Source organism: Indicator indicator, chromosome 36 (assembly GCF_027791375.1).
Source record: "Indicator indicator isolate 239-I01 chromosome 36, UM_Iind_1.1, whole genome shotgun sequence".
NCBI lineage: Eukaryota > Metazoa > Chordata > Aves > Piciformes > Indicatoridae > Indicator > Indicator indicator.
Window position 1 is genome coordinate 3,582,904 of NC_072045.1, and position 68,665 is coordinate 3,651,568.

Here is a 68,665-nt window from a genome sequence, read left to right on the forward strand (position 1 = left end):
CCCCACCATGGGCAGGGACACCTCCCACCAGCCAGGGTTGCTCAAAGCCTCCTCCAGCCTGGGTATCCAAAACCTGTTCCAGTGTCTCCCCACCCTCACCCTAAAGAATTTCCTCCTAATCTCCAGTCTCAGATTCCCTGACTCCCTTTACATCCATCCTTTAGCAACCATGGATGAGCATCGTCAAGCTGCTCAGCACCTTGGGCAGGACATGCAGCCTGCAGCTGGCTCCCATTCAGTGCCCAAGAGGCACCCAGGGGTTTCCTGCTCCGCTCCCAGACCCTTTGCTGGGATCTTTGGGAAGTTTGCCTGAGGCACAACCTCATCAAGCTGCTGAGGCAGTGCCCTAAGAAGGGATTAGATGCAAAAGTCTGTGACCTCAGCTGAGCAGAGTGAGTCAAAAGCACTCTGACTTCAGGCTTATTGCCCCTCAAAACACATCAGTGAAATCATTTCATGAATCCCCAGGGCCTCGTTTCCTTCCTTCCTTCCCTCAGCCAAGCTGAAGCTTAAAATAGTATTTTGCATTCCTCATATTTCACTTCAAAACTAATTAACACCCCATCAACCAAAAGCTCTTCTCACAGCAGCCTGGCTTGACCATCCAACCTGCACACCCTTGGCAATGGCAAAAGAAAACAACCCCAAAACAACCCCCATGGGGCTCCCAGCTGTTCCCCAAAGACATTTCTGATGGAGCAGCTGGAGAGAACTGCAGGAAAGCAACAGAAAAACACCAAAACTGAAGTCCCACATGCACACATTTCCCCTGTCCCACATGCACACAGAACTCCTGCATGGCCTCAGCCAAGCTCAGCACCACCACAACTCCCCTACACCACAAGCACAGCTTCTGCACCAGCTTCTAGCAGCCCCTAAAGGCCAAGCCCATGAGTAACCCTCTGCCTCCTCCTGTTGGTACCTGCACAGATCCAGAAAGCTGTTTGGGTTGGAAGGGACCCTCCAGAGCATCCAGTTCCAACCTCCCCCTGCCATGGGCAGGGACACCTCCCACCAGCCCAGGTTGCTCAAGGCCTCATCCAGCCTGGCCTTGAACACCTCCAGGGATGAGACATCCACAACCTCCCTGGGCATCCTGTGCCAGTGTCTCCCCTCCCTCACTCTCAAGAATTTCTTTCTAACATCCAGTCTCAATCTCAGACTCCCCTCACATCCATCCTTTAGCACACTGCAGGGCGGAAAATGCCTCTCCAGCCTCCTTCATTGGACTCATGGAAACAAAGAGGTCATTTCTTTGTTTTGTTTTATTCAGCTAAAAGAGCCTGGCAAGGTTCTCAGATACAGCTCAGGCAGGGTGGGGGGAGGAGAGGAAAGAAGATGGAGCACAGGTCTGGCTCCATTTGGGCAGCTATTTCTCACCCTCTATGGTAGCCCAGGCCAAGAGTGAGTCAAAGGACAAAGCTGTGCAGATGACAGAGTGCAAAGGAAGGGCTGGGAAGGGCTAAGCTGGAAAGGAAAACCTCATCCAGGAGAGCTCTGAACACGTCACACCCCATGAGACACCAAACCCCTTTGCTGCAAGACCTTTCTTGCTGGAAGCCCACACACACCAGGCATGGGCTGAGATCACAGGCAAGGCTCTGGCTCTTTCTGGGACTATGGACCAGCTGAAACCAGCGTCCCAGACACATGGGGAAGAGGTGGTGGCTACAGAGGAGGGGAGCAGGGGTCTGTGTGTTCCATCCCATGGCAAACACCCCACATGTGGCAGGCCAAGTGTGTTTGCAGCCTGGCCTCCCACCCCCAGAGCAAACACAAGGGCAGACTTTACACTCCAGCCAGTCTCATGGGCATCAGGAGGACAGCCTCAAGGCAGCCATCAGGGATGTGTGGCAGCTCCTTGGATGTGGATCCAGCTTCCTGCTGGCCACAGTTGATGTCAGAGGACACCCCCAGCCCTCACAGACAAGGTAGCCTTGTCTCATGGCCCCACCATCCACCCTGCAGCATGCCCACAGGGGGAAGGAGGCACAAAGGCACACAGACAGCTGCAAGGAGGGCTGTACCAGGCTGTACCAGTTCTTCCCATGGGCCACCAGCGATGGAAAGGGCAAAACCTTCCTGTGCCTCAGCTGGGATGAGCTTGAAAACCTTTCCAAAGGGTAGTATGGAAAAATCTTCTTGCCAGTGGAATTGCAACAACATTCTGCCCTTGGGCCAGCTCCCAGGCAGATTTACAGCTCTGTGGCAGCAGGAGATGGCTCAATCCCTTCAGCACAGGCAGAGCAACCCAGCCCTGCCATTTATTGCTGAAATAAAACCCCAAACGTGTCAAAAGCCCACACCAAGTGCCCTGCATATTTGCAGAGAGCTGCATCTTCTCCAGATGACAGCTGAGGAGAGGCAGAGGAGCCAGACCCTCTCCCCAGTATCAACAGACCCTCTCAGAACTCATCAGGCAGAAGCCTATGGAGGTTTTATTTCCCTTCCCCCTCAAGCCAGCTCTGCTTCTGCTCAAAAGCAGTCCTGGGGCAGCTGCTGCTGTTAGTCCCTGTTAATCCTGAATCCCTCCCAGGAGGTGCCCCAAAAGAAGCCCTGAACAGCCACAGCAAAGAATGACACCAGCACCCTCACCCCACTCAGACAGCCCCAACACGGCGGGGGGGGGGGGGGGAAGTCCTCAAGCATCCCTGAGCTCAGGCACTCCCCGGAGCAGGACTGTTGCGCTCCCAAAACAAGCCTGGCGAGCTCAAGGGCCAACGGAGGGCCAGCGGAGGTCCGCAGAGCCCCGCAGGCTCCGGCGGCGAACCACCCCATCTAGCTCCAGCCCTACCACCCGCCGCTGTGAAGCGGCCAGGCCGCGGCCGAGCCTTTTATACCCACTCCACCCCCACCCCCCCACCCCCCCCCACCGGCCCGGGCTCGCGCCTGTCACGTGATCCCGCCCCGGCCTTGCGTCATCGCCGCGTGCGGCAGCATGGCGGCTCCGGTGGTGGCAGCAGGGGTAGCGCCGGTCCGCGCCCGGTGAGTGCGGGCCAGGGCTGCCCGGCCCTCCTTGCCCCTCTGTGACCCCCGGTACGTGCCCAGGGTCTCCATAAGCCCCACCTTAACCGCCCCCGGTACGTGCCCAGGCCCCGCCATAACCATCCCTGTGCCAGGGACCTCCGTAAAACCTCCACGCCCGGTACGTGCCTGCCCCCCCATCCCGCCGTTACACGTCTGGGGGCCTCCATAACCCCCACGGTACGAATCTGGCCCCTCCATGACGCTTGGACTTTCAGAACTGTCCCCGGTACGTGCCCAGCTCCTCCATAACTGCCCCCGGTATGTCCCCGGGGCCTCTATAACCAACCCAGGTATGTGTTTGACCTCTCCATAACCACCTTCCCAGCTTGGGCCCGATTGCTGCATCCCCTCATCTGCCCTGGTCCTCTGCCCTGCCATCCCCCCAGCAGCCCCCTCTGCCCTGGTACCTGCTCCAGCCATCACGGGGGGGGTCACACAGGTGCTGTGTCTCCAAAGGTTCCTCGTCACCAAGGAGCAGTTCCACACCTACCTGCGTGCCAGGGGTGAGCCTGATGGCCAAGCAGATGCTGAGGGTGAAAAGGAGAAGGAGCAAGAGGTCAAGGAGAAGGAAGAAGAGGAGGTCAGCAGCTGCCAGAGCGAGCCCCCAGCCAAACGGGTGAGGTTGGAGGACCTCGTCGAAGATGGGGAGAGCCAAGAGGATGCTGGAGCAGAGGAGAAGGAGCCTGGGGAGAAGGAGCCTGGGGAGAAGGAGCCTGGGGAGAAGGAGCCTGTGGAGCGGAAGCGAGCCCGGGGGCAGAACAAGAGCAGGCCCTGTATGAAACCCAACCACTATGAGCAGAGCAGGCTGTGCCCATCGGTAACACAGGTAGGGCATGATGGGGGGGGGCTGATCTCTTTTAGGGTGGGCACTGGGGGCTCCTCCTGCTCTAGGGCTGCACTTACTTTTAAGTCCAGGAAAGCACATGGCAGATGGAGCCTCACCGGGGCAAACTCACAGCAGGAGGGGGTGTGCCAGGGTCAAAACCACCTCTGTTGGTGGCTGTGAGAGGGTGAAGCAGCATGAGCTGAGAGGGACAAGTGAAGCATCAGCTTCCTGGGGCTTCTGAGCCTGGAGAAGAGGTTGTGGAGTATCCTGAGGAGAGCTTCCAACCCCACCTGGCCATCGTGATGCTGGGCAAGCTGCTGCGGGTGCCCTGCTTTAGCAGGGGGTTGGGTTGGATGATCTCTAGAGGTCCCTTCCATCCCTACCATGCTGGGATTCAGTGATTGCCTGAAGGAGAAGGACTAAAATGCCTCCTCAGTGTTTGTGTGGCTGCCCCTCTGCAGCACACTCCTGGGATCATTTCCTGGAGCACCCAGGGAGCGATGAGCGCTCAGCGGAGCTCTGCCTCTTCTCTGGGCCGGGCAGAACCAAGCTGACCTGACTTGTGCTGGAAGGTGCAGGTGTGCCCAGGCAGGCAGGGGGCAGAGCCTTTAACCCCTTCTTCACCACTTGCAGGGGTGTGCAGAGAAGTGCTCCTTCGGCCCTCGCTGCCGCTTCCTCCACGACGTCGGTGCCTACATGGCCACAAAGCCAGCAGACCTGGGCAGCAGCTGTGTGCTCTTCCAGACCTTTGGCAAGTGCACTTATGGGGTCACCTGTCGCTTTGCCCAGGCCCACCTGGGCCATGGCTACCAGAACCTGATCAACACCGACCTGGCCAAGCAGTGGGAGGGGAGGTCGCTGGTGAGGAACAACCTCTCCAAGGATCTCCAGCACCAGCTGCGCAAGAGGAGGTTTAGCTTCAGGAAGGCTGAGGAGTATCTCCGTGCTCTGGCCAAGCCCCATGGTGGTGGCAAGAAGGGAGGCAAAGCCACAGGGAGCTCTGTGGAAGGGCAAGAGGTGTCCAACTGCACAGCACCCCTGGGTGATGGTCTCCAGTGCCCTGTGCTACCAGAGCAGGGAGAAGAGCCCAACCCAGGTGGCTTGCAGAGTCCTGACCCTGCAGGCGGTGAAGAGGTCTCCTCCATCAAAACAATAGGCCCAGTGACAGATGAAGATGTAATAAAGCTGAGGTCCTGTGAGAAGAGGAAGGTGAGGGTTTGGTTGATGCTGCTGTCCCTTGTGAACCTGTTGAGTGGTTGAGGTTGTGCTTGGGAAAGCAGCAGAGGCTTGGGCTGGATGAGAGGCAGGCAGAGGACAGAGCTGCCTGGGGACCATATTGGTGTCATGAGGGGAAGGATGCAGGAAGGTGAAGTTGTGGGGCTGTGGTGGTGTCCTTGGAGGGGTGAGGACCAAGAGGAGATACAGCCACATGCAGGCACATGAAGGAGGGTTGGAGCTGAGCTGTCAGTGAGTGTGGGAGTGCCCTGTGAGCAGAGCCAAGGCTGGGGCTGGCTGGTTCGTGTTGAGAGCATTGCCTCCTTCCTCTCCTCCTCCTCACCTCCATCCTTGCATCCATTAGCCAGCTCCACCCCTTGATATCTGTACCTGCTTTGAGTTTTCTCCAAGCTGAGCAGTGAACAGCAATGGAGCAGTGAGTTTCTGGTTCTTCAGTCCAGGTGCTGCTCCTCTTGGGGTAGTTGAGGCTCTCAGCTGGCAATTTCCTGGCTTCCCCCCTTGGGTTTTACCCAATGCAAAGGAATAAAACTGCCAGCTGGAGTATCCTCCTGCTTAACCACTGCTGGTTCAGCTCTTTAACGTGCTCCTCCATCCTTGTTTTCCAGCTGGAAATCCAAGGCAAGCTCTACCTGGCTCCCCTGACCACGGTGGGTAGATAATTCTCCTCCCCTTTGCCAAAACGATTTGGCTGCTGCCGCCTCGGGCAGGAAGCAAATCTCCTGAGCCAACCCTCTCTGTGCTGCCCCTTCCAAGTGTGGGAACCTCCCTTTCCGAAGGATATGCAAAGGCTTTGGGGCTGATGTCACCTGTGGAGAGATGGCTGTGTGCACCAACCTGCTGCAGGGCCAGGCCTCCGAGTGGGCTCTCCTCAAAAGGCATCACTCCGAGGACGTCTTTGGGGTGCAGGTGAGAGCTCTCAGCTTGACAGCCAAGCTCAGCCCCTGGGGAGAGGCAGCTGCTGCTTCATCTCATGCAGCCTGTCCCTCCTTTGGTAGCTGGAGGGAGCCTTTCCAGACACCATGACCAAGTGTGCAGAGCTCCTGAACCAGACAATTGAAGTGGACTTTGTGGACATCAACGTCGGGTGTCCTATTGACCTGGTCTACAAGAAGGTAAGGAGGTGTCCTGCAGCCTGTTTGGCTTCCTCCTTTGCTTCAGCCTGCTCAGCTCCTGCCAGTCTGATCCAGAGCTCCCAGGTCATTTATGGGCACTAAGCTTCAGCAGGCAGTGGTTTGCTGTCTCTACCTGGCAGCAAGAAGAAGTTGGGAGGGGGAAGCTCTCTTGGGGCATTTTATTGTTGAAGCTCTTTTTCTGCAGCCCTTTTTCTCTCCTGGTGTGCTCCCAAGTCTTACCTGCATCTCCTGAGTAGAGAGCTGCTGTTGAGCAGCTCTGAGGAGGCTCTCTGCTCTGCAAGGAAGCCAAAAGTCTTTGACTGTGCCACTTTTTGTCTGGCAGGGAGGAGGCTGTGCCCTCATGACCAGAGCCAACAAGTTTGAGCAGATCGTCCGAGGGATGAACTCGGTGAGTCAGAGAACCTGCCAGGCAGTGAGAGATGAGCTGATGGAGCCACTCCTGCCTCAGCCTGGCCTCCCTCTCCCTTTGCTGCAGGTGCTGGATGTCCCACTGACTGTGAAGATACGGACAGGGGTGCAGGAGAAGGTCAATGTGGCTCACAAAATCATCCCCAGGATCCGGGAATGGGGAGCGGCCATGGTCACGGTACTGAGGTGCTGCTGTCTGGACAGCTCTGCTCTGCATGTCGGCCTGGAGCATCATCCCCTCTCCCTCCCCCACAGCTGAGCAGCTCTTTAGGAGACCTTTGACCAGCTGTGTTCTGTGTTTTAGTGTTTTCTGTTATCACCAGAGAAAAATTCAGGTGCAGAGAGGATTTTCCTAGGTGCTCCTGAGCCACCTCTCAGCCTCCTTTTCTCCAGGCTGAACACGCCCAGCTGTCTCAGCTGCTCCTCCTCAACCCTGTCCTCCAGATCCTTCCCCAGCTTTGTTGTCCCTCTCTGTCCCTGCTCCAGCTCCTCCATGCCCTTCTTGGAGTGAGCAGCCCAAAACTGAACCCAGTACTCAAAATGTGACCTCCCCAGTGCTGAGTCCAGGGGGACAATCCCTGCTCTGCTCCTGCTAGTCCCACTATTGCTCATCTAGGCCAGGATGCTGTAGGACCTCCCTCCAGTGCTCCTGTTCTGCTTCTTCCTCCTCACTGTGACTTCTCCTGCCCAGCTCCATGGCCGCTCCAGGGAGCAGCGGTACACCAGGAGTGCAGACTGGGAGTACATTGCTGAATGTGCCAGAGCAGCAAGCCCCATGCCTCTCTTTGGTAGGTGTTGCTCTTGCTTTGCCCCAGGGACTGCAGGTGTCTCCTGTTTGACTTAAGGAACTCTTCAAAAGACAAACCCCAGGCTCCCAAGGATGGATGTTCAGCCCAGGGGAAGGGTTGGGGGTAGCCTTGCAGCTCCTTTGCAGCCCAACACTGCCTCTGTGCTTGGGGATGGGTGTGATGAGCACTGAGCACAGGAGGGGAAGGTGCAGGCTGGGCACAAACCACTTGGTTTCCAGCAGGGCAGGTGTGCTGTCAGCACAGGGCCTTGGGCACAATGGCACAGGCAGTTTTCAGGGTAGGAGCTGGGAGGGCGGGAGAGGAGAAAGTCTTCACTTCCCTCAGAAACAACCCTGGGAGGATTGAAAGAGGAGCTCCAGAGCCTCTTGGGACACTGTGTCCACTTTGAATTTTTATCCCAGGCCTGCTTTAACTCATTTTGACTTGCCCTCATGCATCACTTTGACCTCTGGCTTCTCCCTTCCTTCTGGCCAGGGAACGGAGATATTTTGTCTTACGAAGATGCTAATCGAGCCATGCAGATGGGGGTCGCAGGAATTATGATTGCAAGGCAAGTGCCTGAGTTTCCCTCTCTTTTCTCAGCTCTGTCAGGGCAAGAGTAAAAAAAAAAAAAAAAAAAAAAAAAAAAAAAAGGGATTTGAAACAAACAAACCAACCCTAAATAAACCCCCAACATGAGAAGCTTCATCTTGATCTGACTGTGTCTTGGGCAGACACCAGCACAGGCTGCCCAGGGAGGTTGTGAATGCTTCCTCCCTGGAGGTGTGTTCAAGGCCATGTTGAATGAGGCCTTCAGCAAGCTGGGCTGGTGGGAGGTGTCCCTGCCCATGGCAGGGGGTTGGAACTGGATGATCTTCAAGGTCCCTTCCAACCCAACCCACTCTGTGATACTCTTTGAGACTCAGTTTAAAGCAGTTGGTGTCATAGGAGCTAAGAGCAGCTTCCTAGTGGAGCCTCAAAACAAAACTTCAAGCAGCACTGGTTGGTAAGTAAGGGCTGGGGAGCCTCTTAAATTAGTTGGCATCTTCAGGAGCATCAGTCATGGGAATCATGGAATGGTAGGAGTTGGAAAGGATCTCCAGAGATCATCCAGTCCAACCCCCCTGCCAGAGCAGCATCATCCAGGGCAGGTCACACAGAAACATCCAGGTGGGGCTTGAAAGTCTCTAGAGAAGGAGACTCCCTCTCTGGGCAGCCTGCTCCAGGGCTCTACCACCTGACAGCAAAGAAGTTTCTCCTCCTGTTGAGGTAGAGCTTCCTGGGTTCCAGTTTGTGTCCACTGCCCTTTGTCCTGTTGAATAGAGCCTGGTCCCTTCTTCTTCTGGAGTCACAGTGCAGCTGTTTTGTGGTTGCAGAGGGGCACTCATCAAACCCTGGCTTTTCACTGAAATTAAGGAGCAGAGACATTGGGACATCTCCTCCAGCCAGAGGTTTGACATCCTCAAAGACTTCACCAACTATGGCCTTGAGCACTGGGGCTCAGACACTCAGGGAGTGGAGAAGACCAGGAAGTTCCTGCTGGAGTGGCTCTCCTTCCTGTGCAGGTGACTCTTGCTGGCTGAGAGGAGCTGTGACAGAGCAAGGCTGCAGTGCTGGGGCTGCAGCAGAGCCTCCTCCTGCATTCCCTTGCAGGTACATCCCAGTTGGTTTGTTGGAGCAGCTGCCTCAGAAGATCAACGAGCGACCACCTTACTACCTGGGGAGGGACTACCTGGAGACACTGATGGCCAGCCAGAATGTGGAGGATTGGATCAAAATAAGGTCAGAAAGCCTTGCAATGGATTGAAGTTGCTGGGAAAGGGACATGGCAAGAGCCCCACAGATTCACTGAGCCTGCATGCAGCCTCCCAAGGAGGGGTACAGAGAATTGGTTGGGTTGGAGAAGCCCTCAGAGGTCCAACACCAACCCAACCCCAGCATGGCCACAGGTTTCTTGAGCACCTCCAGGGCTGGGGACTCCACCACCTCCCTGGGCAGCCTCCTCCAATCCCTGACCACCCTTGCAGCAAACAAAACTTTCCTTCTCTCCAACCTACCCCTCCCCTGGCACAATTTCAGGCCCTTTCCTCTCCTTCTATCACCTGATCCTAGGGAGAAGAAACCAACCCCCACCTCACTGCAGCCTCCTCTCAGGGACTTGCAGGGAGCAATGAGGTCTCCCTCAGCCTCTTCTCCAGACTAAAACCCCCAGGTCCCTCAGCTGCTCCTCCCCAGCCCTGTTCTCCATGACACCTTCCCAGCAGTTTCACCAAATCCCAGCATGGTTGGGGGTTGGAAGGGGACCTCTGGAGATCATCCAGTCCCAGGTGTACTGAACACAAACCTCTCTCCTGGGATTTTGGTTTTGATGTTGGGTTTGTTCTTTTCTTTCTCTAGTGAACTGCTTCTGGGACCAGTTCCTACCGACTTCACCTTCTTGCCTAAACACAAAGCAAATTCCTACAGATAGAGCTGCTCAGGCCCTGCTCAGGCCATGGCAGCAAGTCAAGAGGAGGCTTTAGGGATGGGATGTGTCCAGGAGCTGCTCAGTGGCACCCCAGAGGAAATAAAGTTTGATGGTTTTAAGGCTGTGGTTGCCTTCACCCCCACACCCTTGGTCCCTGCCACACCTTCCACAGCAGCTGGCTGCAGGCTCACAGCCAGAGAGTGATCTGTGCAGGGACAGGATGCAGGCCAGGACTGAGCTTTGGCCTCCAGCTCAGGGCAGGAGTTGTTCCCAGCTCCTCCCCACCACACACAGTCCAGAGCAGGAGGTCTTGGCTCCTGCCAGGATGTCACAGAAGGGATCAGGACCCTCAAAGGTCATCTTGTCCAACCCCCCCTTGGAGCAAGTGCCTCAGGTTGCCCCAGGGGAGGTTTAGGTTGGACATGAAGAACAATTTCTGCCCCAGGAGGGTTGTCAAGGCCTGGCCCAGGGCAGTGGTGGAGTCTCCATCCCTGGAGGGGTTTCAGAGCTGTGCAGATGTGGTGCTGAGGGTCATGAGCTGGTGCTGCCCTGGCAGTGCTGGGTTCAGGGCTGGGCTGGGTGATCTTGGAGGTCCCAAGAAGGGTTGTGTGAGGCCATGGATCCATCCTGCTGTGACAGCATCCACCTCACAATGGGCTGGAACAGAGCAGCCTCTATATTGCCTGCTGGGGGAGCCCCAGACAGACAGAGTGGAGGATGGTGAAGCCACCACAGCAGCTCCCTCAGGCTTCTGGGGTGCCACAAACCCTCTGCCTCCATGGTACAAACCCACCCCAAGCCCTGCAGCCTGGCAGTGCTCCTGGGGACAAGAGCAGAGGTGACCCCCAGCTGTGGCTCCTCTCTTTCAGGTGCAGTCAACCTGTGCCCACTGCCTGGGCACCAGCAGCCCTTCCCTGCAGTGGGGGCATTCCCGCTGGAGGTGGCACCACAGGCGCCACCAGTCAGGGTGGCACTGCAGTGCCCCCAGGCACCACCAGTCAGGGTGGCACCACAGGCTCCACCAGCAGGTATGGGCCCCCCCTGCCCCTGTCTGCTCTGGCACCCCCAGCCCTGGCACCTTCCCCATGCCAGGCAGCAAGCCTGGGCCAGCATCTCTGCCCCCCACATCTGGGTGCTGTCTGCCCTGGTACCCAATGCCCAGAGAGTTTCCCTGCTGCCATCTCTCCAGCTTCACCTCCTGGCAGCACAGCTCCTCCCTGCCCTGCAGCCCTGTGCCCTGCCACAGCAGCTCACCCCTTGGTGACTGTCCTGGCCCCCAGCTCCCCACGAGCCTGGCACAAGCCTGGGGGCTGTTGGCCATTGGGGCTGGCCCTGGAGGGTGCCCCCAGCCAGCATGGCTCCTTCTCCCCCACACAGGTCTGCAGGTGGCTCCATGTGGGTACAGCTCTGCACTCTGCTTCTGCCAGCTGCAGTGGGTCATGACCCTCCTGCCTGCTGTGGCCACCATCCAGCCTCCAGTGGCCATCTCCATGCTCAGCCATGCTGCCCCTCCTGTGCCAGCCTTTGCCCAGAGGGGTGCTGGGGGCCGGGGGGACCTCTCAGCCTGGGCAGTCCCTCTGACTCCCCAGAGCCAACTGCAAAGCCAGGAACCCCAGAAAAAGAGGAGAGTGAAGGCTCCAAAGTGCACAGAGCTGCCAAGATCCCTGCCCTGCTCTGGGCTTGTGCAGGGGAGCCCTGCCCAGGGGAGCAGCTCTGGCACTGCCAGCTCCTTGGGGACAGCCAGCAGCACCACCACCACCTCTCAAGGCTGTGAGGTGCCCCCCAAGCCATCTGCTGCCCCCTGTGAGCAAGCCCCTGTGGCCTCAGGGGGGCAGGAGATGGATGACTTCTACCTGGAGTGGCTCCTTGATGAGCTCCTGAGCCGTCAGAAGTTAGAGCCTCTGGAGCAGGAGCCCCAGGAGCTGAGGGCAGATGTGGAGAGGGAAGTGCCACAGTCCCAGCCTCCAGGGGCAGAGAAGCAGCAGCAGGGGCACAGCCCCCAAGCCAGCAGAGAACTCTGGCAGTAATCCTACCTCTGTGCCAGCCAGAGGGGGCAGAGAGCAGCAGCAGAAGTAGAGCCCAGCAAGGAGAAGACACCACAGAGGCAGCAAGGAGGGGATTAGAAGCATGGGAACCTCTCTTGGAGTTGTTTGCTTTGTGCTTTTCCTCTTTTCTTCCCATTAAAAGCTGATTCTGCAGCACTGCTCTGTGTCTGGGGGGAAGGGGAGGGAGGGTGGGGGGCAGCAGCAAGCCCAGGACATGCAGCCAGTGGGGGGAGGGTCATGGCAGGCAGCTCCTACCTGAGCTCCTGCTGTGCTGTGCCAAGGGTACCCTCTCAGGGGTTGGAAAGATGGATGGGGAGGGATGGAAGGCAGGCTGGGGATGGATGGATGCAGGGGAGGCTGGGGATGGATGGATGGATGGATGCAGGGGAGGCTGGGGATGTGTCTGCCTCAACAAAAGCCTTCAACACCATTTCCAACAATATTCTCCTGGATAAATTGGATGGGGGGGGGGGAATAGGGGGGCAGTGTTGGGCTCTTCTCCTAAGTTATAAGAGATAGGAGAAGAGAAAATGGCCTGAGGTTGTCCCAAGGGACATTAGGGTCTCAGCCTTTCTCCTCAGAGAGATGCTCCAAGCCCCTCAGCACCCTCATAGCCTCCACTGGACTCTCCCCAGCAGCTGCTCCTCTCCTGAACGGGGGAGCCCAGAGCCTCTGCCCTCAACTCCTAACCCCAGACACCAACCCAGCTCAAGAGACAGGATGAGAGGCAATGGCCTCAAGTTGCCCCAGGGGAGATTTAGGTTGGACAGAAGGAACAATTTCTACCCCAAAAGGGGTTGCCAAGGCCTGGCCCAGGCTGCCCAGGGCAGGGGTGGAGTCTCCACCCCTGAAGGGAGTTAAAGCCATGGAGCTGTGGTGCTGAGGGCCATGGGCTGGTGGTGCCCAGGCAGTGCTGGGTTCAGGACTGGACTGGATGATCTTGGAGGTCTCTTCCAACCACACCACCTCTGTGACTCTGTGGTTCCATGACTTTATGGCAACATCCACATCACAATGGCACAGAGCAGGGAGGGACAGAGGCAATCCTGAGAGGAGCTCCTGGGAGACCCCAGAGTCCTGCCAGAGGACCCTCAGCCCCAGCTCCTCTGCTGCACCCCACCAACCACTGCCTAGGGACACAGCAAGCATGACTGAGGTGCCTGAGGAGATGCTTCTCAAGGAAGACTTTGTGCTCCTTAGTGACTTCCTGGACAAGGCAGGGATCAGTCCTGACAACCTCCTTAGCAGCTCCATGCCTGACAGCATTGGTAGCATGGAAGGAGAGGGGACAGTGATGGTCCCAGCACCCCCAGGGCTGCCAACATCCATCCCTGGCTCTGAGCCTGTGCAGGGGCACCCTGCTCAGCTGAGCTCTGCCATCTCCTTGGGGACACACCACAGCAGCAACCTCCCTCTGGGCTGGGAGGTGCTCCCCAGCCCAGCCCCTGTCCCCTGTGACCAAGAAGCCCCTGGGGCCCTGGACAGCTACCTTGAGGAGATGCTACTTGATAAGGAGGCAGCCAAGTTTTTTGACTGGTTGCTGGATGAGGTGGGGGTGAGCCAGGGTGGTCCCAAGAGTGACCAGATGCCTGGGGGGGACCCTGGTGACAGCAGTGCAGCCACCCCTGGCTGTGACCTCACCTCACTGCTGCTGCCTGACCAGCTGGACACCCCCAGCTGGCTCATTGAGGACATCCTGAGCCTTGAAAGATTGGAGCCCCTCAGGCAGGAGCCCCAGGTGGTGAGGAAGGATGTGGAGAGGGAACTGCCACCATCCCAACCTGAAGCGTCAGAAAAGCAGAAGAAGAGGAGGAAGAAGAGGCACAGATCTTCACCACAGCCCCCCAGGAAGCACAGAACTCTGGGGAACACCCCAGGGGCAGAAAGGAGGAATTAGAGACATGGGAATGTTGGGATAGAGATGGAAGTTAAAGGGTGGGTGTGAGGGGTAGGGCCTGGGCAGTTTTGTTTGTACCTTTTCTCCTCTTCTCTCCATTAAAAGTTGTTCCTGCAGCACTGCTCTGCATCTGCTGGGAGGGGAGGGAACTTGGGTGGGGGGGGGGAGGGAGGGCACCAGCAAAGGGCTCCTCAGAAGTGCCAAAGCCCTGCTGAGCCCCAGAGCAGGGCTGGTAAACCCCAACTGGCACCCAGCCTCACCAGGGCCAAGTCACTTGCAGCCATTGGGGCAGGCAATGGAGGGGTGGGGACCCCCCTGGCCCCTTTGACACCCCCAGCAGGGACAGGGGTGGCTGCAAACCCTTCCAAGCCTCCCCACAGCCCTGCCCACCCTTGGTTCCCACCACACTCATCTCCACAGCCTCACTCTGCCTCCCTTCCGCAGCCATAGAGCCCCAGATCCCCCCAGCAACGGCCAGGGAGGGAGCTGTAGGCCCCATGAGGATCCTCCTCCCCTGTTCCAGCTGCACCTCGGGCAGCCCCAACACCAACAACGGCGCGGGGGGGGAAGAAGAAACAAAACCCTACCCGGCGAGAAGGAAGGTGCCTGGGAGCTTCATCTCTTTATTGGCCATATCCCAGCCCAGCTCCACACCCTGGGGTCGGTGCAAGCCACCGGATCCTTAGGGAAGCAGCCGCAGCGTTCCGGCTCCGGCTGCAGCAGCTGCAGGGTGAGTGTCGGGGCAGCGCCCCAGCGCCAGGGGTCGTGGGGCTCAGTCCCTTCCTTAGGACAGTCCCAGTGACATTGTTGGGGCGGTGGGAACCACTCTGGCCCCCCCGGGCATCTGCGGCTCCCCTGCCGCCTGCAGGATGCGGTGCAGCTCCCGGCTGCCCTGCCCTGAGCATCAGCCTTGCCTCGAAACAGTCCTGTTCCCGGAGCAGCTGCACCACCACCACCCCCAGCTCTCAGGGCCACAGAGAATTATTCTGCTCAAGAAAATGAGGAAAACAAAAAAAAAAAAAAGACAACACAAAAATATCCTCAAACCCAGCCGTAAAGGAGCCTCAGCGCCTCAGGAGAAGCCCTCCTCTCCCGAAGCTGCTGTAGAAGCCCTTGGTGCCGTCGAGGCCGACGGGCTCGGGTGCCAGCTTCACTGCTGGCGGTTTGCCAGGGGAAGGTTTGGCATCGAGAGGGGAGCTGCTGCTCCACGGGGCCCAGACGCTGCCCCATCCGCAGCCGCTCTCAGCGCTGGAGCTGCCCAAGCCCGGCCAGAGCGGAGGGAAGGCTTTGCTGGTGAAGAGAGATCCAGCGGAGCTGCTGGGCTTGAAATCATCGCCAGGCCAGGTAGGTGCTGGGGGGTCCTTGCTCAGGATGGGGGGTGACAGCTGCAGGGCACTGTCTGACGCCAGGGAGCTGCAGAGCAGGGACTCGCTGCTGTCATAGGCGCAGGTCCTGCCTGCTGCCGGCATCTTCCAGCCCAGCCGCTCCTCCTCCGGCATCGCCCTCTCGGCTCCAGGTTTCTTCTTGAAGCCCTTCCCGCAGAGCTGGACCACTCGGATGCTCTGCCCGCCCGGGTAGCTGTGGGGGCCGAGGTCCTCCAAGGCTCTGCGGGCGCTCTCCAGGCTCTCGTACTCCACCAGAGCGCAGCATTTGCTCAGCAGCTCCGGGAAGCGCTGCGACAACTTCCGCACGTCGGAGGGCGGCTTGCGGCCCGGCCGCAGGATGCGGATGGAGGCGATGGGGCCGAAGGGGGTGAACACCCTGGTGATGGTCTCCAGGAATCTCCTCTGGAACAGCGGCAGCAAGCCCTGCTCCTGGGGCAGCAGGTCCCAGGCCAGCAGCAGTTTGCTGGGGGGGACGCTCAGCAGCGACTCGGGGACGGGGATGCGGCGCCTGACTTTGGTGCCTGCCTCGTTCACCTCCAGCAGCTCCGAGAAGCGGAGGGCGTAGAGCGTCAGGCGCCAGTCCCGCGTCAGGTACTTCACCTGCCGGAGAGAAGGGCCACGGTGTCCCCATGAGCCTCCCCAGGCACGGACCACCCTAAACCCACCACCCAGGCAGGCTGCGACCCAGCAACCTGGAATCATGGCAAGGCAACATCCTCCCTCCTTATGAGAGTCTCTGGGGTTGGCTGGAGAAGGTCCCCGTTGCCCCTTGGACACCGTGGAGCTTCTCTGTACATCACAGGACCCAGCAGTGCTTCCCTGCAGGGCTTTGGTGGCAGGATGAAGCACTCCCAAAGTAGCCCTGAGGGGCCGTGGGCAGAGCAGGGGAAACGCAGCCCTGAGGCTGCTTTGTGGACTTGTTAACCCTTTCCCCAAGCACCCTCCCTGCTTGAGAAGTGCTGCAGCCCATCAAAGGCAGAGAGTAGAGCCCAGCACTGCACCACCAGCACTTCAGCAGGACATAGACAGCCTGAGCAGAGCCTGGACCTCCCCATGCATCCCCCCAGAGGGCCAGAGCACACCCAGACACCTGGAGAACCACTTCCCACCCCAGCCAGCTAGCACTGCTGGCTCCCTACCTTCTTGAAGGATGTCAGCAACTTGATGCTGACAAATCCCATCTTGTTCTTCTGGACATGCTTCAGGAGGAAAGCATCCTTGGCCAGGTTTTCATCAGAGAGGTAGAACTCCACCTGGGACACAATCTTCTGGACCAGCTGCAGGTCAGTGGTGGAGTATTTGCTGCCCCCAGCATCAGCTCCTACAGCATTGCTGCCATCACCAAAGCTCCTGGCAGAGCAGCAGGGACACAGCTGTCAGCTGGGGGCCCCTGGGAGGTGGTTTGAGACCCAGCAGTGCAGACACTGAGGAGACCCAGGGCCATCAGCTTTGCCCTGGCTTACAGGGAAGCAACAGCAGCCTGCACCCTGCGAGCCCGGCAGCGCCGGTGCCAGACCACGACGCAGAACCCGTCTCAGACACGGGACACTTTCCCCTGGGGACAACGGCCAGGGCCCGGCCCCCAGCCCCCGGCGGCAGCCACGTACCCGCTGAAGCTCCGGCGGCTGTCGCGGCTGAGCAGGGCGAGCGGACAGCTCCGTGCCGGGAGGAGGTGCAGCGCCGGGACGGAGGACACAGGGCTGCTGCAGCTGGGCTGGGAAGGAAGCCCTAAGGCCACCTGAGAGCTTTGCGACGTCATCCTTCGCGACACAGAAGAAAGACGTTGCTGGGACACTTTGTGACCACAGCCAGCCCCCGGGGCAGAGCCCTGCTCTGGGCTGCAGCACCCAGCTCCAGGGATGGAGCAGTGGATGTGGCTTAGAGCTGTGACCTTACCTGCTGGGAAGGTGAAAAAGTCTGACTCTACATCCTGGAGATCTGCAAGAGCAGGCTCTAAGCTTCCCCACCTCCAGACTAAGGCTCCCACAAGACAAAGTGGGGGGGTGGAAGGGAGGGCAAAAAGGGAGAAAGAAAGAGGAAAAAAAGGAAAAAAAGAAAAAAAAAAAAAAAAGAAAGAAAAAAGGAAGGCAAAAGGCCCTAGAGCCAGGCAGGCTGCTGGTTTATAAGAGCAGCCACCCAGAAAGAGCTTCACTGGGTGGTTGTGGGCTTGCCCCCACCCACCCCACCAGGTGAAACCAGTCTGGGGGTTAAATGGTCCCAGCTGAGCCCTTGGGGTAGCCACCAGTCAGGGGCAGCAGTACCCCTACCACCAGTACCAGTATCTGTACCCTGTGGTACCTCATGGGACAGTGAACTGCTGCCAGGAGGCCTCTTGGTCTGTGCCTCAGTGTCTCTGTTCTTGCATAGGGACAGGCACAGGGGAGGGAGGGTTTAGCCCAGGGCACTGCTTGGGCTCCTGGTGCTGCCAAGGTGACAGGCAAAGGTTGTTCTTCCTGCAGAAGGATCTCACACTCCAATGAAAGGCAGCAGCAGAACCCCAAGAATGGAGTGAAGCCCAGGGCAGGGCATGAGCCCCTTGAGAGGGGCTGAGGCTGTGGGGCAGAAGCTTGATTGGGAGATGGGGAAGGAGGTTTGGGGTGAAACTCAGCCCCATGGCTTGAAGGATAGAATCAAGAAATTGTGTGGGTTGAATACCTTTAGGATCATCAAGTCCAACCCTGGCAGCATCTCCTCTGGGCAGGCTGGGCCCTGGTGGCAGCTCTGTAGCTGTCCCCTGCCCCAAAACCTCACCCCAGCCATGCAGGGCTGCTCCTGGTGGGTCCCCAGACTGGGCCACATTGTCCAGCTTTGGCTCATCCTCCCGGGGTGGGTCACAGGGACTGTGCCAAACTGCCTCTGGAGGGTTGAACTCTGCTGGTTTCCCTGGGGTTGCTGTCACCCCCCTGGCCATCCCCACCCCCTGCCACCTCCCATCTTTCTCTGCTGTTTGGGAACTGTGTGGTGGGAGGGAAGGAAAGTACTGGGATGAGCCCAGTGGGCTCCTGTGGGCAGCAGGCCAAGGGAGGTTCAGGAGATTCAAGCCCCTCTGCTCTGCCCTACTGAGGCCACATCTGCAGTACTGGCTCCAGCTCTGGGCTCCCCAGCTCCAGACGGACAGGGAACTGCTGGAGAGAGTCCAGCAGAGGCTCCAAAGCTGCTGAGGGGCCTGGAGCAGCTCTGTGAGGAGGACAGGCTGAGAGCCCTGGGGCTGTGAGCCTGGGAAGGAGCATTTTTACTCCTAACAAACTGCCCACTCTCTGTGCTGCTTCTGCCTTCCTGCAGCCCCTTGGCCATGACCTCTTGAACTGGAGTGTCCTGGGCAGATCCTGCCCCTGACCCTGAAGCTGCAGCATCCACCTGACCTCCTGAGAGAAGAAAAGGGACCACAACAAGTGGGGTGCAGGCCTGAGCATCAGGGACACGTTTATTGCTGTTCAGGTGTAGCTGGGAGCTGTGTGCACATGGAGGAATTGGGGCGGGGGGTGGGTGCTTGGTGCTTATCCAGGCTCCTCTCAGGCTGCTGCAGAGCTCCAGAGCATCTCCATGGTGAGCAGAAGGTGGCCAGGGTGGGCTGGCAGCAGCTGCAGGGGAGCAGCCAAGGCAGCAACTGAAGTTCATCTCGCACTGGGTGGGAGCAGGGGAGGTTAAGACTTGGTTGCTCAGTTGGGTTTGGTTGGGGGCAGCAGGGTGTGAAGCATGGGCTGTGCCCCAGGGAGGACTCATGGTGGTTATTTACAGCAAAATCCAGCTCCAGCTTCCTCACTTGGCTCCTGCTGCCTGGATAGGAGACATTGACAGACAGACATGGCCCTGACAGACAGCATCACAGGGCAGGAAGGGGGCAGGAGGTGCCACTACACACACACACACAGAGGCTTTTGACTTGCCTTTAGCTACATGGAAGTGTCCCAGCTCCCTCAGTACCATTTGGAAGGGGTCTCCCATGCCTTGGGACAGCAGATTCTCTAATCTGCAAATGCCCAGGAGACCCCTGGAGAAGCTCACCCCAAATACTGCATCATCAGACAGCAGGAGAACAATCAAAGCTACTTCTGCCCCAGCCTTTATTCACAGAGACATCTCTGCCCCAGGGCTTTGTTTTTGCAGTTCCCACCCCCCCCCTCTTCCTCTGCCCCAGAGGCCACCTCAGCCCAGACCCCACAGGGCATGGAGATCAAACCCAGCCAGGGCAGAAGCTCCACCAGCTCAGCCTCAAAGGAGTCACCACCACTGCCAGGAGGCTGTGGGAGAGGGTGAGCTGATAGCCAGGGAAATGCCACCCTGGGCTCAGCCAGGCCTGCGACAGCCTCTCCCTGCTGCTTCCTCAGAGCCTGAGCTGTGCTGGCCTGCCTGGAGCTGGGGGGAAGTGGGCACCTTGCCCACCCTAAGGCACTGCAGTCATACCCTGGCTCCAGGTACAGCCCCGTGGGCAGCTGCTGCCACCTACAGCATTTTAGCAGGATACTGAGCCAGGATTTTACAGATCCCAGGACACAGGACCAGCTGCCCTCTGCCTGGGTACCCTGGTGAAGGTGGGGATGGCCCATGGGCAGCCATGGGCATCAGAGGGCAATGTGGCCAGGTGCTGCTTCCTCAGAGTCCTTTGGTATCTGGAGTTGGCCTGACAGTGTCCTGGGAGCTTTTGTGGATGGAACACCAGGCTGGGAGACACTGGAGCAGGTGGGAACTGTGGGCATGGAGCCCCAAAGCACAGAGGTGTCACTCCTGGAGCACACAGGTGTCACTCCCAGACACAAAGGTGTCACTCCCAGACACATGGATGTCACCTGGAGCACACAGGTATCACCCTCAGATACACAGATGTCACTCCCAGGCACAAAGGTGTCACTCCCAGACACAGGGATGTCACCTGGAGCACACAGATGTCACCCTCAGATACACAGATGTCACTCCCAGGCACAAAGGTGTCACTCCCAGACACAGGGATGTCACCTGGAGCACACAGATGTCACTCCCAGACACACAGCTGTCACCTGGAGCACACAGGTGTCACTCTCAGACACAAAGGTGTCACTCTCAGACACATGGATGTCACCTGGAGCACACAGGTGTCACTCTCAGACACAAAGGTGTCACTCCCAGACACATGGATGTCACCTGGAGCACACAGGTGTCACTCCCAGACACAAAGGTGTCACTCCCCCACACATGGATGTCACCTGCAGCACACTGGTGTCACTCCCAGACAACACAGCTGCCCTAGTCTGCTGGGAGCAGGTGGATGTGCAGCCTGGAGCCCCCTCCCCAGCTGGGTACAAGAGCCTGTCCTGTGCCCCCTGGTACAAATGATTTGGCAGGGTGAGAGCCAGGACAAGCTGCCTGGAGGGGCTGGAGGAGGCTCAGGTGTTTTTCTTTCTTCTTGGGCACTGCTTGGTTCAGGTTTGTATCACAGTGAAGTCTGAGAAAGTGGGGAAGGAACTCAAACCACCTTCCCTGAAATAAAATAGTAAAAAAAAAAAAAGCCTCCTTTGCCCACCTGGCTCAGGCTGGAGAGGAGTGCAGCCCCTGCTAACCAGGCACATTCACTCCACTGCTGCCCACGGAGGCTTCCATCACTCGGTAGCAGATGTGTGACCTTCACTCTGCAGCCAGCGGAGCAAAGCCAGCAGCCAAGCTCACCCTGCCCCACCACCCGCCCGGGCTCACCCCGGAGCCCAGCCTCAAACACAAGTAAACATAAAAGAGAAGCTAAGAGGCACTAACGACGCAGAGCCAGGAGGCTCAGGCTTGTCACCACCAAACCTGGCCCTGGCTGTGCCCAGCCAGCCTCAGGAGAGCAGAGTCCCAGGCTCAGATCTCCTGCAGCGAGTGCCCAGGGTCGCTGCGCTCTCGTTTCACCAGCGGCTCCCCCGTGCTCCGCGGCTCCACCTCCACTTCGCTGCCCAGGTCGCTGATGTCATCTGCAAGGGACAGCCCTCAGGGTCACTGTCGACTGCGGGGCAAGAGCTGCTGGTCCCCAGCGCTCCCCAGCATGAAGTTCCTCCCCCTCCCACAGCCCCACCCAGCAGAACTTCCCCGGAGGGAGCAGAGCTACCTTTGTCCAGCAGCGTTGGGGACAGGGACGTGAGGTCACCGAACTGAAAAGAGAAAGGAAAGTGACAATAAGTGAGGCTCACTGCAGACCCAAGGGGCCAGACCTCCAGGTTGGCCTCTACTTGAAATAAGGAGCCAGGTTCTGCTCAATGGTGCCCAGGGACAGGACAAGGGGCAAGGGGCACAAAGTGGACCCCAGGAGGTTCCATCTGAACAGGAGGAGAAACTTCTTTGGTGTGAGGGTGCTGGAGCCCTGCAGCAGGCTGCCCAGAGAGGTTGTGGAGTCTCCTTCTCTGCAGAGCTTCCAATCCCCCCTGGCCATTGTGCTCCTGGGCAAGCTGCTGTGGGTGCCCTGCTTGGAGCAGGGGGATTGGAGTGGATGGGATTAAAAGTAGCTGGTGTCTTTACAAAGGAAGAATTGTCTAAGAGGGAGTTGGCATAGAGAGGGAGGAACCTTATCTATGTATATGTAAATCACCAGGGCCTCTGCTAAGTGCCTTGCCTTGAACCTTGCTGTAAACCAGTAGGGGTCTGGCTGAAGATAGCAGACACTGAACACAGCCTCAAGTGCTGAACTTTTGGGACAGAGTGCAGGCTTAGCAGACTACTGGATATTAACTTCTCCACCCAGAGGAGTGAAGAACCTAACTGGAATGAACATAGGATGGATGGTGCAGGGGGTTCCATGTGAAGGGGGACAGGCAGTAGGCGTTTCAGGAAAGACTGCAAATCCTGAGTGCCTCAGCCAATGGGGAAAGAGAGAGGGAAATCTGCACCCAGGAATTTAGGATAAAAGGGGAGCTGTGCCTGCCAGCAATTGGAGAGACCCCAGAGGGAATTGTGCTGTGGACTCTCCCTTGATTTGAATGAAGTTTTGCAAGACTCCTCTGTCTCCGTTGTGAACAGTGACTTCGAAATGGGAGGAATTTCTCCTTACAGGCTGGGTGAGCTCCAGAGGTCCCTTCCCACCCCTACCAGTCTGTGACTGTGAGATTGTGTGACTGTGATTGTGTGATTGTGAGATTGTGTGACTGTGTGGCTGTGATTGTGTGACTGTGTGACTGTGATTGTGTGACTGTGTGACTGGTTGGATGATTGTGTGACTGTGATTGTGTGACTGTGATTGTGTGATTGTGTGACTGGTTATATGATTGTGTGACTGTGATTGTGTGATTGTGATTGTGTGATTGTGTGACTGTGATTGTGTGATTGTGTGACTGGTTATATGATTGTGTGACTGTGATTGTGTGATTGTGTGACTGTGATTGTATGACTGTGATTGTGAGATTGTGTGACTGTGTGACTGTGATTGTGTGACTGTGTGACTGGTTGGATGATTGTGTGACTGTGATGGTGTGACTGTGATTGTATGACTGTGATTGTGTGATTGTGTGATTGTGTGACTGGTTATATGATTGTGTGACTGTGATTGTGTGATTGTGTGACTGTGATTGATTGTGTGACTGCGATTGTGTGACTGATTGTATGACTGTGATTGTGTGATTGTGTGACTGGTTATATGATTGTGTGACTGTGATTGTGAGACTGTGTGGTTGTCTGATTGTATGATTGTGTGACTGTGATTGTGTGATTGTGTGACTGGTTGTATGATTGTGTGACTGTGATTGTGTGATTGTATGACTGTGATTGTGTGATTGTGTGACTGGTTATATGATTGTGTGACTGTGATTGTGTGACTGTGATTGTGAGACTGTGTGGTTGTCTGATTGTATGATTGTGTGACTGTGATTGTGTGATTGTGTGACTGGTTGTATGATTGTGTGACTGTGATTGTGTGATTGTATGACTGTGATTGTGTGATTGTGTGACTGGTTATATGATTGTGTGACTGTGATTGTGTGACTGTGATTGTGTGACTGTGTGGTTGTCTGATTGTATGATTGTGTGACTGTGATTGTGTGAATCTATAATTCTGTGACTGTGTGCTTCTATGATTCTCTGACTGTGATTGTGTGATTGTGTGACTGTGATTGTATGACTGTGATTGTGTGATTGTGTGACTGGTTATATGATTGTGTGACTGTGATTGTGTGACTGTGATTGTATGACTGTGATTGTATGACTGTGTGACTGGTTATATGATTGTGTGACTGTGATTGTGTGACTGTGATTGTATGACTGTGATTGTGTGACTGTGTGACTGGTTATATGATTGTGTGACTGTGATTGTGTGATTGTGTGACTGTGATTGTGTGATTGTGTGACTGGTTATATGATTGTGTGACTGTGATTGTGTGATTGTGTGACTGTGATTGTGTGATTGTGTGACTGGTTATATGATTGTGTGACTGTGATTGTGTGACTGTGATTGTATGACTGTGATTGTGTGACTGTGTGACTGGTTATATGATTGTGTGACTGTGATTGTGTGACTGTGTGGTTGTCTGATTGTATGATTGTGTGAATCTATAATTCTGTGACTGTGTGCTTCTATGATTCTCTGACTGTGATTGTGTGATTCCGTGACTGACTGTGTGACTGTGTGCTTCTATGACTGTGTGACTGTGATTGTGTGAATCGATAATTCTGTGACCGTGTGCCCGGCCCGTGTGTGAGGCCGATACAGCTGTGGAAGCTGTGTTGTGCTGGCACACGGGCCGGGGCCGCCCTCACCTCTCCCATGACGGCGATGGGGGTCTCGCCGGTGGCCTGCGCCACGCGGTGCTCCACCAGGTAGAACATGTACTCGTCGTAGAGCAGGCGGATCAGGTGGAAGGAGCCGAAGCTGGCAGCGCTGCGCAGGGTCAGGTCGCGAATCACCATGGAGCTGGCGAGAGGGAGGGGAAGGAAGCAGTTGGGTTGTGCCTCAGGCACAGAGCTGCTGGTAGGGAGGCCAGAGCAGGCCACAAAGGTGATCCAAGGGCTGGAGAAGCTCTGCCCTGAGCTCTGCCCTCTGCTCTGAGGGAGCTGGGGGTGTGCAGCCTGGAGAAGGCTCCAGGGGGATCTCAGAGCTGCCTGCCAGTAGCTGAAGGGATCCTGCAGGAAAGCTGCAGAGGGACTTTTCCTGAGGGTGTCTAGAGACAGGACAAGGGGGAATGGTTTGAAGCTGAGGGAGAGCAGGGTTAGACTGGAGCTGAGGAAGAAGTTTTTCAGTGTGAGGGTGGTGAGACTCTGGCACAGGCTGCCCAGGGAGGCTGTGGATGCCTCCACCCTCCAAGGCCAGGCTGGATGAGGCCTGGAGCAGCTGAGTCTAGTTGAGAGGTGTCCCTGCCCATGGCAAGGAGTTTGGAGTAGCTGAGCTCTGAGGTCCCTTCCAACCTGAGCCATTCAGGGATTTTGGTGGGATTTTGTCACCATGAAGATGCTGTGGAACTCAGTGCTCTGCCTCTACCTCTAAGCCATGAGTATCCTCTGATGCTGATGGAGTATCCTCTCCCCATCCTTGAAAGGATACAGGAGACACAACACTGCCTCCTCTACCAGGGCACAGCAGCAGTTAACCAGAGCTGCATATGGGAGGAAAGACCTTGACCTTGGCTTCTCCAGGAAGCCCTAAGCCCAATGCAGAAGCACCTCCAGATGAGAAAGGAAAGGCAATTTACCTGTAGAAAGACCACTTCAGCAGGAACTGCCTGGCTGCCTTGGGGAAGCTGGGACTGCCCTCGTGGTGCTTCAGGACTTGAGTGACAACGTTATCCAGCCAGCTGGCCCACTGGTCCAGAGAGCTCTGCTGCTGCAGGGTGAGCTTGAAATCCTGCTCCAGCTTCTGCACCATGCCTTCCTCACACTGGCACACCCATGAGGCTTGCTCCTGCTCAGGAAGAAGGGTTGACAGTGACTGATGCCAAGCCTGTTGCATCCCAACCCAGGGATTCGACTTCATTTTGACCAGAAGGACTCTGGACCAGCTCTGAATCACAGCATGCATCAGGTTGGAAGGGACCCTCCAAGGACATCTTTGTCCAACCCCCCTGCACTCAGCAGGGACACCTCCAACTAAAGCAGGTTACTCAGGGCCACATCAGGTTTGACCTTGAATGTCTCCAGGCATGGAGCCTCCATCACCTCCCTGGGCAACCTGTTTCAGTGTCTCCCCACCCTCACTCTGTGCAGAACTTCATAGAATCATAGAATCAGTCAGGGTTGGAAGGGACCACAAGCCTCATCCAGTTCCAACCCCCCTGCCATGCCCAGGGACATCTCACACCAGATCAGGCTGGCCAGAGCCTCATCCAGCCTGGCCTTAAACACCTCCAGGGATGGAGCCTCAACCACCTCCCTGCACAACCCATTCCAGGCTCTCACCACTCTCATGGGGAAGAACTTCTTCCTCATGTCCAGCCTGAATCTCCCCACTTCCAGCTTTATTCCATTCCCCCCAGTCCTGTCACTACCTGATAGCCTAAAAAGTCCCTCCCCAGCTTTCTTGTAGCCCCCTTCAGATATTGGAAGGCCACAATAAGGTCACCTGGGAGCCTTCTCTTCTCCAGACTGAACAGCCCCAACTCTCTCAGTCTGTCCTCATAGGAGAGGTGCTCCAGCCCTCTGCTCATCCTGGTGGCCCTTCTCTGGACACATTCCATATCCAAATCCCTCTTGTAATAGAGTCTCCAGAACTGGATGCAGTACTCCAGGTAGGGTCTCACCAGAGCTGAGTATAGGGGCAGAATCCCCTCCCTTGACCTGCTGGCCACACTTCTCCTGATGCAGCCCAGGCTCTGCTTGGCTCTCTGGCCTGCAAGTGCTCACTGCTGGCTCCTGCTGAGCTTCTCGTCCTGATGTCCAACCTAAACCTGTCCTGCTCCAGTTCCAAACCATTGCCCCTGGCCCTATCCCCACAGACCCTTCTGAACAGCCCCTCCCCAGCCTTCCTGTAGGTGCCCTTCAGATACTGGACTGCAGCTCTGAGGTGACCTGAGAGAAGACTCCAGCAGCTACCTGCACGTTGGCGAAGTCGACACGGTTGAGGTCGCTGAGCATCTGGTTGATCTGGGAGGTGTTCTGCAGCACGGCACGGGCAGCCTGGGCCAGGTGGTTGAGGGAGGTGTATCTCCTCAGGGTCTGTGCAAAGGCACTCACCACCCCCACCTGCAACACAGGACACCATCAGCAGGAGGCCACCCAGCTAGAAATGCTTCCCAGTGCTGAGCTCAAGCACTGAGGGCACAGCTCAGCTGGGGAAGAACCTTTCAGATCCTCCAGCCCAATCATTCTCTAAGTCTGCCAAGGCTGGGGCTGAACCATGGCCCTCAGCACCACTGCTCTGCAGCTTTGAAACACCTCCAGGGATGGGGATTCAGCCACCTCCCTGGGCAGCTTGTCCAAGCTTTGAGAACCCTTCCAGTGAAGAAGTTTCTTTGAATGTCCAACCTCAACCTCCCCTGGGGAAATCTGAGGCTGTTTCTTCTCATTTTATCACCTGACCCTAGTGAGAAGATACCAACCTCCACCAGACTCCAACCTCCCTTCAGGGAGCTATAGAGAGCAATGAGGTCTCCCCTCAGCCTCCTCTTCTCCAGACTAAACACCTCCAGCTCCCTCAGCTGCTCCTCCCCAGCCCTGTTCTCCAGACCCTTCTCCAGCTTTGTTACCCTTCTCTGGACCTGCTCCATTCCCTCAGTGTCCTTCTTGGAGTGAGGGCCCCAAAACTGAACCCAGGATTCCAGGTGTGGCCTCACCAGTGCCCAGTCCAGGGGGACAATCCCTGCCCTCCTCCTGCTGCCCACACCATTGCTGATCCAGGCCAGGCTGCTGGTGGCCTTCTTGGCCACCTGGGCACCCCCTGGCTCATGTTCAGCTGCTGTCACCCAGCACCCCTAGGTCCTTTTCTGCTGGGCAGCTTTCCAGCCACTCTGCCCCAAGCCTGCATGGGATTAAGTTCATTCCACCCTGCAGCCTTCTAACTGCTTTCAGAGCACTTCACCAGCTGCTTCTTCAGCCTGCAAGCTTCCAACTCCATCACTCCCACCCCTTCTGATGTGGGTTGATGCCACTACACTAGCCCAGAGTGAGGTGGCCAAAGCCCAGCAGTGATCTCCTGTCCCTCAGGAAAGCTTCTCCATGCACAGAGACTTCAGATCCCATCCCTGAGAGTGCTGCTGCTGCTGCTGCTGCTGCTTACCTTGATCTGCACGACCTGGGGTGGGAATTCACTCATGGCATTCATCAGCCACCCCTCCAGGCTCTTAGCAAAGTTCCGGATGGCTTGTGTCAGGGTGCCTGCAAAGAGGCTGCAGTGTTAGGAGAGGCTCTGCCACAGCACCCTGGCACATCCCTCCCTAGCTTGGGGTTGTTGTGCAGAGACCAGGCTGGGCTGGTTAGCTCTGAGCATGGAGAAATCAGCTGGGCCCAGACATCTGCTCAAATCTTCCTTCTTTTCTAATGCTGTTATTTATACTTTCCTTATTATTGCTGTTCTTGATACAGAATCCCAGAATCCCAGCATGCTGGAGGTGGGAAGGGACCTCTGGAGCTCACCCAGTCCAAGCCCCTTCTCCAGCAGGGCACCCACAGCAGCTTGCCTAGGAGCACAATGGCCAGGGGGGGTTGGAAGCTCTGCAGAGTGGAGACTCCACAACCTGCTCCAGGGCTCCAGCAGCCTCACACCAAAGAATTTTCTCTTCCTGTTCAGATGGAACTTCCTGGGTTCCAGTCTGTGCCCACTGCCCCTTGTCCTGTCCCTGGGCACCCCTGAGAAGAGCCTGGCCCCAGACTCTTGCCCCCCACAGGCTCTTTGGCTGCAGGACACTCACTGGGCACTGGCCTGAGCACGTCTGGGATGAGGATCTCCACCAGGGCCTGGTACAAGATGTGATCACAGCTTCTCATCCATTTTAGGATGGGTTCATACTTGCACAGAGCAATCAGCTTGTCTTTTGGGAGGGTCCCTTCGTGTTCTTCTTCACTGCAAGAGGAGGAGGAGGAGAGAGGCAGTGTCAGCAGCAGGTTTGTACTCAGAGCTTTCACTCTTCCTAACCTCACTTCTCAGCAGAAGTTCCTTTCATTCATGTTTGAAAGGGACATGAAAGTTTCCTTCAAAAGGAAACATCTGATCCTTTGGACATGTCCTGTCTGCACCTCTCCATCCATGGGAGATGAGGTTTGACCTCTCTGACTACCATTTTCCCACCTCCTGAAGCTGAAAATGCTTCCTGGAGTTTTAAAATCCCACCCCCAAAAACGAAGCCTTTGGAGATGATGCCCAGAGCACAGCAGCTCACCTGGCTGGCAGGGCTGCAGAGCCATCACTAGATGGTGTTTTAGGATTCCAGAAGGATTGCCACAGTTTCTCAATGTAATGGAACTGAAGATTCATGACAACATCTGAAGTCGCCTGACAACAGAGAACAAGGTCTGGTTAGCTGCTCTGCTCCCCCCTGAGAAATTCCAGCTGGTGCCACTGTGATTAAACAATGGGCAAGAGAAAGGGCAGAAGGGGCTTTGTTCTAGCATAGAATCAGAGAAATGTTGCAGTTGGAGAAGCCCTCTGAGATCAGCCAGTCCAACACCAACCCAACACCTCCATGGCCACCAAACCATGGCCCCAAGTTTCCTGAGCACCTCCAGGGCTGGGGACTCCACCACCTCCCTGGGCAGCCTGTTCCAATTCCTGACCAGCAGGAGCAGCACACAAATTTTTCCTCATCTCCAGTCTAACCCTCCCTTGGCACAATTTCAGGCTATTTCCTCTCCTTCTATCACCTGAGACTAGGGAAAAGAGACCAACCCCACCTGGCTCCAGCCTCCTTTCAAGGGGCTGTAGAGGTCTCCCCTCAGCCTTTTTCCCCAGACTAAACCCTCCCAGCTCCCTGAGCTGCTCCTCACCAGCCCTGTTCTCCAGACCCTTCCCCAGCTTCACTGGGGAACTGCTCCAGCCCCTTAGTATCCTTCTTGGAGAGAGGGGCTGGAGGAACTCCAGATGGGCACCAAGCTGTCTCCTCTTTTCCAGGGGACCTGCAACTCAACATCTCTGGTTTGCTTTAGTCTCTAAAATCAATGCAGGAGACTCCTGCAATGTTTCTTGAGGCACAAGAACAGTTCTGTCCAACCTACCCCTCCCCTGCTGCAACCTGAGGCCATTTCCTCTCCTTCTATCACCTGATACTAGGGAGAAGAAACCAATCCCCACCTCACTCCAAGCTCCTGCTAATCACCAAGGCCTAAAAAAACCCAGGATGCCCAAGTAACATTCAGTGCAACATCTGAGCTGTAGCATGCAGCTGATTGTGAGGAATGATGGCTCACAGCAAGTCATAAATCAGTGAAAGGTCCTCACCTCGCAGTGCCTCCTGTAAAGAAGCTGCAGAGTCTTCACATCGTTCATGGTGACCCCTTCCTGGACCAGAACATTCCCCAGATCAGGGGCTGGGAACTCAGGGAAGACATGGGTTACATCTGGGAACCAAAACCAAGAGGTTGGGAAAGGTGGTGCGAGTTTGGAGCACTCAGGCAGGACTAGAGATGGTGTAGGGGATGTAGTGGTTGGGGCCACTTTGGGCACAATGACCATGAAAGGATGGAGCTCTGGGTTGTTGGAGAAGTAAAAGGGGGACCAAGAGTGGGAGCAGAAGCTTCAAATCCATTCTTTTGTGAGGCTGTCTGTGGTCAACAGGGCTCTGAGCAACCTGAGCTCATTAGGGATGTCCCTGCTCAGTGCAGGGGGTTGGACTAGATGACCTTGAAAGGTCCTTTCCAAGCCAATGCTCCTATGGTGCAAGGTGCTGCTTGCACTGGTGGCTGCCTTCTGTGTTTCAGGTGGGGATGAAACAGGAGAAATGTGACGAATAATCTAGAATGATAGAATCAGTAAGGTTGGAAAAGCCTCCAAGGTCATCCAGTCCAACCTTCAACACAACCCCACCGCCATCAGACCATGGCCCCAGGTGCCACGGCCACAGGCTTCTTGATCACCTCCAGGGATGGGGACTCCACTACCTCATAGAATCATAGAATCAGTCAGGGTTGGAAGGGACCACAAGGCTCAGCCAGTTCCAACCCCCCTGCCATGGGCAGGGACACCTCACACCAGACCAGGCTGGCCAGAGCCTCATCCAGCCTGGCCTTAAACACCTCCAGGGATGGAGCCTCAACCACCTCCCTGCACAACCCATTCCAGGCTCTCACCACTCTCATGGGGAAGAACTTCTTCCCTACATCCAGCCTGAATCTCCCCACTTCCAGCTTTATTCCCTTCCCCCAAGTCCTATCACTACCTGATAGTCTAAAAAGTCCCTCCCCAGCTTTCTTGTAGCCCCCTTCAGGTACTGGAAGGCCACAATAAGGTCACCTCAGAGCCTTCTCTTCTCCAGACTGGACAGCCCCAACTCTCTCAGTCTGTTCTTCACAGGAGAGGTGCTCCAGCCCTCCCTGGGCAACCTGTTCTAATCCCTGACCACTCTTGCAGGACAGAAATTTTTCCTAATCTCCAGCCTAAACTTCCCCTGGTGCAGCTTTGAGGCCATTTGCTCTCATCCTGGCATTAGTTACTCAGGAGCAGAAGCCAACAGCTCCTCTCAGGCAGCTGTAGAGAGCAATGAGGTCTCCTCTCAGCCTCCTCTTCTTCAGGCCAAACACTCCCAGCTCCCTCAGCCCTTCCTCATCAGACTCTCCAGGACTTTCCCAATTCATGCTGCCCTGCTGAGCAGATAATGACCATCCACAGCCCAGTTTCTTCAGTGTGGACAGGAAAATGTTTTCTTTCTCTGTGGAATAAAAGAAACAACAATGCATTGTCCTCATCTATCAAGTTCCAGCAATGCATTCTTGTTTCTTTTATTCCATCTCTTTGGTATTTTGAGAGGATAAAGGAAAATTGGACAGCAGATGGATCAGGAGCAATTTTGGTCCTGAGGCTGGCTGGGATTTGCTGTCCCTGCTAGATCCATGACCAGCAAAGCCTGAGAGCTTGTGTCACACAGGGAGAACATCCATATGGATCACCTGAAGTAGCTGGACAGGTCCTGCAGCCTGTGGAATGAAGATTCCAGCATGGTGGGAGTTTGGAAGGGACCTCTGGAGCTCATCCAGTCCAACCCTCCCTGCTAAAGCAGGATCACTTAGGGCAGGTTGCCCAGGAGCACAATGGCCAGGGCGGGTTGGAAGCTCTGCAGAGAAGGAGACTCCACAACCTCTTTGGGCAGCCTGCTCCAGGGCCCAGCACCCTTCTTGTCTCTCTTGTACTGGGAAGCCCAGAACTGGAGCCAGCACTGCAGATGTGGCCTCACATTTCAAAAGCTGATTGAGAGCACAGACAGCAGGAACTAAACCAGAACTCCAGCAGCTATGGATCATGCTGGAGACCTATCAGAAGAGCCAACTAATGCAGGACAGCCAGGGCTTGCAGGACAAATCCTTCCTTCCTCTTAAAGCTCCCAGACATGAGCTCCCTGAGACACCAAAGCAGTCTCCTCACCTATGAATTGCTGATGGTGCTGACTTTGAGCCGCGACTGATTGCTCAGGGGTAGTGTGCAGGTTGCTGTTGGAGCCACTCTCAGCCACCCCATCCATCTTCTGAGCTGGTCTGTACCTGCATGGAGAGCATGGTTGGGATTTCCACAGGCACAAGCAAAGCATGGTGTTCAGCATGGAACACACCAGGTGACACTCAGGGTCTGCATTTGGAGGCCTTATTCCTGTCACTGACTCAAGCAGAGAGGGGAAAAGGAGAAGCTCCTTTTGCAAAGTGCTCTCCAAGACAGAATTTAAAGGGCTTAAGAAGTTTGCTCAAGGTGCTACCATAAAAAAGAAAATGAGAATCAGAGAATCCCAGAATGGTAGAGGTTGGAAGTGACTTCTGGAGATCACTGAGTCCAACCCTCCTGCCAAGGAAGGTTCACCTAGAGCAAGTCACACAGGAACACATCCAGGTGGGTTTGGAATCACTCCAGAGAAGGAGACTCACAACCTCTCTGGGCAGCCTGCTCCAGGGCTCTGCCACCTTCACAATGACAAAGTTTCTCCTTCTGCAGCATTCTTTGGGTAAGGTCCCTTGCTCAAGGCAGCACTGGGGGCACCACTAGTGAGCTCCAAGATGCTGGCAGCACCTACCTCTGCTTCTGGTGGATGGGCTGCTGCCTCATGGCCATGTACTGGGTGTCCTCCTGCAGGCGGTTCAGCGGCGACTCGGGCTTCAGGCGGATCCCATAGTAATGGTATTTGGAGTTCCCCCTGGAAGCATCAGCATGGAAACTGCTCAGGGCAAACTCCCCCGTGGAAAGGGCTGGGATGTGCAGCTCTGCAACTGACTCTGAGCTTGCAGTGCCCCCTGCTCCTCACAGCACACCTGGGGCTGCTGCCAAGTGCTGCGTGAATCAAAGCATGATAGAATGGGAAGCGGTTGGAAGGGACCTCCAGAGAACACCAGGGGCACTTCCCACCAGCCTAGGTTGCTCAAGGCCTCATTCAATCAGGCCTTGAACACCTCCAGGGAGCAGCCACAACCTCCCTGGGCAACCTGTTCCAGTGTCTCCCCACCCTCCTCACTGTCAAGAATTTCTTCCTAACATTCAGTTTAAACCTCCCCTCCTCCAGCTTCAATCCGTTCCTTCTCACTGTATCACCACAAGCCCTGGTAAAAAGTCACTCCCCAGCTTTCTTGCAGGCCTCTTTCAGGCTCTCAGGAGGTGTGAAAGGAGGTGCAGGAGAGGGTTGTTTAGTTTTTTGATCCCAACCTGGTTCCCAGGCGGCGAGTCCTCAGCCCCATGAACACCGACCGGATCAGCTTGCCGAAGGAGGCAGCGTTCACTGGGTCCAGTTTGTGCTCCTGGCAGTGCCTCAGGTAATGGTTGTAGAGAGAGCTCCTGGGAAGGCTGACACCTTCCGCTGTCTCATAGTTGTCCAACAACCACTGGAGCTTTAGGGGTGGAAAAGACAAATAAACAGAGAAGAGAAAAGTCTAAAGAGGCTGGAAAGAGCTGTGGCGAAACAGTTGGCGACGCTTCCAAGTCAGAAGAGCTGATCTGACACTGAGAGGCCAAGAGAACTGAAGGCTGAATAATGAATTGGTAGAGGTTAATTTAGAGAACTCCTCTGGGTTGGACTCCAAGCCCCAAAACTAATCACTCAAACAAAACCACTCTCAGGTTCTTGCAGGAGCATTCAAGCAGAGTCCACCTGCCAGCTCCGAGTCCGACGTGGGTTCGGCTGAATTCCTGCAGAGCCAAACTCCAAGCTGGAGGGATTTGTGTTTTTCCAAGGATCAAGATGTTGAGGCACTGCCTTGAAGAGGAAGAAATTTGAAAGGAAACCAACCAGGTTGCAAAGTCCTTATGGATGTGAGGATTGGCATGACTGCAACTGCTCCCTTTCCCAAGCAAACAAAGGGTTACCAAAGCAACCTGGAAAATCAGAGGGAGTCCTTCTGGTTGTCAGAACTGACTGCCTGAGCTGCTTCTGACATTTCTGGTGAGGCAGGTTTGCAATTAATATCAATTATTTATCCCCAGCTGGTTTGAAAGGGCAGGCCCAGCACACAACATCAGCACAGGAACTGACAAGCAAAAAGAGCAACCCCCCAGCAATCCTCCTTTGTTGGCTAAATGACTTCAGTGTCAATAAAAGAAGAGTGAAGGGAATCTTGGAAGGAAGGAGATGGACCAATGGACTCTAATCAATACCCTGGGGAAGAGCAATTTTGCTGTTCTTATAGATGGTTGGGATGCACATTTTGAAGACCTCCCTCTCCATCGAGCCCTGCATGCACAGGAGGCACAGCTCCAGCAGCAGCAGCTTCAGTCACACAGATCAGTGGCAAGGCAGCACTGGGGTTATGGATCCCAACAGCCATCAGCCACAGCAGCTCCTAACAACACAGAGTCCAAGCACAAACTTGCTCTAGAAATCTGTGGGATTTAACCAGGCACAAGGATGTACAAGCTGGCCCATGCTTGAGTCTCTTCCACTCCTGCTCCAGGATCTGGCTCTTTTCACAGCTTCACAGATTGCACCATGTTGGAAGGGACCCTCCAAGGGCATCTTGTCCAACCTCCCTGCCCCCAGCAGGGACACCTCCAACTAGAGCAGGCTGCCCAGGGCCACATCAAGTCCTATCCTGAATGCCTCCAGGGCCTCAACCACCTCCCTGGGCATCCTGTTCCAGTGGTTCATCACCCTCACCGTGCAGAGCTTCCTCCTGATGTCCAACCTCAACCTGCCCTGCTCCAGTTCCAAACCATTGCCCCTCATCCTATCCCCACAGGCACATCTGAACAGTCCCTCCTGTAGGTCCCCTTCAGATATTGAAATGCAGCTCTAAGGCCTCCCTGGAGCCTTCTCTTCTCCAGGCTGAACAGCTCCAACTCTTTCAACCCCAAAGATTCACCATTTTCACTTGGAGAACTTTTGGGGTGCCTAATCCCCCATTTCATTACTTCATCTTTGTCTCAATAACTCTGAAAATACCTCCTGAGATGTGCAGACACAAAACCCCTCCCGACACCTGCAGTGAGACCTCTGCCACCTCTCTCCTTTCAGTCACTGTCAGTGTAGGGATTTCCTCTCTCTCAGCCCAAGCCAAGATCAGCCTCACTCCAACCTCCTACAGCTTCAACAGGGCTGGAATGAGACCCTTCAAACCTCCCCCAAGCATGTGCTCACTGTTAAGTGTTACTGCATGGGAGCCACAAACCAGGCTGCAGAAGGCTCAGCAGAACAGTGGGAACTTCACACAGAGCAGGGAAATCATGGGCAGAGTGAGAAGACAGAGGGCTAGCAAATGGATTTAGCACAGCATTGTACCAGGTGTGGTCTTCCTTGAGGCATGGAAAGAGCAGGAAAGGCTTTTAGAGGAGCAGGCTGTTGGGATGTGCTACCTATGGGATCTGTGTCATAGAATCACAGAGTGCTGGGGATTGGAGGGGACCTCTGGAGATCAATCAGTCCAATCCCCCTGCCAGAGTAGGGTCACCCAGGGCAGATCACCCAGGAATGCATCCAGGTGGGGTTGGAAGCTCTGCAGAGGAGGAGACTCCACAACCTGTCTGGGCAGCTGCTGCAGGGCTCCAGCAGCCTCACACCAAAGAAGTTTCTCCTCCTGTTGAGATGGAACCTTCTGTGCTCCAGCTGGTGCCCATTGCTCCTTGTCCTAGCCACTGGATGCCACTAGGCAAAGCAGGGGGTGGGTGTGGGGAAAAAAAACCCAACAACAACAACAAAAAAAAGCAACAACCCAAAAATAAAGGAGAGGTTGTAAATTCTGATGGTCACTTACATGGCTGTTGAGCAAACTGCTTTTGTGTGATGTGATCCCTTCATTTTTTTGGAGGTTTTCAATCGCCATTTCAAGCTACAGAGAAATGCGCAGAGGGGAAGGGGGAGGGAGGGGGAAAAAAAAACCAACAACAACAAAAAAAGGGGAAAACAACCAAAAATAAAAAAAGGAAGGGGGGGAAATAAAAAAAAAAAAAAAAAAGAAAGGAAATCAGAGAGTTAGCTACAGCCAGGATTGTTTGTTTCTTTTATTAATAGTTGAATGATTAATGCTTTCTATCAACAGGCAGGGGAGAGAGGCAAACAGATGAGGCACAGCCCTCGTGGGGTGAAGCTGCAGAGGAGTTATTGGCTGGCATGCAAACATCACAGCAAGGGGCACTGCCAGGGGCAAAGAGTCACGCCAGGGGGCTTTTTGTCTTCCACTCCATGCAGTGCCCACTTCATAGCATCATAGAATGGCTCAGGTTGGAAGGGACCTCAGAGCTCAGCTACTCCAACTCCCCTGCCATGGGCAGGGACACCTCTCAGCTAGACTCAACTGCTCAAGGCCTCATCCAGCCTGGCCTTGAGCATCCCCAGGCAGGAGGCATCCACAGCCTCCCTGGGCAGCCTGTGCCATTCTCACCACCCTCACACTGAGGAACTTCTTCCTCAGCTCCAGTCTAACCCTGCTCTGCCTCAGCTTCAAACCATTCCCTCTTGTCCTGTCTCCAGACACCCTCAGCAGAAGTCTCTCTGCAGCCTTCCTGCAGGATTCCTTCAGGTACTGGAAGGCAGCTCTGAGGTCCCCCTGGAACTTTCTCTTCTCCAGGCTGCACACCCCCAGCTCCCTCAGCCTGTGCTCAGGGCAGAGCTTCTCCAGCCCTTGGTTCACCTTTGTGGCCTCCTCTGTTCTGTGTCCTCCAACAGTTCTGTGTCCTTCTGCTGGGGACACCAGAACTGGAGGCAGGATTGGAGCTGGAGTCTCACGAGGTTGAGGAAACTGTTCAAGCAGAAGGTCCATGAGGAACCAAAGGCTGCTTGCTGATGCAGCCTTCAGGAAATGAGTCAGTGGTGGAGGGAGACATCAGTTTCCTTCCTGTGCTCAAGCAGCAGCACAGTGCCCCTTGAGCAATGCCTCCTCCACAAGCACAGCAACACTGCCTGGCCTCTGAGCACTTTGGGCAGTGTCCCATGCAGAAGGGACAAAGCAGCCAGCCAGCCTCACACCTGCACAAATACCCCAAGGGAAAGCTTCAGCAGCCCCCTGAGGATCCACTCATGGAAGGTCTCCAGAAGGTAGAGCCTAGGAATGCTCTGGTGGAACTGCCATTGCATGGCTCTGCTCCAGGTGCTGTTTCAGCCCACTGGAAGGAGCAGGACATCTCCAGCAGAGCTGGGACATGAGGTCCCTTAAACACTGGAAGATTTTATCCTAGGCTTTACCAAACTTCTTCAGCCTCCTGAGGCAGCTCTGACACCACTGCTAATCCTGAAGCTCTGCCTTGCTTCCAGTCTCCTCTGAAGACACTCTTCTTGCTTTCAAGGTCTCAGTGGCAGCTCTACCTCAGGCATTCCTCAGGGTGTCTGGAGACAGGCCAAGGGGGAATGGTTTGAAGCTGAGGGAGAGCAGGGTTAGAGTGGAGCTGAGGAAGAAGTTCTTCAGTACAAGGAGGTTGGGACATTGGAACAGACACATCCCTAGAGTGTCTTCAGGCCCTACTTCACCCTCTTGAGCCTCTCCACAAGAGCCACAGACATTTTGTGTCCAAATACCTTCAGAAAGTCCCTTCCTACATGCAAGGGAATGAATTTAATTCAGAGGCCTTTTCCTAAAGGTCACTTCCTGGGATATTTTCTTGCTTTATCTCCTGTAGATAGCTACAAACCAAACCTGTTCATGGGACACCACCCAAATCCTGCTCAAGCTTTTCACCTTGTGCCCATCACCATGGCAACAAAACCCACAAACAACCCAAACCCCAAACCCAGGAGTTGTGCAGTTGTGCAGCTTTGCAAGATGCAGTCCCATGTAGGGTGACAAGATCAGCAGCTACTTCCTGCAGCAGAGCCAGCTGGAGCAGCAGATCAGATGATCTGAGGGTAGATTTTAGCTCTGAACAGCTCAGACTCACACCAGCAATGAACCTCAGAGCTAACCCAGCTCCACCTGGAATTTTCTCTTCCACCACAAGCTAAGGACTTCTGACCTACTTCCACCTAAGGCAGAGCACATTTACTCCAGGATCAAAGGCAACCTCAAGGCTCAAAGATGCCAAAACCATCAAGGCAACCTTCTAAAAGTCTGTGGGAAAAGAAAGTCCAACGTAAGCAGCCAGATCTCATAGCTTCACAGTTTGCATCAGGTTGGAAGGGACCCTCAAAGCTCACCTTGTCCACTCAGCAAGGACACCTCCAACCAGATCAGGCTGCCCAGGGCCACAGCAAATCTGATCTTGAATGTCTCCAGGGATGGAGCCTCAACCACCTCCCTGGGCAACCTGTTCCAGGGTCTCCCCACCCTCACTGTGCAGAACTTCCTCCTGATGTCCAACCTAAATCTGCCCTGCTCCAGTTCCAAACCATTGTCCCTCATCCTATCCCCACAGGCTCTTCTAAGCAGCCCTTTCCTAGCCTGCCTGTAGGTCCCCTTCAGATATTGAAACGCAGCTCTAAGGTCTCCCTGGAGCTTTCTCCAGGCTGAACAACTTCAACTCTCCCATCCTGTGCCCATAGCAGAGGTTCTCCAGCCCTCTGATCATCTTGGTGGCCTCCTCTGGCCCCCCTCCAGCAGGTTTGTATCTCTCTTGTGTTTGGGAGCCCCAGAGCTGGACACAGCACTCAGGTTGAGGTCTCACCAGAAGATCTCCTCTCCAAGAGTGCTGAGCAGGGAACTGCTCCTGGTTTTCTCCCTGGGTGCTGCTGTGTCCATCTTCCCATCCAGCCACACCCCCTCAGTTACACCCACAAGTATTTTTACACACACAAACCAGCCAGGAAAGGGTGGTGAGCAGTGTCCCAGAGACCAAGCTGCAGGCAGCAGCTGCTCCAAAGGCCTGGGAGGGTCTCAGATCCAAGCCCTGGTAGCTTCTAGCTGCAGAAAGGCTTTTTTGGGTTAAGAGTTGGACCCCTCTACCCTCCCCCTCCCCACACACACAGTTGCACACTGGGCTTCTGGCAACCTGGCACCTTGATTGACATGATTAAAACAACGGAGAGCTTGGAAACATTTCTGGTGTGATCAATACTAGGCCTAAAATCCATTTTCTGTCACCTGGACAGAAGAGACAATGGTGTAGGAAATAGAGACAAAGGCTTCTTGGTTGCTGGTCACTTGGCATCACCATCCTGACATAGATTCATGGGATGGTTTGGGTTGGAAGGGACCTTAAAGATCATTTAATTCCAACCCCCCTGCCATGCCTTAGGTGCTAATTAGTCACTGTGTTAATAATGGATTTTGCAGGGCTCTTCATAATTAAAAATCTGAGTTTCTTTGTTTCTGGGTAAGCCAAGTCCAGTGTTCAGACCTTGCACTCAGCAGGAAATGTAAATGAAGACAATTGGTCTGAATTGGAGAAGTCAAAATGTGGCTCTTGGGGGGAATAAAACCCCCTAAAGCTTGGGGCTGTTCTTATCTCCAGGCTGTGAAATTTCAGTGATTCCCCCAAAGAAATTCAGAGAATGGTTTGGGTTGGAAGAGAATTCCAAAGCTCATCCAGCCCAACACCCCTGCAGTCAGCAGTGATATCCTCCACTAGATCAGGCTGCCCAGAGCCTTGTTGAGCCTCACCTTGAATATCTGCAGGGATGAGGCCTCAACAACCTCCTTGGGCAACCTGTCCCAGTGTTCCACCACCCTCTGATGGTGAAGAGCTCAAATCATGACAAAGCTCTGCCCAGCAGCAAGAGAGAATAGCGCAGACTCCCCTGGGAAAACCCAACCCCGTGGTACACCAGTGTCTATTCTGTCCCTGGTGTTTGCATGACAAGTCACAGAGACACAGAATCACCCAAGAGATAAAAGCCAAGGAAGGTTCATTTGGGAAGGCTTTTCAGTCCCCTTAGGATTCAAAAGCTTGGCCCCCTGAGCTACAACCCCTGCAGGGCTACATACCGTTGCTGGAGAGGAGCGTGAAGTATGTGACAGAGAATGTCTAGTGTTTTCCATCCCCCCATGAATGAGATAGGCTCCTGAGCTGGAGAGGATCTGATTTCCCCCAATGTCCATGGTGATGCCCACCATGTTGTGAGAGGGAATGGCTGTAGGAGAGGATGTCGCTGTAGTCACCTGAGCTCCTCCACCTCCCTGAGCGTCGAAGTAGGAGGCAGCGCTGCTGGGGGCGTAGAGCTGAGCCTCGCTGTTGTAGGAGTAGGTGGCTCGGCTGGCAAAGCAACAACAAGAGGGTCAGGAGGGAGAGAGCAGCCTGGGGAGCAGAGCTCCTGGGCAATAGGGTCTGAATCACAGAATCAATCACAGAATCACAGAATCACACAATCACAGAATCAATCACACAATCACTCACAGAATCACAGAATCAATCGCAGAATCACAAAATCATAGAATCAATCACAGAATCACAGAATCATAGAATCACAGAATCACAGAATCACACAATCACAGAATCAATCACACAATCACTCACAGAATCACAGAATCAATCACAGAATCACAAAATCATAGAATCAATCACAGAATCAATCACAGAATCACACAATCACAGAATCATACAATCATAGAATCAAGAAGGTTGGAAGAGACCTCAAAGATCGAGTCCAACCTGTCACCCTAAACCTCATGACTATCTAAACCATGGCACCAAGTGCCACCTCCAATCCCCTCTTGAACACCTCCAGGGATGGGGACTCCACCACCTCCCTGGGCAGCACATTCCAATGGTCAACCACTCTCTCTGGGAAGAACTTTCTCCTCACCTCCAGCCTAAACCTCCCCTGGCGCAGCTTGAGACTGTGTCCTCTTGTTCTGGTGCTGGTTGCCTGGGAGAAGAGACCAAACCCCTCCTGGCTACAACCTCCCTTCAGGTAGTTGTAGACAGCAATGAGGTCTCCCCTGAGCCTCCTCTTCAATCACAGAATCACAGAATCATAGAATCACAGAGTCACACAATCACACAATCACAGAATCAATCACAGAATCACATAATCACAGAATCACTCACAGAATCACTCACAGAATCACAGAATCAATCACAGAATCACAGAATCAACCAGGTTGGAAGAGACCTCCGAGGTCATCAAGTCCAACCCATCACCCAACCCTCTCTAATCAGCCAGACCATGGCACTGAGTGCCTCATCCAGGCTTTGCTAAAACACCTCCAGGGACACTGACCCCACCACCTCCCTGGGCAGCCCATTCCAATGGCCAATCTCTCTTTCTGGGAAGAACTTTGGATCAACTTCCCACCCCGTCCCCCCAAAAAAAACCCTCAAAAGGGGTGTCCCCCTCAAAAGGATTTGTTCCACTGAACCCTCTGCTGAAACAAATTTTCCTTCATTTCTGATGTTGTTACTTAAACTTCCCTTATTATTTCTGTTCTTAGTACAGAATCCCCAAATCCCAGCATGCTGGGGGTTGGAAGGGACCTCTGGAGATCATCAAGTCCAACCAGGGCACCCACAGCAGCCTGCCCAGGAGCACAATGGCCAGGGGGGGTTGGAAGCTCTGCAGAGAAGGAGACTCCACAACCTCTCTGAGCAGCCTGCTGCAGGGCTCCAGCAGCCTCACACCAAAGAGATTTCTCCTCTTGTTCAGGTAGAACCTCCTGGGGGCCAGTTTGTGCCCTTTGCCCCTTGTCCCATCACTGGGCACCGCAGAGAAGAGCCCAGCCCCATCCTCATGACCCCCACCTTTTAGATATTTATATGCATTAATAAGATCCCTTCTCAGCCTTCTCTTCTCCAGGCTAAAGAGCCCCAGGTCCAGTCCTGGCAATGTCAATCAGTCCCACCACAGCCACAGGCAGAACCCAGGAGATGCTCTGCAGCCATTGTGGCCAAGTTGGTGCAGAAGGCTGAGAGCATCCTGAAAGCATCAGGCCCAAAGCAGAGGCACAGCAGAGAGGAGGAGGAGGAAGAGGAAACCTCCCAAAAGTTCTGGACTGAGTTAGCTCTTCTGTCACCCAGCAACCCCCAGGGATAGAGGGTTGGGGAAGAGGAAAGGAGCCTCTGGGTGTGGAAGGGAAAGGGACTGGACAGAACAATCACTAATCCCCCCCTGACATTAACACCAATTAATAAACACACAAAGGTATACTCAGCTCACGTCGGTGATGGGAGCTGGGAGCTACCAGCACTGAATGCAAGATGCCAAGCATTGCCAGCACCACAGCTACAGCCAAAGCAGAGCAGCAGGCCCTGGGCACAGGGCCATGGGCAGGAGCCTCCAGGGCTGGTGGCCATTGAAGAGAAGGGACTGACCCCAAGAGCCCTCCCAGTTTGTAGCCAGGGTGATGTTTATGGTTTGGAACAGTTCTGTTGGCCAGCCTGGATTAGCTGCCCTGGCTTTGGGCTCCTCCTTGCTGGCTAATTCCAAACTTGACCTTGATCACTATGGAGACCTACACAGCATGGCTGGCCAGGAACCAAACCAAAAGTGTCTTATCAGCTCTCTTCTCACTGAATCTGCTGCTGCAGTCTTCTCAAAAATGCAGCTTTCCTGACTAGCAAACTGAGCCTGGTTCTATCCCACCCAAAGCAGGACAACCTCCTCCTTCCTCTAGCAGCTGGCTCCTAAAGCTGCCCCATTATGCACACCAGGGGCTGGGGAGGCTGCCTGCAGGACAGGCCCTCCACAGGGACAACACAGACTCACAGATTGTATTAGGTTGGAATGAAACATGAAATGCCAGGTTTCTTGAACACCTCCAGGGCTGGGGACTCCACCACCCCCCATGGCAGCCTGTTCCAGTCCCTGAGCACTCTTGCAATAAAGCATTTTTTCCTAATCTCCAACCTAACCCTCCCCTGGCACAGTTTGAGGCCATTTCCAAAATCTCTGCACAGTCACAGATTGCAGCAGGTTGAAGGGAGCCTCCAAGGGCATCTTGTCCAACCCCCCTGCACTCAGCAGAGACATCTCCAACCAGATCAGGTTCCCCAGGGGCTGATCTTGAATGTCTCCAGGGATGGAACCTCAACCACCTCCCCGGGCAACCTGTTCCAGTGTCTCCCTACCCTCACTGTGCAAAACTTCCTCCTGGTGTCCAACCTAACTCTGCCCTGCTCCAGTTTCAAACCACTGCCCCCGGTCCTATCCGCACAGCCCCTTCTGAACAGTCTCTCCCCAGGCTTCCTGTAGGTCCCCTTTAGATATTGAAGTGCAGCCCTGAGGCCTCCCTGGCCTGGAGTCTGGCTGGAGCTCCCCCCATGCACACAGCCCTGCACAAGCCATGGTTGTTCCTCCTCTTCCTCCTGTTGCACAGTGCCAGCTGCAGTGCCAGGATGGAAGGAGCCTGGGAGGACCAAAGTTCTGGGATGGGAACAGGGCCCTGCTACAGCCAACAAGAGACTCTTACATGGTTCCATTGGTGTAAACAGCTTCTCCTCCTTCCACATACTGGACTTGGGATGGATAAACATGCTGCACTGACTGTACCTGCAACAAAGCACCACAAACTGGAATGACTGCCTCAGAGAACCATGGAATGGGTTGGGCTGGAAGGGACCTTCAAGATCACCCAGTTCCAACCCCCCTGTCATGGATTTTCATTCATAGAATGGATTGGGTTGGAAGGGACCTTCAAGATCATCCAGTTCCAACCCCCCTGCCATGGATTTTCATTCATAGAATGGATTGGGCTGGAAGGGACCTTCAAGATCATCCAGTTCCAACCCCCCTGCCATGGTTTTTCATTCACAGAATGGGTTGGGTTGGAAGGGACCTTCAAGATCATCCAGTTCCAACCCCCTGCCATGGGCTCCCACCAGCCCAGGTTGCTCAAGGTCTCATCCAGCCAAGCCTTGAACACCTCCAGGGAGGAGGCATCCACAACCTCCCTGGGCAACCTCTTCCAGTGTCTCCCTGCCAGTGGGAGAATTTGCTTATGACACCCTTCAGTGACTTCCAACCTTCCCTTGACATTCAGGATTTGGTTTTGAAGGGTGAAATAAACCCAAACAAACAAAAGAGAAACAACCCAAACCTGAACACCCCTTCCCTCCCCCTCTCCCTCCACGTGCTAAGGAATCCCAGGGGACATCTTTATTTTAAAAGGTCAGCTGAAAATAAATAAATAAATCAGCAGCTGCTCCATGAGCAGTGGAAACAAGGGAGCTGGGTTTCCTCTACGCACATCTCAGGGCTGCTTCTTTGCTGACTAATAAGGGTGAGCTCATGCTGCAGCTTTTCCTTCAGTGAGGAGGGTTGGCAGTGTCCACTTGCACCTCAGCTCCCCTTTTGCATCACTCTGGGAGGGATGGAATTGCTCTGGCAAGGGTTGGTTGGGTTGGGTTTGTTGTTTGGTTGTTTTGTTTTGTTTTGTTTTGTTTTGTTTTTTCCCTTGAAACTGTGCAACCAAATTTACTACAGTTAAAAAAAAAAAACAAACCAAGAGGTTCAGACTCTCTGTCCACACCAAGTGGTACCACGTGGGGCTGGTTTCTTAGGAAACAAGGACTGCAAAAGGCAAAGTTCAGATAAATAGAATCCCTTCTGCGGCTCTCTGTCACCTAACCTCTCTCTGAGGCCACTTGCACTCAGCACATTTATTTGTCTAATTAAAATAAAATAAAACCCCAAACATTTTGCTTCTAAACAAACAAAAAAAAAAATCCTTCCAGAGGAGAACTGCTTCTAAATGGTCATTCATATGTATATGGAATGGGTTGGGTTGGAAGGGACCTTCAAGATCATCCAGTTCCAACCCCCTTGCCATGGGCAGGGACACCTCCCACCAGCCCAGGTTGCTCAAGGCCTCATCCAGCCTGGTCTTGAACACCTCCAGGGAGGGGACATGCACAGCCTCCCTGGGCAACCTGTTCCAGTGTCTCCTCACCCTCACTCTCAAGAATGTCTTCCTCCTCTCCAGTCTCAATCTCCCTTCTTCCAGCTTCAATCCATTCCCTCTCATCCTATCACTACAAGCCCCTGTAAAATTAAAAGCATCCATCAAATCTTCCAGACTAGGAAAGCCACAAAGGTTCTTCCTAAGCTTTAAATATCTTGAGAGGCTCTTTTGCCACCAGGCTAAGAAAGAGCTTGCAGTGACTTCCACTTCTCCAACTGCACAGAAGCCTTCAAGGGCCTGGGCTTCCCTAAGCAGCTCTCTGGCACACTCTCAAGTGCCATGTGGGATGTGGGGTCCTGCTGACAGGGGGATCCCATCCCTGTGTGGTGTCTCACCCTGGAGAGATTACCTGTTGTGGAACCTGCTGCACTCTGGGGACAGAGATCTGCTGCATCTGTGTTCCTTTGGGAGCAGAGCCTGCTGCTTGCACCAAAACCCTCTGAAAGAAGAAGAGACAGTGACACACTCACTTCCAGGCTGTGACACAGACTCTCATGGAAACCTTTGACACCTCCACCAGCAGCAGCTGTACCCCTGAGCAGCCCTGCAGTCCCCATCCTTCCAATGGGATCTGCACAGGACACCAGCCTGAGCTCAGCACCCTCTGCTCTTGGTGCTACACAGCACTCAGTTTGAGGTTGGCCACACATCTTGTAGAGTGCTCAGCACCTTGCAGATCTTAGAATCCTAGAATGGCTCAGGTTGGAAGGGACCTCAGAGCTCAGCTACTCCAACTCCCCTGCCAAGGGCAGGGACACCTCTCAGCTAGACTCAGCTGCTCCAGGCCTCTTCCAAGCTGGCCTTGAACACCCCCAGGGAGGAGGCATCCACAACCTCCCTGGACAGCCTGTGCCAGAGTCTCACCACCCTTGTACTGAAGAATTTCTTCCTCAGCTCCAGTCTAACCCTGCTCTGCCTCAGCCTCAAACCATTCCCCCTTGTCCTGTCTCCAGACACCCTCAGGAATTGACATCTCCTGCTTTGGCCCAGCTCAGCTACTTGGGCAAGTTGTCACCTGTTGCTCCTGCTACCTCCCAACCAAAAGAATGACTCAGCCCCAACCTGTAAGATGAAGCCATCCTGCTCATACAGCCTTTGCTCACACTGGAAGGCAGACCACTGAGCAACACCACCAAAGCCTGCAGCCTCACACCAGTCATGCTGCCAGTAGCTCATCCCTAGAGTTCTCTTTGTCCTGCTGGTGAGAAGGGAAGGCTCTGGACACTCCTCCTCTTCAGCAATCTTCCACCATCCTCTGACTCTTCCTTAATCCATGGAGTTCCATCTAAAACTCCACCTCATGCCAACAGCACTGGCAATGGCTGGAGAGGGAATTTCAGAATCCAAAGCTGCTGGATCTTCTGAACTTCTTTCCTGATGTTGTCACAGCCACATTCCCACCAGTGACTGATGATCCCCAAGATCCTGGACACCAGTGACCAGCAGTGTCCACATCATTCCAACACAAACAAGAAGAGTCCCCCAGGGAAATTGAAGATGGGAAGGGTGAGAGGAGACAGAGAGCTGACCAAGCACAGAGCCAATCACACCATGGCCATGGCCACATCTCCTGGAGTGCTCCCACCAAGTCATGGGGTTTTAACTGCTCCTTTCCACCAGCATCCAATGGCAGCTGCTTCTGCTCCCTTGGGAGATGCAGAAGGGTGTAGCTAAGTTATCCCCACCCATCCTCTTCTCCCTCCAGCTTCCTGCAACACAAACTTCTTCTGACAGTTCCCCAAAGGGGCTAAAAAGGAACCAGCTTTACTTAACCCTTCCTGTTTTGCACCAGGCAGTTTCCATTCATCAGCTGAAGTGATCATATCTCTCCTATCAGAGTGCTTTGGATTGATGTCTGTGAATTATGAATCCTCCTCCTCAATTTCAAATGTCAGGATCCACCTACGAAAGGAAGAGACCAGCATGTGGCTCCTCCACCCTCTTCTCTGCATTAGCTCTCCCTCCTCCTCTTGCCTCTGCAGCTCTCTACCTTATTTGCAGAGCTGCCTTTCAGGACTCTTTCCTTGTCTCCTGTTTTTTTACTGACACATCAAATAATGACAAGAGAGGTTGGCAGTGAAGCAAACATCAAAGTGGCATGGAGGGACTTCCAGGGATCACTAAGTTACCATCTAAGTCATGTGCCTACATGAGATATCCAAGGCCTTTAGCAGCACAAACTCACAGCTTGGTTGATTGCAACAGGTTGGAAGGGAGCCTCCAAGGGCTTCTTGACCAGCCCCCTGCACTCAGCACCTCCAACCAGATCAGACTGCCCAGAGTCACAGCAATCCTGAATATCTCCAGGGATGGAGCCTCAAGCACCTCCCTGGGCAACCTGTTCCTGTGTCTCCCCACCCTTACTGTGCAGAACTTCCTCCTGATGTCCAACCTAAATCTGCCCTGCTCCAGTTCCAAACCACTGTCCCTCATCCTATCCCCACAGCCCCTTCTTAAGCAGCCCTTCCCCAGCCTGCCTGTAGGTCCCCTTCAGATATTGAAATGCAGCTCTAAGGTCTCCCTGGAGCCTTCTCTTCTCCAGGCTGAACTCTCCCAGCCTGTGCCCATAGCAGAGGTTCTCCAGCCCTCTGCTCATCTTTGTGGACCCCCTCCAGCAGGTCCATCTCACTCTTGTGTTGGGGATCCCAGAGCTGGACAAAGGCTCTCCTCACTACCTCAATGAGCTGATGAACAACTCTCTCCCTCATATAAAGCCCTGGATGAAAATCCCTCTGGCAGGAAAGCAGGTCCCTTCTCCATGGAAACAGCATCCCCAGCTGCGGGTCCCTTACCTGCTGCGAGGCTGGCACCGGCTGCACCACCGGTGCTTGGGCTGCAGCTGCAGTGTGAAGTGCCACAGAAGCTGCTGAGTCTGATCCTCCCTCTGAACTCTGCATGCTCACTGCTGGAGGGGAGAGAGCAGAGGGGAGAGATCAGCAGGGGAAAGCAGAGCCACACACCCCCAGAGGACGCCCCGGGGAAGCAGAGTTTGACAGGAACAAAATCCCAGTGGAAGGTGCAAGGGAAGTCAGAGGAAGGAAGGTAGCTGCCTTCCTACACCCAGGGCTCCTTTTAGGCTCTAGAGCTAATTTTAATACAAGGATTGTATTAATAAAAAAAGAAAGTTGCACAATTGTTCCACAGAAAGGAGAGGGAAGGAACAGAAAATACACTTCTAAATATAACCAAAAAGTGGGGTTGGAAAGTGATGGTGTCAGAGAGAGGACAGCTTCAGAACTGGGAGGGTAAGAGCAGGTTTCAGGGGCAATTTTTTTTCTCCCCCTCTGCCTTATCATAGCAGCATCATAGAATGGCTCAGGTTGGAAGAGACCTCAGAGATCATCTACTCCAACCTCCCTGCCATGGCTTTTCATTCATAGATTGGGGTGGGTTGGAAAGGACCTTCAAGATCATCCAGCTCCAACCCCCTGCCATGGGCAGGGACACCTCCCACCAGTCCAGGTTGTTCAAGGCCTCATCCAGCCTGGCCTTGAGCACCTCCAGGGAGGAGACATCCACAGCCTTCCTAGGCAACCTGCTCCATGGTGAGAAGGGCCCTGCTTCAGCAGCTGATGTTTCAGATAGAGACAAGTTTAAGGCTCTGCTTGCTCAACGTGGTGGCTGCTGTCACATGGAGCAGCACCCTCGTGGAAGGCATTGCAGAAATCTGGATTCCAGGTTGCATCACCACTGAATGAATCAGGCAGATAAGGAGGCTGCTGCCTCTGGAAACCTTCTGTTTACACCCAGCTCTCTTGGTATCCAAGCAAACAGTAGTGACAGGAAAGGAAATACAGAAAAGAAAAAAAAAAAAAACAACCCAAACAACTACTAACTTCTGGGTGCTATTTCTGGTTCTGCCACCAGCTTGCTCCGTGACCTTCAACAGGATGATGCTTCCCTTTCCCCCTGCTTTAATTTCCCCACTCCTAAAAAAGCCACAATTGTGGCTTTACCCCTAGGTAAAGAACTTCTTGCCTGATCTCAGAGGGCTGTCAAAGTCTGAATGCATTTGAGAAAGGCCAGGAGTAAGCTTACAAGCCTGCAGGGCTGATAAAAACTCCACTTGTCACCGGCTCATTCAGAAGCCACCTTACCTACCATGTAAATAGCCTGGGCTTTGTTCATCTCTCCTGCTCAAACCAGCTCCAAAACGCTGGGGAAACAGAGATAAGAGAGGGTTTGAAAACATCCTCCAGATCCAGACTCACAGGGAGAGAGAGGGGGAAGGGAGGGAAGAGAAAAGGAGAGGGCAGCACAAGAACATCACACAGCGAGCGGCTCGGTGAGCAGCATCCTCTGCAAGTGGCCCCTGAGCTGCCAGAAAGAGCAGGAGGGATGCAAGGGAGCCCCTGGCAGTGAGAAGAGTGTCCCTGGGTGCTGTGCCCATGCCCACAGAGCTCTGCCACGCAGAGGAGAAGGAGCTGCAAGTATTTTTCCACAGAATGTTTTAATGTAAACTCTCAGCTCCTGAGCACTCAAACAACAAAACGTTTGGGAGCTAAGCACCCAACCTTCCAATGTCTCCTAACTGCAGCTGAGCCCAGACAGAGCAGGGATCCTGCTTTATTGGTCCTGATTTATTTGCCAGAAGGTCTAGGGAGCTTCCCCTGCCCCTCTGCTCTGCCCTGGTGAGACCACACCTGCAATGCTGTGTCCAGGTCGGGGCTCAAGAGGGACAGGGATGTGCTGGAGAGAGTCCAGTGGAGGCTATGAGAATGATTGGGTGCAACTCCCCACTCCTGACCTAAATGAGGGGTGGGACTGGCACCACCTTGGCTCTTGTGGGGCACTGAGGTCTTGTATTTACACCTGAGGTCTGCTGTTTACCTCCCTTTACTTTTTGAAGGTGGAAAAAAGTAAAACACATTAATAACCTTAACAGGAACAAATTAACTACTCCATAGTGCACCAGAACCAGAGGGCTGGAAACCATCTCCTGTGGGGACAGGCTGGAGTGGTTCAGCCTGGAGAAAAGAAGACTCCAGGGAGACCTTAGAGCAGCTTTCCAGTACAGGAAGAAGTTCTTCAGCAGGAGGGTGGTGAGACTCTGGAAGAGGTTGCCCAGGGAGGCTGTGGATGTCTCCTCCCTGGAGGTGTTCTAGGCCAGGCTGGATGAGGCCTTGGGCTGGTGGGAGGTGTCCCTGCCTGTGGCAGGGGGGTTGGAACTGGATGATCTTGAAGGTCCTTTCCAACCCAACCCATTCCATGAACCTATGAAAACAATCAGGGATCACAGCCAGCCACATCTCCCCTACAATTTCATGATACAGCCATGAATTTTTAACAGGCATCTTGATATTTCCTGAAATTAATGGGAAGCTTGGAGTTGAATTGATTAAAATGAATCATTTCTGATCCACAATCATTGCTCTCCAGGCTCAAAATTCAAACCCAAGCTTTGTCTTTTCTTTTTTTTTTTTTTTTTTCTCCTTTGTGTGTTTGGTTTTGTGCATTTCTTGCATACTTTTGAGAGGAAGGTTTCCATATGAAAACAGTTATTTGGTTCCTGGAACTTTTATTCAGGTTTAGTTGGCTTGGAGCTTAGATAAATAGCAAAAGCAGAACCAGCACTAAGTGGATTCAGGAGGAAGAAAAATGCAATTTAAGCAGCACATTTTCTATGGGCTCTAAGTGCTATTTGCTGCCCTGACTACAGCAAAAGGAACTGGGGAGGGGTTTGGACATTGAATAGATTCACCACTGAGACTCAGCACTCTCAAAAGTGAATGAAAATGACAAAAGGGATGGAGGGAAGAGTGGATTTGGGCTTTCTTTGCTAGCTGATGCTCACTATCCATCAGCTTCACCCTCCACACTCCATGCAACATTTATTTGACTGAAGAAAACCTCTTTAAATAGTTTCCATTTCATTCAATATTTTTAGCTTAATGTTTATTTAACAGTTTGCCCTCAACAGGCATTAGCTGTGCTTGGACCAGCAATGTTTCATTCATGGGTTTGGGTTGGAAGGGACCTTGAAGATCATCCAGTTCCAACCCCCTGCCATGAGCAGGGACACCTCCCACCAGCCCAGATTGCTCAAGGCCTCATCCAGCCTGGCCTTGAACACCTCCAGGGAGGAGAGAGCCACAGCCTCCCTGGGCAACCTGTTCCAGTCTCTCCCCACCCTCACTCTCAAGAATTTCTTCCTCATCTCCAGTCCCAATCTCCCCTCTCCCATCTCAAAGCCATTCCCCTCATTCTGTCACCCCCAGCCCTTGTCACAAGTCCCTCCCCAGCTCTCCTGGAGCCCCTTTCAGGTACTGGAAGGCTGCTCTAAGGTCTCCCTGGAGCCTTCTCTTCAATCCACCATTAGCCTTGGATGCTGTCAACCAGAGGTACCTGAGGAGTAAACCTGAGGAGACAACTTCCTTATGGTGAGAGTGACAGAGCCCTGGAGCAGGCTGCCCAGAGAGGTTATGGAGTCTCCTCTGGAGACATTCCAAACCCACCTGGATGCCTTCCTGGGTGACCTGCTCTGGGTGACCCTGCTCTGGGTGACCCTGCTCTGGCAGAGGGGGATGGGTTGGACTGGATGATCTCTGGAGGTCCCTTTCCAACCTCTACCATTCTGTGATTTCATTGCTCCAAAGGCAGAGAAGGCCACCAGAGCCTTCCCCTGATTAGGTTAAATTAATTTAAACCAGAAGCTTCTCTAAGTGCTCCAGTTACCTGGAAACACAGATAAACCCCAAACACACGTTTCAAGGGCAGCAGCAGAGCTGGGGTTGGGTTGGTTGGATGCTGATTTATTTATCTTCTTTTATTTACTAATTTATATCCTCCATCCTCCCTTCCCCCCCCCCCTAGGAACCTGTTCCTCATGGAAAAATACAAATTTGGAAATGGCTTTTATTAGCAAGTTAATAATACACCAAAACACAAATATACACCCAGCCTTGGGTTAGATTTCATGGAATCAAGTCAAGTTATATAGAGAGGGAGAGAAAGAATTGTTGGGTAACAGCAGCTCACTCATCTTTGCTGGGGCTTTGAGACAGGCAGGAGAGAGCAGGGAATGTTCCTGTGCTGCCTGGATAATTTGGAGGTTCCTTAGGAGCCAGCTGAGGTTGAATAGCAGGAGACAGGCTGGTTTAAGTGTGGCTGGCAGCAGCCCCCAGTGGATAAATCCCACGTGCAAGGGAGCTCAGATCTCAACAGGAGCAAATGAATGTTGAGAAGCTCTCTCTCCTGTTCCAAAACCTGTCCTGTTGGCTTTCAGGGTTAATAATGCCAACAGCCTCCAATGTCAAAAGGCAAGGATTGGATTCCTCAGATCTGGACACACAGAGTTATAGACTGGTTTGGGTTGGAAGGGACCTTCAAGATCATCCAGTTCCAACCCCCTGCCATGCACAGGGACACCTCCCACCAGCCCAGGTTGCTCAAGGCTTCATCCAACATTTCCTTGAACTCCTCCAGGGAGGAGGCATCCACAGCCTCCCTGGGCAACCTGTTCCAGTCTCTCCCCACCCTCACTCTCAAGAATTTCTTCTTCATCTCCAGTCTCCATCCCCCCTCTCCCAGCTCAAAGCGATTGCCCCTGTCACTCCCACCCTTGTCAAAAGTCCCTCCCCAGCTCTCCTGGAGCTACTGGCAGCCTGCTCTAAGCCCTCCCTTCTGCAGGCTGAACTCTCTCATCCTGACCCCCATAGGGAATGTCCTCCACCCCTCTGCTCATCTTTGTAACCTCCTCCGGACCCACTCCACATCCTCCTTAGGCTGCAGCCATCACCGCAGGTGAGCTCTCAGCAGAGCAAAGCAGCCGGGGGTGGGTAGGGGGAGGGAGGGAGCACAATCCCCTCTCCCATCCTTGCTGGCCGCCCTCCTTTTCGCTGCATCCCCGAGCAGGGTTGGCCCTTGGGGCTGCAAGCGCAGGCTGCAGGGCCGTGCCGGCGCTGTTTGGGGAGCAGCAGCGGTTGCCGAGGTGACGCCGTGCGGTCCCCTCCCGGGTCCCGGAGCGTTGCCGGGCGACGCGGGGAGCGCTTCCCAAACCAAACAGCCCCATCCCCGCCGCCAGCCAGCACTAAATATGTCAGCGGGTATTTTCAGAAGCCCAGGAGGACTGACAAATAATTTCTTTGCTATAGTAACCAGGGGAAGGCAGGGGAGGGAGTGTGTGTGCCTGTGGAAGGGAAGGGGCGGCAGGGGAGGGGTGAGGACTGCAGGGTTTTGGGGCTTTGTTTTGGTTTGGAGTTGATTTTGTTAATTGTTATTGCAGAATAAATGGATTAAAGAGGTTGTCTTCAAAGCACATGCCCAGGAAAGGAGACTTCTTTTGTTGGTGGTGTGGTTATTGTTGTTTGGGGTTTAAAGGAGTTAATCTCTTTTTTGGAGATGCCAGGAACTGGTTGGTAGGCAAAGCTCTGTGGTCCCAGTTCTCCACAGTTTGTAGCCCAGTGAAGCACTATAGGGCCAGAGCTAGCCACAAACATACTGATCTTGAACATCTCCAGGCAGGAGGCATCCACAGCCTTCCTGGGCAGCCTGTGCCAGAGTCTCACCACCGTCACACTGGAGAACTTCCTCAGCTCCACTCTAACCCTGCTCTCCCTCAGCTTCAAACCATTCCCCCTTGGCCTGTCTCTAGACACCCTTAGCAAAAGTCCCTCTGCAGCCTTCCTGCAGGATCCTTTCAGGTACTGGAAGGCAGCTCTGAGGTCCCCTTGGAGCCTTCTCTTCTCCAGGCTGCACAACCCCAGAGGCACTGAGCAACCAAGTCTAGTTGAGAGGTGTCCCTGCCTCTGCCCCATCCCTGGAGGTATTCAAGGCCAGGTTGGATGAGGCCTTGAGCAATCTGGGCTCTAGTGGAGGCAGGGGGTTGGAACTGGATGATCTTGAAGGTCCCCTCCAACCCAACCCCTTCTATGAATCTAGGAAGAGGAGAAACGCATCAGAAAGATGTTTTCTTCTAGTTCCATGACCATGGGAAACTGCTTTAAATTCTCTGCTTTGCATTTTTTTCACAATAAAATCGGAGGCAACTGATCAGAAGCAAAGATTTATAAACACCCAGGAGGATTTCAAGGGAAATAAAAGGCTAGAGAGAGGCTTTTGTTGGGCTGGTGGCTACAGACCATTGCCCAAGGCACAGTGGTGTGATCCAAACCAGAAATGTTCTGCTGTGCTTGCTAATCACCACTAAGGACACATGCTGCTGTCACAGGTTCTCCAATTCAATAGGAACAGAATTTGGGCAGGATTTGTCCTTCCAATGTTTAAATCTAAGCCTTGGGGTCCCACATCAGTTCACCCTCACAGTGAGTAAGGACAGAGGTGCTCCCTGAAGCTGCTGGCTTCCAAGAGTGAGTTGCTTTTAGTGCTTCCTTTGGTGCTTCCCTGGTGTTTATCTGCTAATGGCACCACAACAGAAGTGTAGCAACAGATCCAGGGCATGGAATGCAGAAATCACTCAACCACTGATGAAGGAGTCACAGGCCAGGTTGGTTGGGGCTCTGAGCAACCTGACCTAGTAGAAGATCTCCCTGGTCACTGCAGGGGGTCTGGACGTAGATGGTCTTGAAGGTCCCTTCCAGCCCAAATCACAGAATCAGAGAATTGTTTGGGTTGGAGAAGCCCTCTGAGATCAGCCAGTCCAACACCAAGCCAACACTGCCATGGCCACCAAACCATGGCCCCAAGTGCCATGGCCACAGGGTTCTTGAACACCTCCAGGGATGGGGACTCCACCACCCCCCTGGGCAGCCTCTTCCAATCCCTGACCACTCTTGCAGCAAACAAATTTTTCCTCATCTCTAACCTAACCCTCTCCTGGCACAATTTCAGGCCATTTCTTCTCCTTCCATCACCTGATCCTAGGGAGAAGAGACCAACCCCTACCTGGCTCCTTTCAGGGAGCTGTAGAGAGCAATTAGTTCTCTCCTCAGCCTCCTTTTCTCCAGGCTGAACACCCCCAGGTCCTTCAGCTGCTCCTCCCCAGCCCTGTTCTCCAGACATTCAGAGATGAACACAACCAGCTTTTTACTATTTCTGGTCTCACTCCAATGCCAGCCTGCAGAGAAAGCCAAACTCCCTTGTCTAGACCCTCTCACTCCTTGGTCACTCCACCAAATTTCCTGGAGTGCTATCTTTGCTGGCACTGACCCAAGACCTATCAGCTCATTTCAGAGCTGCCCTGAAAGAGGCACTGTTCTTATTGCACTGTTCTTTATTGCTTATTAAGATGGGCAAATTAAATCCAAGATTCTTCTCATTCCATTCCTTCCTGCTAAGTGCCCCCACTCCTGCTTTAATATGGTAAAACGTTGCTGCTGGGATGGAGAGAAGAGATGAAAATGGAGAGCTGACACCTCTCAAGTGGGGATGCTGGTGGGGGGGCTTCAGGGCTTTGGTTGCTGTGGTCCTGTGCTCCTACAGAGCTGAGAAAAAGGCTTTCCAGCTTCCCAACCTCTACTGAGGAAACACTAAAGAGAAGAACCCAGATTCAGAAACTCACCACTTCTACTCAGCTTCCTTATTTTTGTTTCCCAGTGGGTTTTCATCCAAGCTAAGACTTTAAATGCAACCACAGAGCTGCTCAACCTCTTCCTTTCTTTTTATTTTTTCTATTTCTTTCTTTTCTCTTTCATTCTTTTCTCTTTCTTTTCTTTCTCTTTCTTTCCTTCTTCCTTTTTCCTTCTTTCCTTCCTCCTTTTTCTTGTATTTTTCTTGTTTTTTTCTTGTTCTTTCTCCTTCCTTCCTTCCTTCCTCCTCCCTTCCTCCCTCCCTCCCTTCCTTCCTCCTCCCTTCCTCCCTCCCTTCCTTCCTCCCTCCCTTTCTTCCTCCCTTCCTTTCCAAAGACTCCAATGCCCATCCACTTCTAGCAGGAGTCAGGTGTGACTGCAGCAGCTACTTCCAGTCCACAGAGCAGCACAGTGCAGAGGCCCTGCAGTGCTAATGATCTTCAGGCTGTGACTGATAAACTCCTTAAGAGAAGGAAGAAGTTGCTTGGAGATATTTTTTTCCCCTCTATTCCATCTCCAGAAATCACACCAAAAAAAAAAAAAAAAAAAAACAAAAAACAACCCAAAACTTTTAACACCTCCCTTTGGCTACAGCTTTCCAAGTTACACTTGAGAAACCAAACAGGAAAACCACAAGGGAAATGGATGGAGATAATCTGACAAGAGCTAAAATGCCTATTAGTGGGGAAATTCCAACGTCTCCTCCCTCCCTCTTCCCCCCCCCCAGGAAAAAAAAAAACCCTGCACAGGGTCAGATTCCACCAGCAGAGCAAGAAACCAGCTCCAACCACATTCACTCAGCTCTTTTGATTCTCTTGTCTAAGTGGCTGCTAGGCAACCTGAGGAGCAGCACTGCTGCTCATATGCATTAAGTATTAACTATTATTTCATTCCTTGCACCCCCCCTCCCTCTCCTTCCTCCAAAAGGCAGCAACCTCAATCCTGAGCAGCCTCTGCTCTTCCCTCCAGCCAACGCTGCCTGCACTGAGCTGGAAACAGAGAGAGCTCTGCAAGGGTTTGAATACACTCAGCTCAGCTTCAGGATGTTCTTGCTGCAGGTGCTATGGGATGGAGAGATCTCCAGGATTAGCCACCTACCCCAAGTGTCCTCATTAGGGGCTGAGGATCTCATTTGTGCTGCACCAAGCAGCTGCTCTGAGCCACCCTCTGGAGGTAACCGACTCTGTGCTGCCTGTGCAGGGAGCCTCAAATCCTGATTGAAATTTAGAGCCCAAAGTGAGCAATGGAAACATCAGCACTGCCCCTGCTGCCTCCAGCCCTCCAATGGTGAGAGCTGTGCCTTTGTAGAATCCCAGCATGCTGGGGCTGGAAGGGACCTCTGCAGCTCATCCAGTCCAGGTGGTGCTGTGCTTAGTGCTGATGCTTTTGGGGTTGGGTGAAGTTTCAAGCATAGATTCATGGAATGGGTTGGGTGGGAAGGGACCTCTGGAGATCATTCAGTCCAAGCCCCCTGCTCCAGCAGGGCACCCACAGCAGCTTGCCCAGGAGCACAATGCCCAGGGGGGGTTGGAAGCTCTCCACAGAAGACTCCACAACCTCTCTGGGCAGCCTGCTCCAGGGCTCCAGCAGCCTCACACAAAAGAAGTTTCTCCTCCTGTTCAGATGGAACCTCCTGGCTTCCACTTTGTGCCCAGTGCCCCTTGTCCTATCCCTGGGCACCACTGAGCAGAGTCTGGCCCCAGCCTCTTGCACCCCACAGCTCCTTTAGCTCTTGCTGAGCATTGCTCAGCTCCCCTCTGGGGCTGCTCTTCTCCAGGCTCTCAGCCCCAGGGCTCTCAGCCTTTGCTCCTCACAGAGCTGCTCCAGGCCCCTCAGCATCTTTGCAGCCTCCACTGGACTCTCTCCAGCAGTTCCCTGTCTCTCTTGAACTGGGGAGTCCAGAACTGGACCCAGCATTGCAGATGTGGCCTCATTAGGGCAGAGCAGAGGGTGAGGAAGCTGTGAGCTCTCCAGGGATAGTGATTTTGCCAGGTTGAGCCACAAAGATGGGGAGATGGACAGCAAAAAGGATGCCAAGGGCAAGCTAAGGCAGAATTTGAGAGACTACCCAGTGTACAAGGCTTTCTGCTCCCCTCCCTCCTGTGAACCAGTTCTGCCAGGAGCATCCCCAGCATTGCCAGAGGCAACTTTTGCAGCAATTCCAGTAGACATTTTGCCTGAAGAAATAAAAAGAAAAACAAAATAGGGAGAGGACAAAAGGCAGCAGCAGCTGTGGGTGGTTAGAAGTGGCAGGGATGCCATTTAGAAATGGCAACTTCAGCTCAGCACAGAAATTCAGTGACATACTGAGCTCCCCTTGAGAGCCTCCTCCCAACCTGTGGGGACACTCCTGAATCCAACGTAATTAGCAGAGCAAACCCTGGACAACAGCAGCTAGGAGGAAGCTGCTGCTAAGGATGGATGAGGCTCAGGACAAGAAATTTTTCACCTGCAGGAAGACTCCAAAGGGCTGGAGAAGGCAGTGGTTGCACAGCTGCTGCCCTGGGAGGAAAGGCTGCTGACAGGCAGAGCCCAGCACTCTTCCAGCTCAGTGACATTTCTGAGGCATTACAGAACATCAAGATCCATTCTGATGTTAATTTGCTGTGGAGCAGTGTAATTAGATGGTGTGGAGCTGCTGTGCAGACTGGAAGGAATGCTAAGAATGCCTCCACTTGCAAACTCAACAACAGCAGGAAGGCCAGGAGCTGGAGATGAGAGGAGCATCCACACACCTCTAGAGCTAGAGAAGAAATCAGAGAATGGGTTGGGTTGGAAAAGGCCTCTGAGATCAGCCAGTCCAACCAGCAAGCCAGCCCCACCATGGCCACCAAACCATGGCCCCAAAGTGCCAGGTCTTGAACACCTCAAGGGCTGGGGACTCTACCACCTCCCTGGGCAGCCTGTGCCAATCCCTGATGTGAGGAATAAAAGAAATTTTCTTGTGGGTACGTCTATACCACCTGACCACTCTTGAAGCAAAGAAATTCTTCCTAACCTCCAAGCTAACCCTCCCCTGGCTCCATTTCAGGCCATTTGAGGGGAAGATGTCAAAGCCTACTTCGCATTTGTGAAACAGCAGCAAACAGAACTGGTTTATAATCCTACACACAACCAGCTGGGGCTCTGCTAACAGCCCCTGGCCAACAGCAGGGGCTTTATCACCACAGTCAGTTTAAAGCAACAGCAGCAGAGCTGTGGGACAGCAGCATGGTATTTTAGTCTTAACTATTTCCAGTGAGGGTGGGGAGACACTGGAACAGGTTGCCCAGGGAGGTTGTGGCTGCACCCTCCCTGGAGGGGTTCAGGGAGAAGCTGGATGAGGCCTTGAGCAAGATGGGCTGGTGGAGGTGTCCCTGCCTGTGGCAGGGGGTTGGAGCTGGATGATCTTGAAGGTCCCTTCCAAGCCAACCCATTCTGGGATTCTCTGAGCTGTGGGGTGCTGGACTGCACGGGGGCACTACCTCCTAAACACACACCCTGGCCCCTCACACAAACATCAGCTGCCTTGTTCTGCTGCTCAGGATTTTTTCAGACCCCTACTGCTACCCTGGAGGGAAATGTGTTTTGTCTTCAGCTCCACAGGTCCCATCCAAGCTCTCTCCCTCATCATATCCCAGGCTGGTTTCAGTGACACTCCCTCTCTCTGCACATTTCAAGAGACAATTGTTGTTGTGGGTTGAATTTTTCCAGCTGTCTTCTAACCTCATCTCCTTAAAACTCAAACTTCATTCTTAAATGCCCCTTAATAACTGAATTAATACATCACAAACTGCAGGTTTTATTCATTTTCCCTAAAGAATTACTTAATGCTTTGGTGCTGAATCTCTTCTTAGGCTAGCATGAAGAAATTTTGGGGGCAGCTTTCATTTTGGCAGAGACTTGGTTGAACTTCTGGACAACAAAATATTCCACAGTGAACATTTTGAGTGCATCTCCTGTTCTCTAATTGCTTCCTTTGTGTATGAGGATGGAGTTCCATGATCAGCCACAACATCCAACCTTCCTGATTCCAGGATTCTGTAATATTTCTGCTGGAGGAAAGTCAATTGTGGGTTAATTTCTACTTTACCTCCGGTTTACAGCATCCAAGGTTAATGGTGGATTGAAGAGAAGGCAACAGGGAGACCTCAGAGAGACCTTCCAGTACATGAAGTGGGCCCAGGGAGGTGGTGGAGTCACCATCCCTGGAGGTGTTCAAGAGGGGATTGGATGTGGCACTTGGTGACATGGTTTAGTAGTCATGAGGTCTTGGGTGACAGGTTGGACTTTGGTGATCCTTGAGGTCTTTTCCAACCTTATTGATTCTGTGGTACAGTGGATCTGGGGAGGGACTTTTGACAAGGGCTGGGAGTGACAGGACAAGGGACAATGGCTTTGAGCTGGAAGAGGGGAGATTGAGACGAGAAGAGGAAGAAATTCTTGAGAGTGAGGGTGAGGAGACACTGGAACAGGCTGCCCAGGGAGGTTGTGGCTGCCCCCTCCCTGGAGGTGTTCAAGGCCAGGCTGGATGAAACCTTGAGCAAGCTGGGCTGGTGGGAGGTGCCCCTGCCCATGGCAGGGGGATTAGAACTGGATGAGCTTGAAGTTCCCTTCCAACCCAACCCATTCCATGAACCTTTGAATCTCTAATCACCCAAGGATCCTGCTGGAAGGCAGAGGAGCTCTTCCCTAGTAACACACAGCTGTGGAGACAGCTTCCCAACAGCCCTGCCTGACGCAGCACCAGCTGATGAGGCACCACACTGGAATGTCTTGGATGGGGACTGCAGAGGAGGTTTCTGTGATGATAAAACACACTGCCAGCACCAAAAAAATAACCCTTATCTTTGTCATCACACAGGCTCTGCTCTGCCTCTCCCATGGAGTGATTGTCCGCCCTGTACTCAGCACTGCTGAGGCTACACCTTGAATCCTGGGCTGTTTTGAGACCATCACTCCCAGAAGGGCAGTGAGGGGCGGGAGTAGGTCCAAAGAAGGGCAACAAAGCTGGAGAAGGGTCTGGAGAACAGGGCTGGGGAGGAGCAGCTGAGGGAGCTGGGGGTGTTTAGTCTGGAGTAGAGGAGGTTGAGCACAGCAAAGGTTTTGTTTAAATGCAAGCAGCAGTCCAGGTGCATTCATTCACCACCCCATGTTTCACAGCCCAGAAGTGGATTTTAAGTTGGTTTTGTTCTGACTCTATCTAATCTCAGAGGTGGATTTTAGGTTGGTTTCCTTCTGACTCTACCAGCCAAAAGTAGATTTTAAGTTGTTTTTCTGACTCTACCACCCCAGAGGTAGATTTGAAGTTGGTTTTCCCACTCTCTTATCCCAGAGGTAGATTTTAAGTTGTTTTGTTCTGATTCTACCACCCCAGAGGTGGATTTTAAGTTGCTTTTTTCTGACTCTTCCATCTAAAAGGGGATTTTAAGTTGTGGTTTTTTTCTGACTCCACCATCCAAGACTGCTCAGGAGAGGAGAAAGGAGTGAAACATCCTTGCACAGAGCAGTGAGGTGATAACACAGACAAACTGCACCTCCAGCACACTGAGAGGTTTGGGCTTATCTCAGAACTGGCTTCCTCCAGCCCTCTGCCTCATCTTATCAAAGGTTCTGCAGAAATTCTCTTCACTGGCCAAATTAGAACATAGTCTGAGTAAGAAAAAATACAAAACTGATGCCAGCTTGTGAGGAAGGTTTAGTGAGGCCAGGCTGCCTTCTCCACTCTTCTCAGCACAGCCCTGCCTTGTCCATGTGGAGACTCTGCCCTGTTCTTGGACACTGGAGAAACCCTCTGCCAGCATGACCTTAGAGCTGCATTTCAGTATCTGCAGGGCACCTACAGGAAATCTGGGGAGGGACTATTCAGAACGGCCTGGAGTGACAGGATGAGGAGCAATGGTTTGAAACTGGAGCAGGGCAGATTTAGGTTGGACATCAGGAGGAAGTTCTGCACAGTGAGGGTGGTGAGACATTGCAACAAGCTGCCCAGGGATGTGGTTGAGGCTCTATCCCTGGAGACATTCAAGATCAGACTTGCTGTGGTCCTGGGCAGCCTGATGCAGCCCAGGCTGTGATTTTCCCCCTGCCTGGCACAGTTTGGGTACTGATGAGCCCTGAAATAATTCCCTCGCTGCTTTCTGTGCTAGGAGGTGGTAGGTAGAGCCCCATAAGGAAGGATTCTTCTTTGTTCAGTGCACTAAGCTTGAGCTGAATAAATGTTTGGTCATCTGTTTATGTGTTTATGACATCATTCATATGCTCCTTGTCACCCATTTATGGCATAGTTCATGTGCTGCTTAGGCAGAACCAGCCTACTGCCAGCACATTCTTAGGCAAACATAGAACTGGTTTGGGTTGGAGAGGAGCTTAAAAATCACCCAGTTCCAACTCCCTGCCATGGGCAGAGACACCTTCCACTAGACCATGTTGCTCCAAGCCCCCTTCAACCAGGCTTTGAACACTTCCATGCTTGGAGCCTTCCCAATAAGATGAATCTTCTCCCAAGTAGCTCTGGATAGGATGAGAGGAAATGAGCTTCAGTTGTGCCAGGGGAGGTTTAGGTTGGAGATGTGGAAAAATTTCTTTGCTGCAAGAGTGGTCAGGGATTGGAACAGGCTGCCCAAGGAGGTGTTGGAGTCACCACCCCTGGAGGTATTCAAGAAGCTGGAGATGTGGTACCTCAGGATGCAGTTCAGTGGTCATAGGAGTTGAGTTGGACACAATGATCTCAAAGGTCTTTTCCATGGATTCCATGATTCCATGACCTGTGCCTCTTTGAAGGCAGGAATCCAGACCTGCCAGCCCAAACTAGCCAAGCAGAGCATCAGAGCCCAGACTACAGAACGAAACCCTGCATATGTTTCAAATATCAGAAACACAATCCAGTGTCACCCAGCTATGAGTGCTGACCAAGCCTGGGGAGCAAGTAGGGGGAGGAGAAGGGAGTCTGGGGTGGCTCAGCAGCACCCACAGCAAGCCCTGGCACACTGGGCTGGGCACAGCTTTGCTCCAGCCGGCTGGCAGCCAGACAGTAACTGTGCTGGCATTTGTTTTGGAGGGAGGGAAAGAAAGGGGGGAAAAACTGAGTTTAAACAGAACTCAGCTGCCTCCAGCAGAAGCTTTGGCTGAGCAGGGGAGAGCTGCTGGTTGAATCAGCAGTGCCCTGCCCACGCCGTGACTCTGCATGCCCTGGGACGCTTTTAGCTTTGGAGTGCTAAAAACTCAGCAGGGAAACAACAGCAACAAGAAGAAAAAGTTTGCTGCAGTCCCTAAAACTCAGGTATGTTTACAGGCCCTCGTGGAAAGCAAAAAAAAACCCCAACAAACCCCAAACAAACCCAAAACCCAAACCCCAACAAACCAGGTTGTGAACAAACCAAGCAGCTGTCAACGCTTCTGAGGTGTTACAAGTGTGAGACTATTTAAAGACAATGACTGGCGCCCCAGAATCTCTGCCACAGAGCTGCAAAAGCTGCAGTCCTTAACCAGCCAGAGAGGCTTGGCCCTGAAGAAGTTGGCAGAGAGAGAGGAGTGAGCGTGGAGGTGGCAATGAAAGCTCTCAGCTGGAGGATTCACCCCAGCAGAGAGCCCTGACACACCACAGTGCAGGCCTTGACTGCTCATGCCCTGAAATGACCATTTGGGGTTTACAGAGCCCAGAATATACAGAAAGTACATTTAAAAATCTACCTTCATGTACAAAATGTGATTTAACAGTGATTCTAGACCGTGTTCAGCCTTGAGAGGGACCTCCCTTCCCACCTTTGCTGAGGGACATGTGGTGTTGAGTCCCTTGATGAAGATGGGCCTCCATTTCTGCACCAAATCTCCACTTTTCTGCACCAAACCTTCACTTTTCCACAGCAAACCTCCACATTTCTACACCAAACCTCCACATTTCTGCACCAAACCTCCTCCACTTTTCTGCACCAAACTCCCATTTTTCTAAGCTCAACCTATAAAACAGCCTTTGAGAGGGCAGATGCTAAGGGATAATTTGCTGCACTGGCCCGCAGCCCCTGGCCCATTGCCTGCACCTCTCACACCCTCTCCAGTTGCTGCAGCCCAGCGTTAGGATTTGTCGCTGGCTTGGACCCTTGCACAGCAAACAGAGCTGGCAGGAGGGGCCCCAGGACAGGGACACGGTGCTGGGAGAGGAATTCATGAGATGTAAATGGCACAGCAGGGAAATGCAAAGCAGGGACTGTCTGTGGGAGTCCCCTGTGAAGTCTGAGGGACCTGGCTGCTGCATTCCTCTCTGGTAGCTGCTGCATTCCTCTCTGGTAGCTGCTGCTCTTCTCACCATCCACGAAGGCACCAGGATGGTTCCCGTTTGGCAGTGAGCAAGCATGGACAAAGAAATTCCAGCTGCCAAGCCCTCACTTGCTTTTGTGTGGGCTTCCATCCTTAAGGCCAAGATCCTGGAGTTACCTGAGAACCCAGATTCTGTTTAAAAGGCTCAGTGGAAGAGGAACAGCTTTGAGAACATGAACTCTAAAGGCTGACAAGAAGAAACCAGAGCGTGCCCACGTCTGCACACCCCGAAAGGCAAATGCAAAAAACATCTCACAACACTCAGAAGAAATTTCCCATCCCTTGGGATAGAAAAACTGAGAGCTGAGAAGCATCTGGATGTGTTGGATTGGTTTAGATATGGACCAAGAGTTTCAAAATGAAACACTGAGGAGCAACATTGGAGCTACCACTTCCCCCTCAGTGTCATAGAGCCCGACATTGCGTGGCAAAAGAAGTCAAACTCTGCTCATCCTCAACTCCCTCAACAGCAAAAGATCAGTCCAGGAACTTATTGAACCCATCCTGAAACAGCTGACCATGGAGAGGGGCTTCCAAGACACCTTCCCCTCCACCACCACCTTCCAGTAGATGTGGAACTTTAAAACAAAACCTGAGACAAGTCTGAATTCAAAATAAAATGAAGCAAGCTCACACCAAAAAGTCAAACAGCAGAGGCAAAGAGAGAATCTCAGTCTGGGAGCTTCAGGTTTATATCTTGAGAGTGGTTTTCTTTTTTTCCTTAAGCCAGCAGTTAGTATCCATTCTCAAAAGATTTGCAACAGAGATGAAGAATTGCAAATTTTGGGCAGAAGTTGATGAAAAAAAAAAAAAAAGCTTTTGACTAACAAATGGATCTAAAGCTGAGCGTGGTCAGTTTAAGGATACACCAAGCCCTGAAAATAGATTTACTACAAATATTATTTATTCCCCTTTATTTTTGGAATTAGAAATATTTCCTCCTTTCAAGCAGCAAACCACCCAAACAAAAAAACCCAAAAAAACGACTGTAGAGTGGTATCTAAGGAAAAAGAATGGAAAGATTTAATCAGGCTGCAGGAACTCACGCTTGAAATAGGCACATGGACAAAATCCTGCTTTAACAGGAGAAGAGTCTCGTTTCACAACATACTTTACTCCAAACAAACAGGAGAAACCAAGGCAAGAATAGACGGCAGATGCTTAAAAATAGGTCTTATTCCAATTTTTGCTCGTCTCTAAGACCAATGAGAAAGTCAGCGCTGGGATTTCAGCGCTCTGGCAAACTCCAGGGATGAGCCGGAGTTGAAATCACCTCCCTCCGCCCCCAGAACGGCTGGGAGGAGTGCCCGGGGGAACACAGAGACAGCACAGGTGGGGTGCCAGCTCCTCCGGGAGAAGGCAGAGGGGCTGCTGCCCTGTGTCCCCTCTTCCCGACTGTCACCAAGCTCAGGGGGAGGGTGGAAAGCGGCGCGCCGGTGCCCGCGGCAGCCCAGGACGGTTCTTGAACGCTTGTTCCGAACCAAACCTGATGCTCCGAGCAGAGAGTTAAAGGAAACAAGGCAGCGACCCGGGGAGAAGTTGGTTACCGTGGGAGGAAGGATGCTGGCCACCCGCCGGGGCCACGCCAGAGGCGGGCGGGAGCTTTGGATTCCCCTTCCCCGGGCGGGGCGCGGAGCGGGGCCGGGCCCGCACCGGGCGGTGCCCCCGGGCAGCGGCACCGGACGGGGCGGGCAGGAGGAGGGGGGGGAGTGTGTCACTTCTCCCGCTCCGCCCGGGCCCGACGCCGCTCCCAACTTTCCGAGGGCGGCGCGGGGGAAGTGCCCTTAGCTCCGGGCGGTAGCGAGGGCCGGCGGGTCCCGGGGAAACGCTCCTGCGGCCGGGACTGAGCGGAGAGACGGGGACGGGAGGAGACAGGGGGGCGCCGTGGCCGCTGCCGCCCCCATATCTCCGACCCCCTCCCTCCATCCTCCCCGCCGCTGGCTCTCTCAGCAGGTGGGACCCCCCTCAGCGGGCCGGAAAAGCTCAGTGGACGGGAACCCCCTAAGCAGGCAGGACCCCCCTCGGCGGGCCGGTCCCTCCTATGCGGGCCGGACCCCCTCGGCGGTCCGGATCCCCCTCGGCGTCCCGTACCCCCGGTAGCGTCCCGGACGGGACGCCCACTCTGCGTGCCGGACCCCCCTCAACTGGCCGGACCCGTTACCCTCCCCCTCCCCGCTCACCTGTCCTCCCTGCCGGGCGCCGCGGGCTGCGCTGGGCTCCAGCCGCCGGGGCCGCGCGTTGCTCCCGTTGGCAAGTAACAGTCTCCAGGGCTACGGTCACTATGGCGCCTGGCGCCGGGTCTCGAGGCAACTGTTGCTACCCTCTCCCCTCACGTCACCGCCCGGCCCCGCCCCCTCTGCCGCGACGGGATTGGGCGTGCCCCACGTGTGCCGCCGGCCATTGGCTCAAGAGCTGTCTCTCGTTGCAGGGGCGGGACGAGGCGAAGCATCACCAATGGCGGCGGAGAAGGGGCGGGGAGGAGAGTTGGCGCGCGCTTTGGCGCTTCAGCGAGGGGTGGAGGAGAAGAGGGAAGGACCGAGATGGAGGCGGGGTCTATGGTGAGAGGCGGGGCCAGGTCAAGAGGAGGAGGGGCTGCTGTAGGGGCGGGGACAATGGCCGAGGAGGCGGGGCCACGGGGGAGGCGGGGCCGTGGGGGGAGGTGGCGGGGCAGGGGAGGTGCCACGGGGAACGATGGGCGCGGGGCGGGGATCCTGCTTTAAATCGACCAAAAAAGTTGATTTTTCTTTTATTAAATCATCAAAAATCTCCACTGGCTCCCGGGAAATGGCACCAATCCGACCCAGACACCGTCGGGCTAGGGGTTTCTCCCACTTGCTGCTGGTTTCTCCCCTACCTGAGCTCCCAGTTCTCCCATGACATCAAATGGTTTCCATAGCGACTGGCTCCGAAGTCTCAGCCAGTAAAGGGGTGGATGGATGGCAGCTGATGGAGACACAGGGGCCAGAGGTCCTGGTTTAGTGCATGTTTTAGAAACCCTGGAATCCCAGAATTGTTTTGGTTAGGAGAGACCTTAAGGCCCAGCTACTACCCCAGCACTGCCAGGACACCACTAAACCACGGCCCTCAGCACCACATCTCCATGGCTTTGAAGCCCCTCCAGGGCCTGGGACTCCAACACTGCCATGGGCAGCCTGGGCCAGACCTTGACAAACCTTTTGGGGAAGAAATTGTTCCTCATGATCAACCTAAACCTCCTCTGGAGCAACTGGATGCTGTTTCCTTTGGTCCTATCACTTTTTCCTTGGGAGAAGAGACCAACCCTCACCTCCCTCCGACCTCCTTTCAGGGAGCTGTAGAGAGCAATGAGGTCTCCCTTCAGCTTCCTTTTCTCCAGACTGAGTACCCCAGCTCCCTCAGGGTTGTTGTGACTGATTTATCTTTGGAGCTTCTCAGCCTCTCACCTGACACATCCTTGCTGCTCAGACACACAGCTTTGTGATTTTAATCCTTACAGGAATTTAGCAAAAGCAGGAATACCAACCCCAAATCTGCAGCCAGACCAAAAGCCAACCAGCAAGCCCAGTCCCTCCAGGTTATCTGCACAGATTCACAGATTGCATTGTGTTGGAAGGGACTTTCAAAGCTCACCTTGTCCAACCCCCTGCACTCAGCAGGGACACCTCCAACTAGAGCAGGCTGCCCAGGGCCACACTGAGTCTGATCTTGAATGTCCTCAACCACATCCCTGGGTGACCTGTTCCAGTATTTTACCACTCAGCCACTTTCTCCCCATCTCTGCCTTTCCCATGATCTCCTTTCCTAGTATATTAGGTAAGAAAAGCACTAAGCCAGCAGTGTGTGGAGCTGGTGGTGTTGTTGGAGTCTCCATGGGTACACATTCCACACACTTCCTTGGCTCAGGCTGGCAAATACTTTTCACAAACTGTTACAAAAAAAAAAAAACAAAAAAAAAAAACATCACAAAAGCTTTTCCTTGCTTGTTGATAAGGTGCTCCATGAAACCATCAAGTGCCTGGCAGGCATTCTGCAAAGCCACTTTGAAGCACAGGTGGTGATTCTGCTGGGTTTAACTGAGGGAACTAAAAACAAACCCCCAAAGCAAGAGAAAAGGAGTCCATTAAAGCTGCATTAAAAGACTGCTGCTTTCCTTGGCAGCACCTGCCCTCAACAGCCATGCAGAAGGACCAAGGCCAGCCTAGAGCATTGTGCAGCCCTGACTGCTGGAGTTAAGATGTGGGGAATGGAAAACTTTCCTCTCCTGGGATTAAAGGCACCTCAGAATCAGAGAATCATAGAATGGCTCAGGTTGGAAGGGATCTCAGAGCTCATCTGCTTCAACTTCCTGCCATGGAGTCAACCAGACTCAGCAGCTTCAGCCCTCATCCAGCCTGGCCTTGAACACCCCCAGGGAGGAGACAGCCACAGCCTCCCTGGGCAGCCTCTTCCAGACTCTCACCACCCTCACACTGAAGAACTTCTTTCTCAGCTCCAGTCTAACCCTGCTCTGCCTCAACTTCAAACCATTCCCTCTTGTCCTGTCTTTGGACACCCTCAGCAAAAGTCTCTCTGCAGCCTTCCTGCAGGATCTCTTCAGGTACTGAAGGGCAGCTCTGAGGTCCCCCTGGAGCCTTCTCCTCTCTAGGCTGCACACCCCCAGCTCCCTCAGCCTGTGCTCACAGCAGAGCTGCTCCAGCCCTTGGATCATCTTTGTAGTCTCCTCTGGACTCTCTCCAAAAGCTCTGTGTCCTTCTTGTGATGGGCACACCAGAACTGGAGGCAGGATTGGAGGTGAGGAGTAGCCCCAGGCTGCTAAGCCAGGAGCAGGCTTGCTGCAGCTGTAGCAGACACCCACAGGGGGGCAGGTTCCTCACACAAACTGCACTTCAGCTCCACTCCCATCCCTTTTTGCTCTCTTTTCGCTACAGGAGGAGTTTGAAACACACAAACTTCCCCAAACTCCAGCCCTTGGATGGACCCCCAACAGCCTGCAAAGGCAGTGGGGGCCTCTGAAACGTCACCAGGAAAAATGCTGTGGGTTTCGTTGCTGATGAGGAAGCCTTCAGTGGAGCTCTTCCCTTGAATTGCTTTATTGGAAAAATGAGAAAATTATCAGAGGATTCAAACCTAAACAAATGATTACCTTGGGAGCTGGGGTTTGCTGGGGTTTTGTTTTGGTTTTGGGTTTTTTTGAGGTATTTTGGGTTTTTTTGGCTTAAAAAACAATAACCCTTTTCCTGTGTTCAGGCAGTTTGAATGGATTGAGTGACTGGATTTGTACTGGTGCCAGCAGCACCTTCCTACCCCTTTTCTGGGGCAGGTTCCTCCCCTGTCCATGCTGAATTTCACTGCTGAAGGATCCCACCTGGGGCAAAGCAGAAGCAGTGTGAACTGTGGTAGATTGAATGTAGGATGTAGGATACAGGACATAGAATATTCTGCCCCTCTGCTCTGCTCTGCTGAGACCTAACCTGAAGCACT

General features: G+C 53.8%; 3 protein-coding genes across 7 annotated transcripts; 1 reads left to right on the plus strand and 2 right to left on the minus strand.

The window, feature by feature from the left end:
* The first annotated feature begins 3,787 nt into the window (after positions 1-3,787).
* Positions 3,788-9,888, plus strand: DUS3L (dihydrouridine synthase 3 like). Its single transcript, XM_054396253.1, has 12 exons — positions 3,788-3,853; positions 4,487-5,062; positions 5,695-5,736; positions 5,843-5,995; positions 6,085-6,201; positions 6,545-6,610; positions 6,698-6,808; positions 7,322-7,418; positions 7,914-7,989; positions 8,795-8,983; positions 9,072-9,200; positions 9,816-9,888. The coding sequence occupies exons 1-12, from the start codon at positions 3,803-3,805 to the stop codon at positions 9,886-9,888; spliced, it is 1,680 nt and encodes a 559-aa protein (XP_054252228.1). The 5' UTR covers positions 3,788-3,802.
* Positions 9,889-14,891: 5,003 nt separating this feature from the next.
* Positions 14,892-16,971, minus strand: LOC128978262 (la-related protein 6-like). Its single transcript, XM_054396073.1, has 3 exons — positions 16,820-16,971; positions 16,352-16,562; positions 14,892-15,812 (listed from the first exon to the last, which is right to left on the minus strand). The coding sequence occupies exons 1-3, from the start codon at positions 16,969-16,971 to the stop codon at positions 14,892-14,894; spliced, it is 1,284 nt and encodes a 427-aa protein (XP_054252048.1).
* A 4,052-nt stretch (positions 16,972-21,023) lies between these two features.
* RFX2 (regulatory factor X2) lies at positions 21,024-47,344 on the minus strand. Of its 5 annotated transcripts, none has more exons than XM_054396097.1 (17): positions 47,237-47,344; positions 44,794-44,883; positions 42,954-43,033; positions 39,534-39,801; positions 35,436-35,510; positions 32,899-33,080; positions 32,276-32,395; positions 31,639-31,754; positions 29,503-29,621; positions 28,448-28,560; positions 27,980-28,131; positions 27,349-27,446; positions 26,166-26,315; positions 24,830-25,038; positions 23,901-24,054; positions 21,268-21,310; positions 21,024-21,133 (listed from the first exon to the last, which is right to left on the minus strand). In XM_054396097.1, the coding sequence occupies exons 1-17, from the start codon at positions 47,339-47,341 to the stop codon at positions 21,024-21,026; spliced, it is 2,184 nt and encodes a 727-aa protein (XP_054252072.1). In that variant the 5' UTR covers positions 47,342-47,344. The 5 variants fall into 5 exon arrangements, with proteins under 5 accessions (XP_054252072.1, XP_054252069.1, XP_054252068.1 ...); XM_054396094.1 differs by having other exon boundaries at positions 42,954-43,027; positions 47,237-47,341; XM_054396093.1 differs by lacking the exon at positions 47,237-47,344 and adding an exon at positions 45,507-45,620.
* Positions 47,345-68,665: the final 21,321 nt, after the last annotated feature.

Bases quoted from the DNA above. Each gene is read 5' to 3' on its own strand.
- DUS3L (XM_054396253.1), top strand. From the start codon at position 3,803: ATGAAACCCAACCACTATGAGCAGAGCAGGCTGTGCCCATCGGTAACA. The intron at 5,737-5,842 runs GTGGGTAGATAA...GCCCCTTCCAAG, and splicing joins ACCTGGCTCCCCTGACCACG to TGTGGGAACCTCCCTTTCCG. The intron at 8,984-9,071 runs GTGACTCTTGCT...ATTCCCTTGCAG, and splicing joins TGGCTCTCCTTCCTGTGCAG to GTACATCCCAGTTGGTTTGT.
- LOC128978262 (XM_054396073.1), bottom strand. From the start codon at position 16,971: ATGACGTCGCAAAGCTCTCAGGTGGCCTTAGGGCTTCCTTCCCAGCCC. The intron at 16,563-16,819 runs GTACGTGGCTGC...CTGCTCTGCCAG, and splicing joins AGCCGCCGGAGCTTCAGCGG to GAGCTTTGGTGATGGCAGCA. The intron at 15,813-16,351 runs GTAGGGAGCCAG...TCTCTCCGGCAG, and splicing joins TGCTGACATCCTTCAAGAAG to GTGAAGTACCTGACGCGGGA.
- RFX2 (XM_054396093.1), bottom strand. From the start codon at position 45,620: ATGAGCTACTGGCAGCATGACTGGTGTGAGGCTGCAGGCTTTGGTGGT. The intron at 27,447-27,979 runs GTGAGTGTCCTG...GCCTCTTTGCAG, and splicing joins CGTGCTCAGGCCAGTGCCCA to GCACCCTGACACAAGCCATC. The intron at 26,316-27,348 runs GTAAGCAGCAGC...CCTGTGTTGCAG, and splicing joins CCCAGGTCGTGCAGATCAAG to GTGGGGGTGGTGAGTGCCTT.